Source organism: Dendrobates tinctorius, unplaced genomic scaffold (genome assembly GCF_039654945.1).
Source record: "Dendrobates tinctorius isolate UK_male_01 unplaced genomic scaffold, ASM3965494v1 ptg000062l, whole genome shotgun sequence".
Lineage (NCBI taxonomy): Eukaryota > Metazoa > Chordata > Amphibia > Anura > Dendrobatidae > Dendrobates > Dendrobates tinctorius.
The window spans coordinates 26,267,515-26,339,603 of NW_027361730.1; positions in this window are offsets into that span (position 1 = coordinate 26,267,515).

Genomic DNA, 72,089 nt, shown 5'->3' on the forward strand with positions numbered 1-72,089 from the left:
GGTTAACTATATTGCATTTAAATCTTGAGGTGTAACTAAATTAACCCCTTGTGAATAAAGGATGGGAGTTTATAATTAAGGGTTTATAAGGGGAAGCTGGTTGGGGCTCAACTCCTTTTGGAAGTGCATTGAGCAGCAGGGTGGTGTGCTGGTAAAAGGGGGGAAAAAAAAAAATCTTTTAAATCTGCCTGAGCGAGTGTGAACGAGCTGAGTGTGACCTGAGCGTAAGACTGGCCTATCGCCTCAACACATTAACCTAATCTATCCCTGGGTGGCACAGCCAAAAGTTTTACCATAACCAGGTTCCCCGCATCATGTTCCCACATGCTTTATGCATCCATTAGCCCTCTGTGTCTGTACTGTTACACACTTAACATTAACATGCTGATGACACAAAGCTAGGAGGGATAGCTAATACTAGAGAAGAGAGAGAGAGGATTCAAAAAGATTTAAATAAACTGGAGAAGTGGGCAGCAACTAACAGAATGGTTTTTAACAGGGAGAAATGCAAAGTACTACATCTGGGCAATAAAAATGGAAAAAGCATATATAGAATGGGAGGAATAGGGGTAAGTGACAGCACATGTGAAAAAGACTTGGGTATACTAATAGATCACAGACTGAATATGAGTCAACAGTGTGATGCAGCAGCAAAAAAGGCAAATGCAATTCTAGGATGTATTAACAGAAGCATACAGTCTAGATCACGTGAAGTCATTATTTCCCTCTACTCCTCTTTGGTCAGACCTCATCTGGAATATTGTGTCCAATTTTGGGCACCACATTTTAAAAAAGACATCAACAAACTGGAGCAAGTTCAGAAAAGAGCGACCAGAATGGTGACCGGTCTGCAAACCCTGTCTTATGAGGAAAGGTTGCAGGATTTGGGAATGTTTAGTTTGCAAAAGAGAAGACTGAGAGGAGACTTAATAGCTGTCTACAAATATCTAAAGGGCTGTCACATTGTAGAAGGATCAACTTTATTCTCATTTGCACAAGGAAAGACTAGAAGCAATGGGATGAAACTGAATGGGAGGAGACACAGATTAGATATTAGAAAAAACTTTTTGACAGTTAGAGTGATCAATGAGTGGAACAGGCTGCCACGAGAAGTGGTGAGTTCTCCTTCAATGGAAGTCTTCAAACAGAGGCTGGACAGACATCTGACTGGGATGATTTAGCGAATCCTGCTTTGAGCAGGGGGTTGGACCAGATGGCCCAGGAGGTCCCTTCCAACTCTACAATTCTATGATTCTATGATTCTATGATTCTATGGCTGGTCCATACAATCAGGGCAACTGTTACCACCCACCTTTCGTGTCTACCTCTTGCCTCATAGACTGTAAGCTTGCGAGCAGGGCCCTCTTTCCTCTTGGTATTTGTTTTAATCTATGTGATTATTGTTATGCTGTATGTGATTATTGTTATGGTGTAATGTCTATTGTCTGTACAAATCCCCTCTCAAATGTAAAGTGCTGCGGAATATGTCAGCGCTATAGAAATAAAATGTATTATTATTATCAAGTGCGAACTGTGGTAAGTGTGTGACTTGAGATTCAGTGACTTTGGATTCAGGGAGTTTCCAAGGCAGGTATTACTGAATTGCTGTTATATTTTATTAATACTTTTTATTTATTTTTGCTTATCTTATTGTCTGGTGCAATCCCCATTAAGATGTGCTCCACTATTGCCAATGCCATCCAGTGCACGTCTTGCCGCATGTATGAAATCCTTGAACAGCCGGTCGAGGGTGCATACTGCTGTGCGAGATGTGAGCACATTGTGCATTTGGAAGCCCAGATACTGGATCTAAATGTGCAGCTGGCAATACTGAAATCCATAGACAAAATGGAAAGGAGTCTTCTGCTCACTGAGCAGACGCTCAATGGGATAGATGAGGGGGGGATGCTAGGTTGGAGCTGCAGGACAATGAAGCAGCTAGCTGGGTGACAGAAGGCGGGGTAGAGGTAGAGGGAAGAGCACCAGGGAGGCTAGTCCTGATCTGGCACACCCCAATCAGTTTGCTATGTTGGCAGATGAGGGGAGTGTCGGTGCAGGGGTAGCACTGCTTCAGAAAGGCATGTCCTCTGAAAGCCGGAGGAGTGTCTGCTCCAGATAGGGGGGAAATAGGAGAGCAGGGCAGACCAGACAGGTTCTGGTAGTGGGAGACTCAATTATTAGGGGAACAGATAGGGCAATCTATCACAAAGACAGGGATTGTCGAACGGTGTGCTGCCTACCTGGCGCTCGAGTCCGACACATCGCTGATCGGGTTGACAGATTACTGGGAGGGGCTGGTGAGGATCCAGCGGTCATGGTGCACATTGGCACAAATGACAAAGTTAGAGGTAGGTGGAAGGTCCTTAAAGATGATTTCAGGGACTTAGGCTGTAAGCTTAAAGCAAGGACCTCCAAGGTGGTATTTTCGGAAATACTTCCTGTACCACGTGCCACGCCAGAGAGGCAAGGGGAGATTAGGGAGGTTAATAAGTGGCTCAGTAACTGGTGTAGGAAGGGGGGGTTTGGGTTCCTGCAGAACTGGGCCGACTTCTCAGTTGGCTACAGGTTCTACCCTAGGGACGGGCTGCACCTCAATGGGGAGGGTGCAGCTGTGCTGGGGGAGAAAATGGCTAGAAGGGGGGGAGGATATTCCTTTTATAGGAGGGGAAGACAGTGCAGATAGAGACCTTGGCACAAATAATGAATTGGGGGGTGGGGTTAGAACAGTTAATAATTTAAGAAAGAATAGAGGTACAGAGAGATACATAGAGTGCATGTATACTAATGCCAGAAGCCTCGCCAACAAGATGGAGGAATGGATTTAAGGTCGTTGGAACATAATTATGACATGGTGGGGATATGAGACATGGCTGGACGAGAGCGATGACTGGGCGGTTAATTTACAGGGCTATAGTCTGTTCAGAAATGACCGTACAAATAAGCGAGGGGGGTGTGTTTATATGTAAAATCATCCTTAAAACCCCTCCTTCATGATAATATATATGAGTCTAATGAAAATGTAGAGTCCCTGTGGGTAGCGATAAGGGGAGGGGGGAAAAATAATAAATTACTGATAGGGGTTTGTTATAAGTCTCCAAAAATAATGGAAGCAACAGAGAATATCCTCATAAAGCAAATGGATGAAGCGGCGACTCAAGGAGAAATCATTATTATGGGGGACTTCAACTACCCTGAAATACATTGGGGAACCGAAACCTGCAGTTCCAGCAAAGGTAGTAGGTTTTTGACAACTATGAGAGACAATTACCTTTCACAACTGGTTCAGGACCCAACAAGAGGGGGGCACTACTAGACCACATATCAAATGTAAGGGTTGGGGGTCACTTGGGTAATAGTGATCACAAATTAATAAGTTTTCATGTATCCTTTAATAAGATGTGCAGTAGAGGGGTTACAAGGACACTAAAGCAAATTTCCAACGGATCAGAGATGATCTTGGTGCAATTAACTGGGACGATATCCTGAGACCTAAAAATACACAAAGAAAATGGGAGACGTTTATTAGCTTCCTGAATAGGACCTGTGCACAATATATACCATATGGGAATAAACATGCGAGAAATAGGAGGAAACCACTATGGCTAAATAGAGCTGTAAGAGGTGCAATAAGAGATAAAAATAAAGCATTTAGAAAATTAAAGCAAGTAGATAGTGATGAGGCATTAAATAAATGCAGAAAATTAAATAAATTCTGTAAAAAGAAAATCAAAACAGCAAAGATTGAGACAGAGAGACTCATTGCCAGAGAAAGTAAAAATAATCCCAAAATATTCTTTAACTACATAAATAGTAAGAAACTACAAAATGATAGTGTTGGCCCCCTTAAAAATAGTCTGGGTGAAATGGTGGATGAGGAAAAAGCCAATATGCTAAATGACTTTTTTTCAACAGTATTTACACAAGAAAATCCCTTGACGGATAACATGATCAGGGATAAAAATTCTCCATTAAATGTCACCTGCTTAACCCAGCAGGAAGTACGGCGGCGTCTAAAAATCACTAAAATTGACAAATCCTCGGGCCCGGATGGGATACACCCCCGAGTACTGCAGGAATTAAGCACAGTCATAGACCATTATTTTTAATCTTTAAAGATTCCACAATAACAGGGTCTGTACCATAGGACTGGCGTATAGCAAATGTGGTTCCAATATTCAAAAAGGGGACAAAAACTGAACTTGGAAATTATAGGCCAGTAAGTTTAACTTCAACTGTGGGTAAAATCCTGGAGGGTTTTCTAAGAGATACTATACTGTAGTATCTGGAGAAGAATAACCTTATGACCCAATATCAACATGGGTTTACAAGGGACCGTTCCTGTCAGACTAATCTGATATGCTTTTATGAAGAGGTAAGTCCCGGACTCGACCAAGGGAATGCAGTGGACGTGGTGTACATGGACTTTTCAAAAGCTTTTGATACGGTGCCACACAAAAGGTTGATACATAAAATGAGAACAATGAGGATAGGGGAAAATATGTGTAGGTGGGTTAAGAGCTGGCTCAGGGATAGGAAACAAAGGGTGGTTATTAATGGAGCACACTCGGACTGGGTCACAGTTAGCAGTGGGGTACCACAGGGGTCAGTATTGGGCCCGCTTCTTTTTAACATTTATTAATGACCTTGTAGGGGGCATAGAGAGAAGAATTTCAATATTTGCAGATGACACTAAACTCTGCAGGGTAATTAATACAGAGGAGGACAATTTTATATTACAGGAGGATTTATGCAAGCTAGAAGCTTGGGCTGATAAATGGCAAATGAGCTTTAATGGGGATAAATGTAAGGTCATACACTTGGGTAGAAGGAACAAGATGTATAATTATGTGCTTAATTGTAAAACACTGGGCAAAACTGTCACTGAAAAAGACCTGGGTGTATGGGTGGACGACAAACTCACATTTAGTGGCCAGTGTCAGGCAGCTGCTGCAAAGGCAAATAAAATAATGGGATGCATTAAAAGAGGCATAGATGCTCATGAGGAGAACATAATTTTACCTCTATATAAGTCACTAGTGCGACCACACTTAGAATACTGTGTACAGTTCTGGTCTCCGGTGTATAACAAAGACATAGCTGAACTGGAGCGGGTGCAGAGAAGAGCGACCAAGGTTATTAGGGAACTAGGGGTCTGCAATACCAAGACAGGTTATTACACTTTGGGTTATTTAGTTTGGAGAATCGAAGGCTTAGGGGTGATCTTATTTCAATGTATAAATATATGAGGGGACAATACCAAGACCTTTCTAATGATCTTTTTACTCTTAGAACTGTGGCGGAGACAAGGTGGCATCCTCTACGTCTGGAGGAAAGAAGGTTTAAGCATACTCACAGACGCGGATTCTTTACTGTAAGAGCAGTGAGACTATGGAAAACTCTGCCATATGATGTTGTAATGAGTGATTCCCTAATAAAATTTAAGAAGGGACTGGATGCCTTTCTTGAAAAGTATAATATTACAGGGTATATACACTAGTCTCCTTAATATTGCGTTGATCCAGGGAGCTAGTCTGAGTGCCGTATGTGGAGTCGGGAAGGAATTTTTTTCCCCAATGTGAAGCTTACTGTTTGCCATATGGTTTTTTTTTGCCTTCCTCTGGATCAACATGTTAGGGCAAGTTAGGATAGGATATGGGTTGAACTAGATGGACCTAAAAAGTCTCCCTTCAACCTTAATAGCTATGTTACTAGGAGGTTACCTATTTTTTGTTCCCAATCCCTAGTTCGTTTCAGGGATAACCTTCTTCCTAACTTTAGGTCTTCGTTTGAGTTTGGTATAGTTCAAAGCAATGATGGAGGAGAGAGTGTCAGCTGACTCTCCTATCATTCCCCGCTCTGCTGCTGACTCAGCGGGTACGCGATGACGTCATGGCGCACTCACTGTGTGCCAGGCAGTGCAGGCTGAGCCAGGAGCAGTGCGGGAACGAGTTGAGGTGAGTGTTTTATTTTTGTTTTTTTTTAATAACAGTGAGTACTGGACTGTGGGCCATTCTTGGGGGGGGGGTGTTATATGCTATGCTACATACCATGTGGGGCTGTGCAATATACCATGTAGTGCTGTTCTATGTAACTTGTGGGGCTGTGCTATATACCATGTGAGGCTATGCTATATACCATGGGGGGTACATTGTATTCCATGGGGGAGGCTGTTATATAATATGGGGGGGCTACATTATATTCTATGGGGAGGTGGGCTGTATTATATTCTATTCGGGGCTACATTATATTCTATGGGGGGCTGTATTATATTCTAATGGGGGGTGATTGCATCATACTCTATGAGGGGGCTACATTATACTATATAAGGAGGCTACCTTGTGTTCTATGGGGAGCTAGATTACATTGTATGGGGGCTTCATTATACTTGATGAGGGGGGTACATTATATTCTATTGGGGCTGCATTATACTATATGAAGAGGGCTACATTGTATTCTATGGAGGGGCTACATTATACTATATAAGGGGCTACATTATATTCTATGGGGGCTGCATTATTCTCTATGAGGGGACTGACATATATTCTATGGAGGGGCTGCATTTTACTATATGAAGGGAGCTGCATTATATTCTGTGGGGGAGTTACATTATATTCTGTGGGGTGGCTGCAATATACTATAAGAGGGGAGCTGCATTATATTGGGCAGCATGGTGGCTCAGTGGTTAGCACTACAGCCTTGCAGTGCTGGAGTCCTGGGTTCAAATCCCACCAAGAACAACATCTGCACGGAGTTTGTATGTTCTCCCCGTGTTTGCATGTTTCCTCCCACATTTCACAGACATACTGATAGGGGGCAGTGATATAATGTGTGCAAACTGTAAAGCGCTGCGGAATATGTTGGCGCTATTTAAATAGAGATTATTATTCTATGGGGAGTTACATTATATTGTGGGGTGGCTGCATTATACTGTATCAAGGACTATGGGGAATACATTATACTATATGAAGAACTATAGGGTGCATTATGCTATGGGAAGTGAATTTTACTACATGGATGACTGGCGGTGTATTATACTATAGGGAGCGCTATGAGGAGTGTATTATACTATATGGAGGACTATGAGGAGTGTATTATATGGAGGACTGAGTGTATTTTAACCCCTTCGCACCCGAGCCTGTTTTTGCCTTCATGACTGGGCCAATTTTTTCAATTGTGACCAGTGTCACTTTATGAGGTCATAACTCTAGAACGCTTCAATGGATCCTGCTGATTCTGACATTTTCTTGTGACATATTGTACTTCATGATGTTGGTAAAATTTCTTAGATATGAACTGCGCTTATTTGTTCAAAATCGAAATTTGGTGAAAATTTAGAAAATTTTGCAATTTTCAAACTTTTAATTTTTATGCCCTTAAATCAGAGAGTGATATTGCACAAAATAGTTAATAAATAACATTTCCCACATGTCTACTTTACATCTGCACAATTTTGGAAACATAATTTTTTTTTTAGGAAGTTATAAGGGTTAAAAGTTGACCAGCGATTTCTCATTTTTAGAACAAAATTTACAACATCATTTTTTTTTAGGGACCACCTCACATTTGAAGTGAGTTTGGGGGGTCACTATGACAGAAAATACCAAAAAGTGACACCATTCTAAAAACTGCACACCTCAATGTACTCAAAACCACATTCAAGAAGTTTATTAACCCTTCAGGTGCTTCACATGAATGAATGGAATGTGGAAGGAAAAAATAAACATTTAACTTTTTTTCACAAACATTTTACTTCAGAACCATTTTTTTTTTCACAAGTTTAAAAAGAGAAAATGAACCACAACATTTTTTGTGCAATTTCTCCCGAATACATCGATACCCCGTATGTGGGGCTAAACCACTGTTTAAGCACACGGCAGAGCTCAGAACGGAAGGAGTGCCGTTTGACTTTTTCAATGCAGAATTGGCTAGAATTGAGATCGGATGCCATGTCGCATTTGGAGAGCCCCTGATGTACCTAAATAGTGGAAACCCCCCACAAGTGACCCCATTTTGGAAACTAGACCCCTTAAAGAACTTATCTAGATGTGTCGTGAACACTTTGAACCCCCAAGTGCTTCACAGAAGTTTATAACATAGAGCCATGAAAATAAAAAATCATTTTTTTTTCACAAAATGATCTTTTAGCCCCCAATTTTTTATTTTCACAAGGGTAACAGGAGAAATTGGACCCCAAAAGTTGTTGTCCAATTTGTCCTGAGTACACTAGTACCCCATATGTGGAAGAAAACTACTGTTTGGGCACACGGTGGGGCTCGGAAGGGAAGTAGTGACGTTCTGGAATGCAGACTTTGATGGAATGGTCTGCGGGTGTCATGTCGCGTTTACAGAGCCCCTGATGTGCCTAAACAGTGGAAACCCCCAATTCTAATTCCACCCTAACCACAAACATAACACCAACACACCCATAACCCTAATCCCAGCTCTAACCCTAGCTATAACCTAGCCCTAACCTGCGTACTTGCTTTTTTTTCTTCTTTTTGTGACAAGATCGCTGCCCTGCGATCTGACTCATAGTAATGCCACTTCTCTGATCTCACACTGACAGATGATCAGAGGAGAAGCAGCGTTACTATGTGACAAGATCGCTGCCTGGCACATAGTAACGCGACTTCTCCTCTGATCTCACACTGACAGATGATCAGAGGTGAAGCAGCGTTACTGTGTGACAAGATCGCTGCCTGGCACAGCTGTGCCAGGCAGCGATCAGCTGTGCCAGGCAGCGATCTAGTCACACAGTAACGCTGCTTCACCTCTGATCGTCTGTCAGTGTGAGATGAGAGGAAAAGTCGCGTTACAATGAGTGAGATCGCCGGGAAACAAGCAGCTTTCCCAGCGAGCGCTCTCATTGGCTGCTGTGACGCTGACGTCATCAGGACCTGAACCAATCAGGTCTCGATGACGTCGGGGGTCCCATCATGCATTGTGCACCGGGATCCCTGCGTTATAAGGTATGTGGGGCTCCCGGGGGGCACAAAACCGCCGACAGTAGATAAACGTCAGCGCTGCACAAAGCCCAGCAAGCGCCAACGTTTACTGTGGGCGGTCGGGAAGCAGTTAATATATGGAGGGCTCCTTATAGTCCTCTATATAGTACACTCCTTATAGTCCTCTATATAGTATATTATACTATGTGGAGGACTATGGGGAGTGTATTATACTATATGGAGGACTGAGTAGTATATTATATGGAGGACCATGGGGCACATTATATTATATGGAAGACTATGGGGCACATTATATTATATGGAGGACTATGGGGTGTAAACTGTAGATGTGCTGCTGATAACATGATACTGTATGGTGATCTGTTAGTGATTGTTCTGTCCCCATCATTCTTTCTTAGACAGTGGAAAGAGGCCGAGAAACAAGTGTTGAACGACTTCAATATTGTCGATCACACTCATTTTGCAGCCTGAACTCAGTGCATGTAAATACAATCGAAATGCTTCTGTGTGATGTGCAATATGTTAGCATTTGCGGCCCCATTTTAAACTTTGCCTAAAACCGGCCCTGTTGGGTAGAGTCAGACGGCTGTATAACTCGTGTGAGAATTGCATCGTAAAACTCATACTGGCTGTCAGCTCTCCTAACTTGAGCTTGACAGCTGCATAGTAATCCATCAAGCTGTCTTGCTCAGTTTCAGTTTTTGAATTTCCACAAAAATTTAAAATAACCAATAAATTTCGTTCAACTTTACAATTATGTCCCACTTGTTGATTCTTCACCAAAAATTTACATTTGGTATCTTTATGTTTGAAACATGATATGTGGGAAAAGGTTGACAAGTTCCAGGGGGCCGAATACTTTCGCAAGGCACTGTAGTTAGATAGATATATCCATATATCTATCTATAACAATCCCATATCTATCTAGCTATAGATATATCTATATCTATCTATCCCATATCTATCTGTCTATAGATATATCCATAGATATATCTATAGATATTAGATGTAGATATTTCCATAGGTATATCTATAGATATTTCCATATCTATAGATATTTCCATAGCTATATCTATACATATATAGCTCTATATATATATCCGTATTTTTCGCTTTATAAGACGCACCTGATTATAAGACGCACCTAGGTTTTAGAGGAGGAAAATAAGAAAAAAAATATTTTGAGTCAAATAATGTGCAAAAACCTTTAATTAAATAACAAAATATTATTTTAACATAGTAGACTCAACAGCAGCATTGTGGGTAACATGTAAGAACAGTCCCATGTATCGTAAGTAACAGCAAAAGCCATGTTCTGGCTAACAATTGGGGAGAAACGTTAATCGTCAGACACCACAATCTTCTAGTCAGAGAATCCCAGGAATTCCTCATCACTGCTGTCAGAGTCTAGGAAGCTCAGGTCCTCACAATCATTGGTGTCACTTTCTTCACTGTCCTCATATAGCGCACCATCTTCGGTGCCATCTAAGCCATTGCTAATCCCACATTTTTTGAATGAATGTATAACCGTTTCATCCTTCACTGATTGCCATGATGTTTTCACCCACTCACAAACTTGAGTGATAGTGGGCCTCTTCATGCGTCCAGTTGGTGTCAGGTCATGATTACCAGCAGCCATCCATTTATTCCACTCTTCTCGCATGTAGACTTTAAACAGCTTGTTTATAGAAACATTGAGAGGTTGCAGCTGGCTGGTAAGCCCCACTGGAATTACCGCGAGATGGGTCTTCACTTCTTTAAACACTTTTTTTTGTGTTTTCACTAATATGTGCTCTGAACTGGTCTAGCACTAACAGAGATGTTTTTTTTAGAAGCCCCCCAGGACATTTGGACCACACTTTGTCAACCCACAATCTCATTCCATTCTCATCCATCCATCCTTTCTCGTGAATGTGCACAACAACTCCTCGTGGGATAGCTTCTTTGGGCATGTTCTTTCTTTTTTAAATTAAAATTGGTGGCAGTTTCGTGCCATCGGCACAGCAGGACAACACAACTGTGTAGTGGTTTTTTTCATGTCCTGCAGTTTTTACCGTGACGGTTTTGGCACCCTATGCATTAACAGTCCTGTTGGATGGCACGTCAAAGGTTAGGGGAACTTCATCCATATTCCCAATCTGGCCTAGTTCATATCCATTTTTCTTTCTGCTGTCAATTACAAACTTGTGAAAAGACAGAATCTTTGCTTCATATTCTTGTGGCATTTTTTGGGCAATTCTAGTTTTGATGCGCATAGCAAGGCCACATCCTCTTCATGAATCTGAAGCACCATGCTGGTGATCCAGTGAAGTCATTGATGCCTTTCTCAGCAGCAATCCGCTTGGCTTCGAATAGGATCATTTTGGTTGAGACCGAAAGGCCATTATTTCTGTGGCGTATGATCCACTCTTTTACATCCACGTCTAACTCTGGCCACTTTGCACCACGCCTACGAAGACCAGATCTGCTTTTTCCTGCTTTTTGCAGCTCATCCTCCTGTTTCCTCCACTCTCTTATTATTTTTTCAGTTGGAGGCGGCCCAAAATGTCTCTCCGCTGCTCTGTTCCCATGCTCTTTAGCGTATTTTACAACCTCCAGTTTAAAGGGAATTTTGTATGCAAGCCTTCCTTTTCTGCTTTGACATGCTTGAAACATGCACAATATGCAGCAGCCAACTGTACGGTATTTTTCTGCAACAAAATACAGTATTGAAACAACTGTCAGCTCTGTCTTTCATAGTTATGGGGGCAACTGAGAGCATGAATGAATACGGTACTCTTGCTGTAGAAAAGACATGGGCCGCACATCCAAAAATGCGTTAACAAGTTGATCTAGTGGTGTTAAGCAAAAATGTACTGTTTTCAACTGAACAAGAAGTTTTTAGTTTAACATTATGATCAGACTTATGAAGCCTATTGCCAGTGACAGCGAATGTGTCCATAACTTTAAATACTGTAGCCATAAAGGTGTGGAGTAATGTGCCGACCACCACAACGACAACGAGCAGGTGGGTACCTGGTGCCCCACAGTACCCATGCTGCAAGGCTGGAGACTGTAAGAGGGGTTCCGCCTATTTTCGCTCACTAAGAGGTTTGCCGTCATGTGCTAGCGGCTTCATACAGTCTAATCAGAATGTTAAACTAAGAACTTCATGCTTAGTTTCATTTTGCCTAGTGGCATTAGATCAACTTATGATTTTAGATGTGTGGCCCATGTCTTTTTCTACACCTATGATGAATGAAATACGGTACATTGTTATGGGGGATCTGTGGTGACGCACTGTTATGCGAGATGTGTTGTGACGCACTGTTTTGAGAGATCTGTGGTGATGCACTGTTATGGGGATCTGTGGTGATGCACTGTTTATGAGAGATCTGTGATGATGCACTCCCATGGGTGATCTGTGGTGACACACTGCTATGGGGATCTGTGAATAACGCCCTGTTATGGGGATCTGTGGAGGACGTGCTGTTATGGGGATCTGTGGATGACGCACTGTTATGGGGATCTGTGGATGACGCACTGTTATGGGGATCTGTGGATGACGCACTGTTATGGGAGATCTGTGGTGATGCACTGTTATGGGGATCTGTGGATGACGCACTGTTATCGGGATCTGTGGTGACGTACTGTTATGGAAGATCTGTGGTGACGCACTGTTATGGGGATCTTTGGTGATGCACTACTAAGGGGGATCTGTGGTGACGCACTGTTAAGGGTGATCTGTGGTGACGCACTGTTATGGGGATCTGTGGATGATGCACTGTTATGGGGATCTGCGGATGACGCACTATATGGGGATCTGTGGTGACACACTGTTATGGGGATCTGTGGCGATGCATTCCTATGAGGGATCTGTGATGCACTGTTATGGGAGATCTGTGGAGACGCACTGTTAAGGGGATCTGTGGATGACGCACTGTTATGGGGATCTGTGGATAACGCACTGTTATGGGGATCTATGGATGACGCACTGTTATGGGGATCTGTGGATAACGCACTGTTATGGGGATCTGTGGATAACGCACTGTTATGGGGATCTGTGGATGATGCACTGTTATGGGGATCTGTGGATGACGCACTGTTATGGGGATCTGCGGATGACGCATTGTTATGGGGATCTGTGGTGACACACTGTTATGGGGATCTGTGGTGATGCACTCCTATGACTGGGAGTTCTGTGGAAACTGTTTGGGTAAGAATACAAGGACAGAACAATGGAAAGGACACCATTGTAGGCATTTACTACAGGCCGCCTGTGCAAGCTGAAGATATGGATGAACTCTTTATGCATCAAATGGCCAAGTTCTCCAAAAAATATGACATAGTTGTCATGGGAGATTTCAACTATCCAGACATTTGTTGGGAATCTCTCTCAGGCAAAACTAACAGGTCAAGGAAATTCTTATCCTCTCTTGCTGACAACTTTATCTTCCAAAAGGTAAAGGAGAAAACAAGGGGAACTGCTACCTTGGATCTAATCCTTATAAACAGGGAGGAAATGGTTGAGGAGGTAAAAGTGGCTGGGACCCTAGGAGGTAGCGACCATGCTATTTTAGAATTTTGGATAACTAGAGGCGGAAGACCTGTGAAGACTCAGACGTCAAGGTTAGATTTCAGAAAGGCAGATTTTAAGGGATTCAGAAAGAGAATTGGAGGGATCCAATGGCTGGATATCCTTAAAGACAAAAATGTCCAGGAAGGATGGGAAATCTTGAAAAATGAAATTCTCAAAGCACAGTTGTTAACAATTCCGAAAAGAGGGAAGAATAGGAAGCATTTAAGGAAACCAGGATGGATGAACACAGAACTTAAGCACATGCTAAAAAGGAAGCAAAAAATGTTTATAAAATGGAAAGAAGGAGGCATATGTAAAGAAGAATATAATGCTGTCTGCAGAACCTGCAAGGCACAAATCAGATTAGCTAAAGCTGAAAATGAATTGAGGCTTGCAAGAGATGTCAAAAGCAATAATAAAGGATTTTGGGGATATGTCAAAAGTAAAAGAAAAGTCAAAGATGCTATAGGATTTTTACAGGATGAAAATGATGAAATGGTAAGACAGGATGTTGAGAAGGCTGAACTTTTAAATTCCTATTTTGCATCTGTTTTCTCTCAGAAAGGAAATGTAACATCAACTGTTATTCACTGTCCTATTAAGGGAATAGAAGAATCCAGGATATCTATAAACAGAAAGATAGTGAGGAAACACTTAGCTAACCTAAATGTATTCAAGTCTCCAGGTCCAGATGAATTACACCCCAGAGTACTGAAGGAGATAGCAGAAGAAATTTTTGAACCCCTCTCCATAATCTTTGAAAATTCTTGGAGAACAGGAGAAGTGCCAGAAGACTGGAGAAGAGCAAATGTTGTTCCTATCTTCAAAAAGGGGAAGAAGGTGGACCCAGGCAACTATAGGCCGGTGAGTCTGACTTCTATACCAGGAAAGATCTTTGAACAAATTATTAAACAACATGTATGTCAATACCTGGATAAGAATGAAGTGATTAAACAGAGTCAGCATGGGTTTGTAACTAATAAGTCATGTCAGACTAATTTAATTTCCTTCTATGATGGTATTACTGATTGGGTGGATCAAGGAAATGCTGTAGATATAGTATATCTTGACTTCAGCAAAGCATTTGACAAAGTCTCTCATACAATCCTTATTGAAAAAATGACTAAGTATGGAATGGACAAGGCAACTGTTAGGTGGATTCATAACTGGCTTAGTGATCGGACCCAAAGAGTGGTCGTAAATGGCTGCACATCCAGTTGGAAGAATGTCTCAAGTGGGGTACCACAGGGCTCTGTCCTGGGCCCTGTATTGTTCAACATCTTTATCAACGATTTAGATGAAGGAATTGAGGGTAAACTGATTAAATTTGCTGATGACACAAAGCTAGGAGGGATAGCTAATACTAGAGAAGAGAGAGAGAGGATTCAAAAAGATTTAAATAAACTGGAGAAGTGGGCAGCAACTAACAGAATGGTTTTTAACAGGGAGAAATGCAAAGTACTACATCTGGGCAATAAAAATGAAAAAAGCATATATAGAATGGGAGGAATAGGGCTAAGTGACAGCACATGTGAAAAAGACTTGGGTATACTAATAGATCACAGACTGAATATGAGTCAACAGTGTGATGCAGCAGCAAAAAAGGCAAATGCAATTCTAGGATGTATTAACAGAAGCATACAGTCTAGATCACGTGAAGTAATTATTTCCCTCTACTCCTCTTTGGTCAGACCTCATCTGGAATATTGTGTCCAATTTTGGGCACCACATTTTAAAAAAGACATCAACAAACTGGAGCAAGTTCAGAAAAGAGCGACCAGAATGGTGACCGGTCTTCAAACCCTGTCTTATGAGGAAAGGTTGCAGGATTTGGGAATGTTTAGTTTGCAAAAGAGAAGACTGAGAGGAGACTTAATAGCTGTCTACAAATATCTAAAGGGCTGTCACATTGTAGAAGGATCAACTTTATTCTCATTTGCACAAGGAAAGACTAGAAGCAATGGGATGAAGCTGAATGGGAGGAGACACAGATTAGATATTAGAAAAAACTTTTTGACAGTTAGAGTGATCAATGAGTGGAACAGGCTGCCACGAGAAGTGGTGAGTTCTCCTTCAATGGAAGTCTTCAAACAGAGGCTGGACAGACATCTAACTGGGATGATTTAGCGAATCCTGCTTTGAGCAGGGGGTTGGACCAGATGGCCCAGGAGGTCCCTTCCAACTCTACGATTCTATGATTCTATGATTCTATGAGGGATCTGTGATGCACTGTTATGGGAGATCTGTGGAGATATACTGTTAAGGGGATCTGTGGATGATGCACTGTTATGGGGATCTGTGGATGATGCACTATTATAGGGATCTGTGAATCACAGTACAGTGTGTGGTGTGTGTAGTACCATATATTGTGACTACCACCCCCCTCATCAATAGGAATACACCTATGTACTGTATACATGGGTGTATTCTGAAAGATGAGGGAGGAGGTAATCACAGTTGCAATAAACACTTTGGGCACTATCCCTATTTACACCAAAATATGGCTACAACCCCATCATCCATCAGAATAAGTTTCTCTCCCCCCAGTTTTTTGCACTATACGATTGTAAGACGCACCCCCATTTCCCCCACAATTTGGGGGAAACAAAAGTGCGTCTTACAATCCGAAAAATACGGTGTGTATATATATGACATCACGCCAGCCTTTCTAGAAAACACCAACGATTGTCTAAACGCTGTGTCTAACATCATGTCCTCACTATATCTGAAACTGAACCTGTCAAAGACTGAACTCCTGGTGTTTCCTCCCTCTACTAATGTACCTATACCCGACATTGCCATTTCTGTGTGTGGTTCCACTATTACTCCCCAGCAACAGGCCCGCTGTCTTGGGGTCATACTTGATTCCGAGCTTTCCTTTGCCCCCCACTTTCGATCAGTGGCTCGCTCTTGTCATCTGCACCTCAAAAACATTTCTAGAATTCGACCTTTTCTTACTTTTGACTCTGCAAAAACTCTTACTGTTTCTCTTATTCATTCTCGTCTGGACTATTGTAACTCTCTTCTAATCAGCCTCCCTCTTACCAAACTCTCCCCTCTCCAATCTGTCTTGAATGCTGCAGCCAGGATAATATTCCTCACCAATCGTTACACCGATGCCTCTACCTTGTGCCAGTCATTACACTGGCTACCCATCCACTCCAGAATTAAGTATAAACTTATTACCCTCACCCACAAAGCCCTCCATGGCTCAGCACCACCCTACATCTCCTCCCTTGTTTCAGTATACCACCCTACCCGCGCCCTCCGTTCTGCTGATGACCTGAGGTTAGCATCCTCAATAGTCAGAACCTCCCACTCCCGTCTCCAAGACTTTACACGCGCCGCGCCAATTCTTTGGAATGTACTTCCCAGGTCAATACGATTAGTCCCCAATCCCCAAAATTTTAAGCGTGCCCTGAAAACGCATTTATTCAGACTGGCCTATCGCCTCAACACATTAACCTAATCTATCCCTGTGTGGCACAGCCAAAAGTTTTACCATAACCAGATTTCCCGCATCATGTTCCCACATGCTTTATGCATCCATTAGCCCTCTGTGTCTGTACTGTTGCACACTTAACATTATGGCTGGTCCATACAATCAGGGCAATTGTTACCACCCACCTTTCGTGTCTACCTCTTTCCTCATAGACTGTAAGCTTGCGAGCAGGGCCCTCTTTCCTCTTGGTATTTGTTATAATCTACTGTATGTGATTATTGTTATGCTGTAATGTCTATTGTCTGTACAAATCCCCTCTGAAATGTAAAGTGCTGCGGAATATGTCGGCGCTATAAAAATGAAATGTATTATTATTATTATTATATATATATATATATATATATATATATATAAATGGCGTGGGCTCCCGCTCAATTTTCTGTGCCAGAGGGGGAAAGCCGACAATCGGGGGCCAATATTTGTAGCCTGGGAAGGGGGTAATACCCATGGCCCCTTCCCAGGCTATCAGCCCGCAGCTGTCTGCATAGCTTTTACTGGCTATTAAAATAGGGGGACCCCCCCAAAAAATTATGTGGAGTCCTTCTATATTTTATAGCCAGAAAGTCTACGCAGACAGCTGCGGGCTGATATTCATAGCCTAGAAAGGGGCCATGGATATTGGCCTCCCTGGCTACAAATACCAGCCTGCAGCCGCCCCAGAAATGGCGCATCTGTAAGGCTAGTTTCACACTAGCGTTCGTGGGCACAGGGCCGCCGCTAAGCCCCGCCCCCAGCTGTGCCCCCTCCGGTCAGTTCCTCCTCTGATCGCATGAGGCTGCATGCTATCAGCGTATCCTATATTTAGCGTTGGATACGCCAGGGTTCCCCAACTCCAGTCCTCAAGGCCCACCAACAGATCATGTTTTCAGGATTTCCTTAGTATTGCTCAGGTGATAATTGCTTCACCTGTGCAATACAAAGGAAATCCTGAAAACATGATCTGTTGGTTGGCCTTGAGGACTGGAGTTGGGGAACCCTGGGATACGCCGATCGTGCACTGACCGTGCGCTGGTCTGATTTTGCTGGCGCTGCGCCCAGAGCACAAAAATGCAACACAGCGCGTTTTTGTGCCCTGGGCGCAGCACCAGCAAAACCAGACCAACGCACGATCAGCGTATCCAACACTAAATAGGGGACGCGGCCGGGGGCGGGGCTTAGTGATGCGCCCACGAACGCTAGTGTGAAACTTGCCTAAGATGCATCAATTCTGGCACTTAGCCCCTCTCTTCCCACTACTGTGTAGCGGTGGGATATGGGGTAATATAAGGCGTTAATGTCACCTTGCTATTGAAAGGTGACATTAAGCCCGGTTAATGATGGAGAGGCGTCAATAAGACACCGATCCATTATTAATCTTATATTAATAAAGGGTTAAAAAACCCACACACATAAGAATAAAGTCTTTTAATGAAATAAAACACAACATGGTTTTCATATTTTTATTGTACTCCCAGATCCAAGCGATACCCTCGTCTCCTAGAAAAAAACGAAAAATAATAAACCAACCGTATACTCCCTGTCCGACGCAGTCCAATTAATAACGAGGGCCCCACGACAATCTCCCATATAGGGGCCTCCCAGTGATAAACTGACAGGAGACAATGGCTTGTGCAGTCCATCACTGAGGTTACCTGAGTTCAGAGTCTCACTTTACAGCACTGCTGTGTGAGGGTTAGGGTTACGGGACCTCTTTCCCAGTGAAGAGATACACAGCAGAGGATTACCTCCTGTCATTTCAGTGCTGGAGCCCCTGGAGAGTGGTCGCATCAGCTGATGTGGCAGCTCTCCATGGGAGATCGTCATGGGACCCTCGATATTAAATGGACTACGGCAGAGAGGTGAGTATAGGTTGGTTTATTTTATCTTTACTACAGGTGATCGATGGCTTCGGGAATTAGGTATGTGCAGTGAGTACGTACTCTGTTATGTGTTTTATGTATGTTGTATGTTCTGGATGCTATATGTATGTTCTGGATGTTATATGTTGTATGTTCTGTACGTTAAGTGTTGTATGATCTGTATGCTATATGTTGTATGTTTTTTTGGTTTGTTTTTTTTACATTCAACACATTAGCCGGATGATGGGACTACTACTGTCCCATCATTGGCTAATGTGTCAATCACTCAGGGTAGCAGGCATAGCCCGATGGGACTTGTAGTCCCAACGGACGATGCCTACATATATACACACACATGCATGCATGCATGCATGCATACATACATACAGTACCGCAGACCCCCCCCCGCAAGACCCCGCACAGACCCCCGGACAGCCTGATGAGCCCCGCACAGCCCCGGTAACCCCCCCCGGCAGCCCGATGAACCCCGCAGACCCCCGCACACACACGCACACATTCAACGCCCACACACAGTCACTGCTCACACTCCGCCCACACTCTCCCCCCCCTCCCGATCTGCAGCGTTTCAGCCACAGCGAAGCCGCAGATCTTTTTGAGACCTGCGGTTTTGCTGCGGATCCATGCAAGTCAATGGGTGCAGAAGCGCTGCAGATCCGCCCAAAGAATTGACATGTTGTGGCAAAAAACCCGCAGTTAATCTGCGCTGATTTTTCCGCAGCATGTGCACAGCAGTTTTTAATTTCTGTTGCCTAACATTGTACTGTACATGACTTGCGGATCTGCTGCGGACCCGCAGCAGTAAATCCGCTGCGGATCCGTGGGAGAATCCGCACTGTGTGAACACAGCTTTAGGGTATGTTCTCACAGTCAGTAAACGCTGCAAGTTCGACACTGCATACATCTGCAGCGTCCAACCTGCAGCGGCCAGATGTTACAGCATAGTGGATGAGATTTCAAGACATCTATGCCCACTATGTGTGCTCTGACACTCACGGATTACCAGTGGAGACGGACATGCGGCGCGTCTTTCCAGACCGCAGCATGTCTATTTATCTTGTGGAGATGCAAGATAAATCTCACCCGTACAATGTATAGGACGCGGTGATTCCGCACGGTTCAATGAACACATGCAGAATCACCTGCGTTAAAAAGCCGGCAGCACTTTGGACGCAGCGGACATGTGCTGCGTCCAAAGCGCTGCCGATTAGTGACCGTGTGGACGTAGCCATAGGCCTGTTTCACACTTCAGTTTTTTTGGTTCATTTGCTGTCCGCCAAAGATGGGAAAAACGGATCCATTTTCGTTGTGACACCAACGGATGTCACCGGACCGTTTTTTGATGGATCCACTAAAGTTGGAAAGGTAGGAAATTTAAAGGAACCGTGGCCTGAGAGAGAGAGAATTTTTTTTCGCCGCTTCCAGACGGCGTTTAGGGTTAAAATGCATCGCCGAGAAATTCTCCCGGCCAGGCGCAGTCAGAAAAAGCGGTCCGCCAGTGTAAAAAAAAGTTTCATTGTCCGTCTGCTCCGCCCGGGAACCGCCAAAATTTTAGCGGATCCGTCTAAAAACGGATGACCATCAGTCAAAATCCGCCACTAATGTACGTCTATGGGGAAAAAAACGGATCCGCCAAAAAAAGGGGCTGATCTATTTGTTTCTAAAAGTGGCGGATTTTGACTGACGTCAAAAAACTGAAGTGTGAAACAGGCCTTATAGTTTTGTGGGCCAACCACTGCTCATTACACAGTGAGTGCACTGTAATCACTCTCTTGCACATGGATTGACTTCCTGCTCTTGAGTGTATATGTGCTGAGCCAGCTGACAATCAATTTGGCAGGGAATAATTACAGTACACTCACTGTGTAGTGATCGGTGGCTGTAACAGCTAGCTCCATGCACTGCCTAGATGACTGCAGGGAGAATATGACTTCATTTTCTCCCTGTAGCCATTACTCCACGAAATTTTCCCTATACCTTGCAAGTAAATAGCTTTCCTGCAGGTGACCGTTTCTTTTAAGATGTAGAGGGTAACTGAACATGGACATGACGGTTGTCCACTACTGGACAACCACAGCTTAATCAATTTAGGACCCCATAGAAAATAAGAACAGTGGATATTCTACTCCTGTAACAGGGTTGGTCCAGTGATGCTGCTGCTGTTCCTGGCAGTGGTGTGACATTGTAGTATTACATGCCGGCCGCTGCCAATGATGTGATAGCGTCCAACTTATCAATTGTCAGAGCCGACATCTGATAAACTAATAACTGCTCCAGGAGGTGCATGATACAACAAGTCATGTCAGTCTCCTGGGAACAGTGACGCCATCATTGCTGGACAGTTGCCTCTGTAGGAGGTGCTCATCCACTATTCTTATTTTATATGGAGTCCTGAACTGATTAAACTGGGGATGTCCATCCAGTAGTGAACAACCCCTTTAATAGTGGCTTTCCTCTTTTTATAGAGTAGGGGCCGATGTACATAGGAGATCATTATGCAAGAATTGACAAAAACTAGTAAAGTAAAGCAGCAGTTTCAGATTTGTTTGTTTTTTTTGCCTCCGTACAGCCACAGTCTTTCTTTTCCTGAAATGGGGCCACAGTACAGATCTATGTAAAGCATCTGGTCAGGAGTCCTGGAGGAAATGCCAAAGGGGCTACGTTCCCTCATTCTAGGGATGGAACAGGATCTAAGTGGTTGGAACCCCACCAGACCTAGCTGTTTGCCATATTTTACCCTTTTAAATAAAATAATGTTACTGCCTGCAGTCATCACTGGGGAAGCTTACTGAAGATGGATTTATAGAGTTTCTATTGAATTCAGTGAGGGATGGTACCATCTGGATGCCATGAGTGCTCACTAGTTGCAGCTGCAGACAGCGAGAGTTCATTCATTTCAATTAGTTTTCCCATCTGATAAGCTGATCACTAGGATGTGCCATCACTTTATGCTCTGTAAGAGTCAAGCATCTGGGACTCCCACTAGTCCTAAGAAGAACAAGATGTAACGTTAGTGTATTGTTGCGTTCCTCTCTTAATTTTTTACTTGAATGGGACCCATACTGCAATTCCTTGCATCCATGTGACCAGAGGCTACTAAACAGGGAAAAGACAGTGAACAGATGCAGCACAAAGGGTCTTTTGGGATATCAGACACTGGACCACCAATCACAATGTTATGGCATTTCCTAAGAAAATGCAATTAGTTTATGAGAAGGAAACCGCCTTTTAAACAATAAAAAAATATGAACAATTGATTGAGATCCTTTAGATGTGGTAAATATATTGGATGTCTGTCCCTGGTTATTAGCAATGAAAAGGTGATAAAATAGTGTGTAAATGGTAGGATTATAATTAGCCTTTAATCCAGCTGTACAGCGTTATTTAAAAGTGCTCAGAAATATTAAATAATGACAGTGGATACCGATTCAAACCCTTATCTGTGATTTATAGCTAAACTTTCAATGCACAGTATCAAAATGTATAAAATATAGAGATATGCATTCCTCCAAATAGAAGAAATAGTGTGATCAGACACATAACAGATGGTCCATGTCTGATAGCCCATTATTCAAATAACAAAAGACTGACTGTCCCTCCCAAACAGAAAACCGGTGTGTACAGGTACAAACTGAGAGTAGCCATCTCCATACATAACTAAGAAAGCACTGTGTAGCACTATAGTATGTAAACATGAAATATATGAAACTTATTTCAATATAAATCCTACCTACCCAGAAATGCAGGATTCAGCCTAGGAGAGGATTCACTTTAGAAAGGTGCCCTGGAACCAGAGATCGGCTTGTCGTTGATTCTGGGCATGCATGAATTGGCCAAATTATGTGCTGTCTCCATATTTATTCTTATTATCTAGAGCAGTAATGCAATTCAGATTTCATATATTTAATGTTTACATGCTATAGCACTACAGAGTGCAACTTTATTTGTTTGGTAGCCCATTATTGACATTAAATTGTCACCCAGCAAACAATGGAGCGATCCAGCAAATTATAAACTGCAAAAGACCAAAGAAAGCGGCGCCGATAACAGAAGACGACGGCGACAGGTGAGTATTATACTAGGAGCAGGGAACTTAGATTAGTGACATCACTCTAGCGTTAAAATTTAAGAAACGTTGGAGTCATGCTTTAACCCTTTAAGGACTGAGCCACTTTTCACGTTAATGACCAGGCCTCATTTTTTAAATCTGACCAGTGCGACTTCATGAGGTAATGTCTGTGGAACACTTAAACGGATCCCAAGATCATGTTTTTCCATGACTTACTTATTTCATGATATTGGTAAAATTTGTTTGATATGACTTGTGTTTATTTGGTGAAAGTTTCACAAACTTTTAATTCTTGTGCCTTTAAACCAGAGAGCTACGTCACACAAATTATTTGATAAATAACATTTCCCACTTGTGCTTTACATCCGCACAGTTTTTGAAACATATATTTTTTTTCTTTTGTTAGGAAGTTATAAGGGTTAAAAGTTGACCAGCGATTTTTCATTTTTCCATCAAAATTTACAAACTTTTTTTAAGCACATATCACATTTGAAGTGACTTTGACATAAAATACCCAAAAGTGACACAATTCTAAAAACTGCACCCCTCAAAGTCCTCAAAACCACATTCAATGAGTTTACTAACCCTTCATGTGCTTTACAGAAATTATAATGTCATGTGGAAGGAAAAAATGAACATTTTACGTTTTTCACAATAATTTTACTTTAGCCTCTTTTTTTTATTTTTACAAGGCAACAGGAGAAAATTAACCTCAAAATTTATTGTGCAATTTCTACTGAGTACGTTGATACCCGAAATGTGTTGCAAAACTACTGTTTGGTTGCATATCAGGGCTCGTAATGCAAGGATCACCATTTGACTTCTTGAATGCAAAAATGACTGGAATCTAAAGCGGTTGCCATATCGTGTTTGGAGAGCCCCTGATATAAACAGGGAAGCCCCCTCACAAGTGACCCCATTTTGGAAACTAGACCCCTCAAGGAATATATGTAGATGTGTGATGATCACATTGAACCCACAGGTGCTTCACAGAAGTTTAAAGTAGAGCCGTAAAATTACTGTATTTTTAAAAATCACATTTTTTCCACAAAAATGTTCTTTTAGCCCCGATTTTTTTTTTTATTTTCACAAGGGTAACAGGAGAAAATGGGCCCCATAATTTGTTGTGCAACTTCTGAGTATGCCAATATACCATAGGTGGTCAAAAACTATTTTGAAGCACAATGCAAAGCTAGAAAGGGAAGAAGCACCACAATGGAGTTCATATTTTTCTGTAATGGTTTAAGGGTGCCATGTCACATTGGTAGAGCCCCTGTGGTGCCAGAACAGCAGAAATCCCCCATAAGTGATGACATTTTACACACCTTCCAAAGAATTCATGTAGGGGAGTAATGAGCATGTTGACACCACATGTGCTTCACAGAATTTCATAATATTTGGCAATGAAGAAATAATAATGACATTTTTACTGCTACAATGTTGTTTTAGCCCTAAATTTTTAATTTTTATAAGGGCTAATAGGAAAAATTGGACCTCACAGTTTCTTGTGCAATTTCTCCTGATTGTGCCAATAAGCTACATGTAATAGGAAATGCCTTTTGAGGCACAGTGTAAAGATGAGTAGGGATGGAACGCCATATTATAATGCTGATCTTATGTTATGGTTTGCGGTTGCTATGACCCACTGGAAAAGCCCCTGAGGTGCCAGAACAGCAGAAGCCCCCCATAAGTGACCCCATTTTACAAACTACACCTCAATAAATTCATCTAAGGGTACAGTGAGGCTGCACTTTATCTCCAAATGGCTACCTGGTTGCCTACCATCCCTTGTGTTTTATACCGGCTGGCTTTTCGCTTGGTAACAGCTCTTTCACTTATAACAGGGCATTTCTTCCTAGTTGTCTACTCTCTTTGATCCGCTATTTTTTGCTTTTGGCCGGGGTCAGACTTGCTAGAAACTCGCACGAGTCTCGCATGTCAATACCCGGCACTGCTGCCAGCACTCGGACAGGAGCTTGCGACTGTATGTCTTTCTATGCAGCCGCACACTCCGGTCCCGAGTGTCGGCGGCAGTGCCGGGTATTTACATGCAAGACTCGTGCAAGTTTCTCGCAAGTCCGACCCCGGCCTTATAGAGGTAGCTATTCCAATAGGGCTGGCAGCACAACATCTATTCTTTGGAGCTCTGTTATGTGGTTCTCAATATAAATTTATGTACCCAATTTCGGTACTAATCTATTCATGAATGTAATCACATTGTCAAAAATTATTGGCTATTGTGCTTTGTTGTGCTTTGTGGCTTATGTCCTGGGGAGGAACTTATTTGGTCAGGTCTTTTGTTAGCCATTTTGGCATTTTAAATGTTTTTATACTGTGGTGTATATCTGTTTTTTTTACTTTGTTTTATCTATTCAAATAAAATTATTTCTTAAGGAGATCCATGCGTGTATGCATACTTTTTGTTCCTTACCGTTTTCCATGTATACTTTTGTATGCATGAAGTTGATCCCTGACCATTATCTATTCTTATTTTTGTGGTGCCCGTTAACCCTTTATATTATTGAATTCCCTGAATTTCTTTTGGGGCGTTAGCAGGGTCGGACTGGGGTGTCTGGGACCCACAGGGGGAATTGACCCTACAGCTATATGCAAATAACTTAGCTGTTATCCCCGACATAGTGGAGCTTCAACTGTAAAACACAGGCGGCTGCTGCACATCTACGGTGCGTCACCATAACTGGGATGTACAATTATGGTAGTTTGCATTAAAGGGTGCTTTGATGAAAACAAGTTATCTCCGATCCACAGGTTAGGTAGGTGATAACTTATCCAAAAACATACTGATAAGGAATTTAGATTGTGAGCCCCATCGGGGACAGCGATGATAATTTGTGCAAACTGTAAAGCGCTGCAGAATATGTTGGCGCTATATAAATAAAAGATTATTAATGATCGGTGGAATCCAATCATTGGAAAGCGCACAATAATGGGGAACCTTTATCCTTAACAGGACACTTTTATCCCCATTCTAAAATGGAGCAGCAGATGGGCTGTCTGACCGCAGCACCATTCATCCTCTTTGGGGGCTTCCAGAAAAAGCCACGTGCAGCCCCTTAGGGAATGAATAGATCAGTGGTCAAGTCATACATGCAGCTCCATACTAATGGAGATAAGATTTCACGTTCTGAAGATCGGTGCAGGTCCCAGCAGTCGGACCCTCACCAATCTATAACTTGTCACTTATCCTTTGGCCACGTTCACATATTCAGTATTTGGTCAGTATTTTACATCAGTATTTCTAAAGGGCCCGTTACACACAGCGATCTCGCTGATTTTGTGACACATCAGCGATCTCTCCAGCGAGATCGCTGTGTGTGACATCCAGCAGCGATCGCCCCCCCCCCCCGCGGGGTATCGCTGATCGTGCTGGATCGTCCTGGCCCGTTTTTTCATCGCTGGTCTCCCGCTGGCCAGCGCGCATCGCTGCGTGTGGCAGCGATAAGCGACGTTGCGTGCTGGTTACCAACGTAAAAATCAGGTTTCTAAGGGCCGCAGGGCCCTTAGAAACCCAATGTTTACCCTAGATACCAGCGTGCACTGCAGGCAGGGCGGGAGGTGGATGCAGAGCGGTGCACAGACCGGAGTAGCTCTATCTGCTACTCCAGTCTGTCAGACCGGAGTAGCAGATAGCAGAGCTACGCCGGTCTGTCTGCGCCGCTCTGCCTCCACCTTCCGCCCTGCCTGCAGTGCACGCTGGAATCTAGGGTAAACGTCGGGTTTCTAAGGGCCCCGCGGCCCTTAGAAACCCGATGTTTACGTTGGTAACCAGCGTGCTCGCTGGTCCTGATCGCTGGAGGGGATGTCTATGTGACAGCTCACCAGCGATCAGCTAACGATGTCCCAGCGATCCCATCCACGTCGGATCGTTGGTGGGATCGCTGGGACATTATGTGTAACGGTACCCTAAGTCAAAACCAGGAGTGGAACAATCAGAGGAAAAATGTTATAGAGACACATCACCACTTATGTATTTATCACCCACTCCTGGTTTTAGATTACAGATGCGTCGACAAAATTCTGACCAAATACTGAATGTGTGAACATGGCCTTTCACCGTAAAAACACTAAGTGCATATTTGCTACTGTATAATAGTCACAGGACAGGGAGGTGTTAACCGACCAAGTATTTAATCTCTATTGGAAATCGAGAATCTTCTCCTTATTGATATCAGAGAGAACATAATAATACCACATACAAGGAACAAATACCACCAGACCACATAGTGACTGAATAATATCACATACAGGGGACAAATACCGCCACACTATGACCAGACCACATAGTGGCCAAATAATACCACATACAGGAGACAAATACTGCCACACCACAACCAGACCACATATTACCACCTCATAGTAACTGAATAATACCACATACAGGTGGTCAATACAATCACATTATGACAGAACCACAATGACCGAATAATACCGCATACGGGGGATTAATGCAGTCACATCATGAACAGACCAAATACTACCACATACAAGAGAAATACCACCAAATCATGACCAGATCACATATTACCACCTCATAGTGATAGTACTACAATATTGATAATGAAAACCACAATACTAATAAAACTAATATCACCAGTGACATTATACATTGGAGCTCTGTATACAATGTCAATATACAAGTAATACAGTGATCACCAGTGACATTATACACAGGATCTCTGTATACAGTGTCAGTGTACAGGTATACAGTGATCACTGGTGACATTATACACAAAAGCTCAGTATACAGTGTCAGTGTACAAGTAATACAATGATCACCTGTGATATTATACACAGGAGCACTGTATACAGTGTCAGTATACAAGTAATACAATGATCACCGGTGATATTATACACAGAAGCTCCGTATACAGTGTCAGTGTATAAGTAATACAATGATCACCGTTGATATACACAGGAGCTCTGTACATAGTTTCAGTGTACAGATAATACAGTGATCACCAGTGACATTATACACGGGAGCTCTGTATATAGTCAATAGTGTACAAGTAATACAGTGATCACCAGTGACATTATACACATGAGCTCTGTATATAGTCAGTAGTGTACAGGTAATACAGTGATCACCAGTGACATACACAGGAGCTCTGTATATAGTCAATAGTGTACAGGTAATACAGTGATCACCAGTGACATACACAGGAGCTCTGTATATAGTCAATAGTGTACAGGTAATAGTGATCACCAGTGACATTATACACAGGAGCTCTGTATATAGTGTATAGTGTACAGGTAATACAGTGATCACCAGTGACATTATACACAGCTCTGTATATACTGTAGTTAATAGTGTATGGGTAATACAGTGATCACCAGTGACATTATACACAGGAGCTCTGTATATAGTGTATAGTGTACGGGTAATATAATGATCACCAGTGACATTATACACAGTAGCTCTGTATATAGTGTACAGGTAATACAGGGATCACCAGTGACATTATACATGAGCTCTGTACACGGTATACAGTACAGGTGCATCTCACAAAATTAGAATATCATTAAAAAGTTAATTTATTTCAGTTCTTCAATTCAAAAAGTAAAACTCATATATTAATCATTACAAACAGAGTGATGTATTTCAAGTGTTTATTTATGTTAATGTTGATGATTGTGGCTTGCAGCCAATGAAAATCCAAAAGTCATTATCTCAGTAAATTAGAATACTTTATAACACCAGCTTAAAAAATTATTTTAAAATTCGAAATGTTGGCCTACTATTTCCATCTCTGAAAAGCTTGAGGGAAGCATGAAGTGCTCTAAAATTTCCTGGTAGATGGCTGCGCTGACTTTGGTCTTGACAAAACACAGTGTGCCAATACCAGAAGATGACAGCGCCCCAAATTATCACTGATTGTGGAAACTTCACATTAGACCTCAAGCAACTTGGATTGTGTGCCTCTCCACTCTTCCTCCAGACTGTGGGAGCTTGATTTCCAAGTTCTAGTGTGAAGTATCCGCAATCAGTGATGGTTTGGGGAGCCATGTCATCTGCTGGTGTAGGTCCACTCTGTTTTATCAAGACCAAAGTTAGCACAGCTGTCTACCAGGAAATTTTAGAGCACTTCATGCTTCCCTCTGCCGACAAGCTTTTTGGAGTTGGACATTTCATTCTTCAGCAAGACTTGGCACCTGTCCACACTGCCAAAAGTACCAATACCTGGTTTAAAAACAACAGTGCTTGATTGGCCAACAAACTCAACTGACCTTAATCCCATAGAGAATCTATGGGGTATTGTCAAGAGGAAGATGAGAGACACCAGACCCACCAATGCAAACAAGCTGAAGGCTGCTATCAAAGCAACGTGGGCTTCCATAAAACCTCAGCAGTGCCACAGACTGATCACCTCCATGCCACGACGCATTGATGCAGTAATTGATGCAAAAGGACCCTCAACCAATTATTGAGTGCATTTACTGAACATACATTTCAGTAAGCCAACATTTCGGATTTTAAAATAATTTTTTCAAGCTGGTGTTATAAAGTATTCTAATTTACTGAGATAATGATTTTTGGGTTTTCATTGGCTGTAGGCCATAATCATCAACATTAACAGAAATAAACACTTGAAATACATCACTCTGTTTGTAATGACTCTAATATATGAGTTTCACTTTTTGTATTGATGAAGTGAAATAAATTAACTTTTTGATGATATTCTAATTTTCTGAGATACACCTGTATATAGTGTAAGTGTACAAGTAACATACTGACTCACCGGTGACGTCTGTAGTTGAAGTCTTTCATCTTCATCCAGTGCAGACCGCCATCACTTCTTCCAGCCAGTACTCGTCGCTGCAGAAAATAAGTTATCTATAGCTTATTGCTTCCAGAGCACATTCCCCACTATTTTTCCCGACTTCTCCACTATGTCAGATGAAGAAAAAAAAACATAATGCCGCCCTGCACAGTAGCAGGACCCCCTTTTGTTCTACCCCATGGAAGACAGTAACCTCCAAAAGTAAATTAAATTACAGCAGTAATAATGTCCCTGATTGGTCCTAAAGTAATTATGCCCCCACTTGCCACCATCGCCATATTTTGAAAGCTATCATTTTTCTATATTTCTGCCAACAGAGTTATGTGAGGGCTGTTTTTTTGCAGGACGAGTTGACGCTTTTATTGTTACCATTTTCGGGCACATAACTATTTTTGATCACTTTCTCTACCGAGTTTTGAAAGGCAGAATGTACAAAAACCAGTGTGACAACACAGCATTTATTTTTAATTATGCCAGACGTATAATTTCAGTAGGCCCAGAGACATAGGTCATTGTAAATATGAGCCTGTAAGTTGACTCTTGAATTGATATTTGTTGCAACTTATTGTACTTCTATCCTTGAAGGCAGAGAGGCAGGGTCATTAAATAACTGATGCTTTCTAATATATTGATTACCTATTGTACCAGTCCATGCAGCTTGTTGACCTGCCAACATTGAAGGATAAACTATGCAAATTGATTGAATACTCGAACAATGAGAGAACCTCATTTCACCTTCCCCCTGACCTGTGGATGATGGCCTGAAGGGCAGTTGTGAACTATAAAAGGGAAATCTGCATCTGTTTTCAGAGAGATTCTACAGGATGATACCTTAAGGGAACATGGCCCTAGCTGGAGGAATAGAGATCTGGTCCATTGACTTTCACTGAACCTACAAAGATATTTGGAGAATCCAGGATTATGATAATAAGGTCACTTGGCCCCATGGAGACATTCGGAGAAGTCGTTATCTGGCCCCATGGTGACATTTGGAGAAGCCAGGTAGGGACACTCATCACCTGGTCACGTACCTCAATGGACTGTTAGCTTCTTAAGATTGTCGTTACCTCCATTCTGTGGGTGCCCGCCAAAAGCAGGGTGCCACTGGTGGGGGTAGCCTTGGAAGCCCCAAAGTCTCAGCTGCTCTAATCCCGGTGAGCCAACGGAAGGATGAGACTCTGTAATTTGCACCATCTTGTGTGTTTGCTGGGACTGTTCTATATGTTATAGTCTGTTGGTGGTTTAATAAAGTATTGCCACACTGTATTACCCTCACCCTGTGTAGTCTGGGTAATATGCCCACTGGGAAGGAGTGCAGGTGTTCAGTGGGAGGAGTCCTGGTCCATGCGATCTTCCTAAAGAAGAGAGAGCACTTACTAACTGACCCTTGTGTCCCCACACTTGGTGGCAGCAGTGGTATACTACTAAGCCCAGCAGTTCCAAGAGAGCTGCAGGGGACTGGTGTTCTTAGCCACCGTCCAAGGGCTTCACAATCAGGGAGGCAGATAGACAGTACCAGCGGACCATATGTGATACATACACAGCAGGTTTTGGATGCAACCATGTCCAACCCCTTTTGCTCAGACTTGTGATGAGGACCGGAGGAGATACAGCCACAACAAGAAATCAAGACTAGAGGATCTGTGCCAGCTTCGACAGATCGAGTACCGGGCCACCATTGAGATGCCCAGAATATCATGGCGGATGATGAAATCTCCACTGAAGTGGACCCACAAGAATTCAACTGCTTGCCAAATCCTGAGACTCATATATGTTATTGTCTGTGGTTCAATAAATTATTGCCACACTGTTTTACCATCACTCTGTGTTGTCTGAGTAGTATTATGCCCATGGGAAAGGAGTGCGGGCGATCGGTGGGATGAGTCCCAGTCCATGCAGTATTTCTAAGGACAACTGGGCCAGCGGACGAGAGCACCCACTGACCCTCGAGTCCCTATAACCAGCAATTCAGGAATTGTTTTTTTGGGTTTATATTTATGCCGTTCACAGTGTCATCAAATTTATAAGACAACTTTATTCCTCGGGTAAGTACGATTACAGTGACACCATATTTATGTAAATTTTTTATGTTTTAGTGTTTTTACACAATTAAAACATTTATAGAAAAAAGAATCATTTTGCATCACTTTATTCTGAGAGCTATAACTTTTTAATTTTTCTGCTCTTGGAGCTGAGCTGTATGGTGGCTTTTTTTTGTAGGACAAGATGACGTTTTCAGCTATACCAATTTTATTTAAATTCGTCTTTTTGATCGCGTTTTAGGCTGTGTGCACACGATGCGGATATCCAGCGGATCCGCAGCGGATTTTTCCACGCAGAACCGCTGCATATCCGCATTGTGATGTACAGTAGCATAGAAATCAATGAAAAAAAAAACGCTGTGCAGACGCTGCGGATTTTTCCGCGGTACAAAATCCGCAACATGTTACTTCTTTTGTGCGGTTTTCCACCTCCCCTGTCTCCAAATCCGCAGGGGGGAATCCACAGTGGAAAACTGCACAAAAACCGCAAGAAAACCGCAGGAAAAATGGAAGAAATCCGCAGGAAAAATGCGGGTCTTTTGACCTGCGGATTTCTTCAATTCTGCGCGGAAAAATCCGCAAGGCAAAAAAGTCCATCTGCACTCAGCCTTATTGCGCTTTTTATCAGCGGTATGAAAAACCAAAGCTTGCCATTTTTTGGGGGGTGTTTTTTATGGCGTTTAGTGAAGGGGTTATCTAGTGTGACAATTTTACAGATGGGTCATTCCGGACACGGCAATACTAAAGGTGTACTTTTGTGTTTTGTTTTTTTATTTATTTTTTTTACATAAATGTGTATTTATTGGTGTAATTTTTTTTTTTTTTTTTAAATATTTACAGTTATTTTAAACTTTTATTTAGTCCCTCTGTGGGAGTTTCACCGCAGGTATAATGCATTTCATACCTACACAGAAGCATTTTAGTCCATGCTCTGAGCATGGTCTCAGAAGATTTCCATAGCTTAGTAACCCTGGAGTCATCGTGACGACCCTGGGTAGCAAAGGAAACAATGAAGCCCCCACGATGACGTCGCAGGGGAGCCGATCTGAATGGACAGGGAGCCCCCCCCCCCCGCTCTCGATTACAGGATTTAGGGGATTAGACAGCCAGATGTGGTGCCTTCACTGTCCTTGGCTATCACAGCAGGAGCTCGGCCACTAGAAGTGCTGAGCTCCTGCTGTGATTGGGTGGCGGGTGCTGATATTTAAACACCTCCGACTTGATCAAGCAGTGATCAGTCAATCAGATTTAAATACTTAATTTCTGGAACAATTTCAAGGGTGCCAACACGAATCATGAAATGTGAAGATTACCAATAGAGTTGATTGCGATGCTCAAGAACCGAAGGGAACAGTTAAACAACACAATGTATTTCCAAGTCAATCACTTTTTTGTGAAATCAACATGTCCAGTTATAAAACAACACTGATTGTGAATCAATTTCTCCTACTGTTGTGCAAACAGAACAGACAACGGGTAGAAATGATAGGCAATTAGCAAGATAACCCCTATAAAAGGAGTGGTTCTGCAGATGGTGACCACAGACCATTTAGCTGTTCTCATTCTTTTTGGCTGTTTTGGTCACTTTTGCATTTTGTCATTGCTCTCATTCGTAAAGGTAGCATGCGGTGGTGTCTACAGCCCACAGAAGTTGCTCAGGTATTGCAGCTTATCCAGGGTGGTACATCAATGCGAGCTGTGATAAACAGGATAGCTGTGTCTTTCAGCAGTGTCCAGAGGATGGAGCAGAAACCAGGAGACAGGCCAGTACACCAGGAGATGTGGAGGGCTGTAGGAGGGCAACAATCCAGCATTGGGACCACTACTTCATCCTTTGTGCAAGGAGGAACAGAAGGAGCAGTGCCAGAGCCTTGCAAAATGAACTCCAGCAGGTCACTAACATCCATGTGTCTGCTCAAACTGTCGGAAACATACTCCATGAAAGTGGTATGAGGGCCCAAAGAGCTTACAGCTCAACACCATTTAGGGAGATTGACATTTACCAGTAAACACCAAGATTGGCAGATTCAACATTGACGACCTGTGCTCTTCAAGGATGAGAGCAGGTTCACATTGAGCACATGTGACAGAGTCTGGAGATGCTGTGGAGAATGTTCTGTTGGCTATAAGATCCTTCAGCAGTGGGTCAGTAATGATGTGGGGAGGCATTTATTTGGAGGGCCGCCCAGTCCTTCATGTGCTAGCCAAAGGTACCCTGTCTGCCATTAAGTAATGGGATGAGATCCTCAGGCCCACTGTGAGACCATATGAAGGTGCAGTGGGCCCTCAGTTCCTTCTGATGGATGATAATACTAGGCCTCATGTGGCTGAAGTGTGTCAGCAGTTCCTGTATGATGAAAGCATTGATGCTATGAACTGGCCTACCTATTCCCCAGGCCTAAATCCAATAGAGCACATCTGGGACAGCATGTCTCGTTCCATCCACCAACACCACGTTGCACCACAAACTGTCCAGGAGTTGACTGATGCTTTAATCCCAGTCTGGGAGGAGATCCCTCAGGAGAACATCCGCCGCCTCATCAGGAGCATGTCTAGACATTTTAGGAAGGTCACACAGGCATATGCAGGCCACACACACACTACTGAGCCTCGTTTCCTTGTCTTGAGGCATTTCTACTGAAGTTGGATCAGCCTGTAGTTTTATTTTCCATTTTGATTATAATTCCAAATCCAGACCAACAAGTGATATTAATTTTGTTATACATTGATCATTTTTAGGTTTTATTGTTCTCAACACATTGAACTATGTAATTAATAAACATTTGCAACTGGAATATTTCATTCAGTGATATCTAGCATGTGGTATTTTATTTTTTTGACCAGTGTAGTTACCAGTGTCAGAAAGCTGGGGTTGCATTCTAGGTTATGGGTCATCCAGCAGGACAATGTCCTCAAATATACTTCAAGAAGCACACAGAGATGGATGCAAACAAAGTGCTGTAGTGGCCAGCAACAATTCTGGATCTAAATCCCATTGGACACCTGTGGAGAGATCTAAAAATTGTTGTTGGGAGAAGGCACCCTTCAAATATAAGGGACCTAGAGCTGTTTACAAAAGAAGAGTGATCCAAAATTTCAGTTGGGAGGTGTAAGAAGCTTGTTGATGATTAGTGCCAACAATTTTTTTCTCGCCCATTTTGGTGGTTTTGTGTGCGATCTTGTTAAATTTGCCCTTTTTTTTTACTTTTTTTTTTTTTTTTTGTTCCAATACACACAAATGAAATAATCGTGTATAATAAAACACGCAATTGCAAAAATGTTATGGGAGAATTACTTCATTTTCTGGAACAATACTTTTGGCCATGACTGTATCTATAGCAAGAAAAGAGACAGCACATACTTCAATAAAACAAAAACTCTTTATTGTGGCATTTCGGTCCTGTAATAGGGCTATCCATTGTTAATACATTTGTATATATCAAACATAATTATAGCTATAGAGTACAATACCAAATTTACAAAACAGAAACATCAATTCATAAAGTTAAGTGAAAGAGTGCATAGTACATGGCTACGAAGCGTATGTTTTATGACAGGACTCACATAAATGATGTTACACTGTGTGAACCATAATAGACTTCATAGTGGCTCACCTCATTACATATAATTTGAATAGCCTCCCACCCCCCCAAAAAAAAAAAAAACATGGACGATGCTGAACTTGACATTCATATTTTGCAAATGCTCATGTCCAAACACAGTTAAATGCTCTAGGGGTTCAGAGAAACTACATGAACCGAGTGCATCATTCGAATCACGCATGCGCACTACATAATAGAGGAAAAGCGCATGCAATTATACTCAAGGAAAATCACTTATTTCATAACATGCCTATAGGTCCTGAGAGAGCTCTGGGGTTTCACCTATAATATGCCACTAGCACCGTGGTAGTACCATGCAGATTGTAAAAATGACATGTCTTTGACCCCAATAGGAGCAGATAATCTATTAGCAGGTGCTACAAATTGATTGATACTATTGTATATTGAACAATAACCTTTACTAGTATATCAACATTAATGGAGAAATGACCCTCATAAAGGAATAAATTGGAGATAATCATTCTCATACCAGATATCATGATATATGCTATGTGCCTAAATATCATAGCTGCTTTTCAGATATACATGCTCTGGAGAACATTAGATATCAAACATGAAGTAGAAATTGTAAAGAAAAAAACAAACAGACACAGGAAGATGTGCTCAATTAAAGTACCAAGTGTTAATAGAGGCTGAGGATTGCTTGTAGGTGAGACATTATATTACAATAATAGATGGGATACAAATTCACGTATGCTGGGAAGACAACGGCCCAATGTAAACCAATGTTTTTAGACTACATTGCATAATTTACCACTTTGTTCAGTATACATTGAAATATACTGAATTTTTACCTTTAATTTAATCTCATTGATTACTTGGATGATGTGGTAAGGCAGAACGATCCATTTCAAACATCCTCTTTGGATATCCCCTTTCCTCAAATTTACCAATCATTTTTGTCAAACACTACTGTACAGGCTCGGAATGGCCCATAGTGGAACAGGGGAATCCCCCGGTGGGCCCCTGTGCAGATCTAGGCCCCCAAGCCCACTGTATGGGCAGTACTTGGTATAATTCACTTGATTCCCTCTGTACAGAAAAAATGCAGCATCTCGTCATTCATTAACCAAACTACCCAGTTTATTATTATATAGAGAAATAGATAAATTTGTAAATGAGGGTAGTTTAATATTGGTATGCAGGTGAAAAGTGGGCCCCCAAAGTCAACGTTACAGGTGGGCCTTTGGCACCCCAGTCCGACACTGCTACTGTACATCATCTATTCCCATTACAATCATTTTAACCCTCACAAATTGGTATGCAAAGGAGTCAAGTATATATTTTAGATGATTACTCTCAAAAGATAATGTTTCTATCTGCTGGTTTGGTGTATCGTGTGGTATACAGTTTTGTAGTCCTGCGAGTTACAAGTACTTCCAGAAACTGCGTACTTGTTGTTGAGTGCACCAAGGTAAATTTTATTTCAAGATCAATAGAATTTAAAAAAAATCATGAAATTTAGTCAATACAGTGGTAGTACCAGCCCCTATGTGAAAGATATCATCTACGTATCGCCACCACACCAGAACATGTCTGAAATGGTTGTGACACATAGCTAAGGCCTTCCTCATTATAGGCCTCATCTTTTCTTCTACAGACATTTATACTTTCAGTGTTGCTAACAGCCTGAAAGGGGCTTAATCAGAGAAAATAACTTTACCCCAGACCTCGGCAGCTTAATCCCTGTACTTTCTACAAAGTTATTGTCTTTATTTTTATGGACATGTGGAAAATTGATTGCCTGGAGAAGAAAAGTGAGCAATACCATGAGTCCTGTGTAATGACAACAGTAAAACATCTTGAAGCCATTTATTTGTGGGGTTATTTTTCATGCAGGAGAGTGGGCTCACTCACAATTTTGCCTAAGAACACTGCCATGGATAAACAACTTTTCCCATTGATTCAGGAGCAATTTGGCGTTGGGGCTGCGTGCTCCGGGAACCCTTAGTGAGGAATTATGGGTAAGAGTTGGCATTTGCTATAATATGTGTTTTTGATATATGAGAAATTGCTAGGAATCTCACAGGAGACCTTGCACACTGCACGGCTATTGAATCTACTCTTTTTATGGTTTACATTCTGGCACATGCACTTTAAAGCCGTGCATTATGGTACAAATATATAACTTATATAACTTTGAACCTTCTTCCCACCTCTTTATATTTATCTAAGGCCCGGTCTCTATACATTTACTTGTCTGTTCCTTCCCCGTATGTGAACCCTTTCATGTTTTTATGTACATCTATATGAACTTTTGTATATTGAATACTTAATAAAATTTGTATTTTATTGGATTTACACTCAGTTGTTTTTGTTTATTTAGTTATAATATTTGCCTTTTGACATGATGATCGATTATGTAAAAAACATTGTTCATCACTAAATTGCTCATGGATCATTGGGAGAAGTTGCTCTTGCAGAATGTTTAGATAACATTCTTTATTCATGGCAAAATTCTTAGGCAAAATTGTGAGAGAGCCCACTTGCTTAGATGAAAAGTAACCTCACACACGAATGGTCTCGGAATGCTTAACTGCATCACAGGGCTAATGGTAACAGTCACCTTCTCTTCTCTAGACAATCATTCTTCCAGGTGTCCCAAACAGTCTGAAGGGGGCTTTATCAGAGAAAATGACGTTTCCTCATTTCTCTGAAATCCAGTTCCTTTTATACCTGCAGAATGTCTATCTGACCTTAATTTTCTTTTTTGGATACAAGTGACTTTTTTGATAATTTTATTGTCACCAACCCCATACTAGTGTTGAGACGATTCTGTAGGTGAATCCTTAGCAAATGGTCCTGGCACGTGCTGGACTTTCTTGGGCACCCTGAAGTCTTCTTCACAGCAATTGAACATCTCTATTTGAAGTTCTTGATCCAATAAATGGTTTATTGATTTATCTTAAACGAAGCATTGACCTTGCATGTAAAACCCGTTTGATCCAAAGCAACAATGACTGCTAGTGTTTACTTGGAGAGTAACCATGGTTAACATAAGAAGACAATGATTTGAAGGACAATCTGCTCTTAGAATTCAATCAACATGACAGTGTGATATCAGCTGCTTTGTCCTCATTTACTTATTCTCCTGAGCTAATGAGAACATCACTAAAATTATATGAGCATGTAATAATGTGTAGGTACTGGTGATGTTTATTTACAGGGGATAGATTCTCCAAGCAGGGAGGAGCAGTGGGGGTTAGAAGTGAAAGGGTAACCAGTAAAACAGTACACCACAAGGCTAAGTGAAGCTATGAAACAGTTAAGCAGAATAGAAATGGTTAATGATAAGTTACAAGAATTATCAGTCCAGTGAAGTCTTGATTGAAGGGTCCTTTACTCCAACGTGGGCACCGTCAACAGCGGCACTTGAAGACTCTATAGTCTCTCCTCCGTCTCCTGGAAACAGGGAATGCCAGGGTTAAATCTCTGCAGTCTCTTCTCAGGGTGAAGCTGGGAGCAGGAAGATGCTGCTGAATGGAGTCTCTCCTGCTCTAAGTCTCTGCAAGTTAAATTGACAGTCATTCTGCAGTAACAATGCTTCACACACTGGGCAGTCTACTTGCCACACTCAGCGGTCTCGGCTTGCCACTGAGGTCACCAGGGCTGCGCGCTCAGGTCACTGTCTCTGCACTGTCAGGGGGAAAGTCTCCTCTGGTCATGAAGGCTCCAGAGTCCACATACTCAACTACCGCTCTCACTATGACTCATATCTCAGCCTTAGTGCTCTGACAGGGAGTCCTCTCTCTCTGGGAGCATGGTGCTGCACCCTGCTTTCTCTCTGGCGCGCTCTCCCCTGGCCCTGACCTGCTCTGCTTTCGCGCCCTCTTCCTACACACCTCCTGGTCCACCGCCCCTTCCTCTTCCTCTCTGCCCCCAACAGTCACATTGTCCAGTACGTCCTGGACAAAGTCCTCCCCCCAGCAACCCTGCTGTCTGGCTAAGTGGTTCCGGATAAGGAGCAGAGAATGTAACCTCCTTTGGGCTCTTCCTTCTCTTCACCCCCTTACAAGAAAATCATTTAGTAGTAGGACTGAAATTCGTCAAAGGGAATCTGTCAGCAGTTTTTTGCTATGTAATCTGAGGACCACATGAGGTACGGTTTAAAACACAGATTTCAACTACTTGCCACTTATCAAGCTGTGTGCTGTTGTTTACTTACAATGAAAGTTTTATCACTAGGACACTATCATTGCTGTGACTAGCTGGCCTTGTGAGCACTGGTCCACCTCCGCCCCCTCCTGTGATAAGCAGTTCACTTTCAATAGACAATGTAAATACAGAGCCTAGTGTGGGCGCGGTTAGCGTTCAGAGCTCTGCTTCATGCTAAGTCTAAGGCTATGTGCACACTCTGCAGATTCTGCTGCGGATCCGCAGCGTTTCTGGCCCTGCGGGTCCGCAGCAGTTTCTGCTGCGTTGTACAGTACCATTGTTTTCAATGGTGAAACCAAAAACACTGTGCACATGCTGCGGATTTTTCCGCGCGTTACAATCTGCAGCATATCAATTCTTTGTGCGGAATCCACTGCGGTTTCACACCTTATCCATTATGAGGTGTGAAACCGCAGGGCTAAACCGCAGGCTAAACCGCAGGACTTTTGATCTGCGAATTTACCTGCGGTTTTTTACAAATCCGCGGGGACAAATCCACAGCTCTCAAAAGTACATGTGCACATAGCCTTAGAACTCTGTGTCAAAGCTGCTGTACCCAGTAAACTAAGTGATATATCGTTGGCCTCAGGGTCTCTTTGCCTACATCATGCTGCTGTCAGATGAGATCGCAAAAGTCTGCTGGCAGATTCCTTTTAAATATAGTATTTTGAAATTAAGTTAATTTTCATGGCAAATAATGATTTTTTTTCCAATTAATCTGATCACTCTTAAAGGGGTTATCCAGGACTTGGTTATTTTTTGTTATAGGGCTAAGAATTTACAGGCAGGAAGTTGCAAACTACCTGCCTGTTATAGCCAGCAATGATCTCTGCCAGCTCAAAGCGGTCAATGACTGTTCCTGCCAGCGATTCACCTGCTTCTGGTAGAGAAAGCAGCGTCTTTCTGGGTTTTTTTTTTTGCTCTGTTATGTCAACAGGGCATAAGAGTCAATTTCATCCTGATTAACACTCAGTTGCATAGCTGTGGTTCAGCCAGTTGTCAATTAGCATGACGTTGGCAGTGACACCAATGCTGACAGGGAAGACTGGAAGAGAAAGTGCTGCTTTGTTGACATGAGGTGAAATCAGGGCCGGCGTTAGGGGCAAGCAGACCAGGCAGCTGGCTTGGTCCCCGCTCCTCCAGGGGTTCCCAGCCAGTGGCATGCTACATGGCTGCTATGGGACCCATAAGAGGGGCCCGGTGCCGCCCCCGCATTCAACTTATCGGCAATGACACCAATACATTTGAAAGCAGTGATGGAGGCAAGAGCTTCAGATGATGCTCCCATCACTTCTTCTCTGCTTCAGACTCAGCAGGTGCCCGATGACGTCGCTTGTTGTGCGCCACGCTGTGCCAGCAGTGGATGGAGCCGATGAGACCAGAACAGAGCCTGGAGCACCGATGAGACCGGAGCAGAGCCTGGAGCAGTGCAGAGAACAAGAAGAGGTAAGGGGTGTGTGTGTGTGTTGCATTATACAGTGAGTGGGGTCTGCTGCATTATACAGTGAGTAGGGGCTGCTGCATTATACTGTGAGTGGGAGCTGCTGCATTATACTGTGAGTGGGGGCTGCTGCATTATACAGTGAGTGGAGGAGGCTGCATTATACTGTGAGCTGGGGAAGTTGCATTATACTGTGTGTGGGGGCTGCTGCATTATACTTAGTGGGTGGGAGGCTGTATTATACAGTGAGTGGGGGAGGCTGCATTATACTGTGAGCTGGGGAAGTTGCATTATACTGTGTGTGGGGAAGGCTGCATTATACTTAGTGGGTGGGAGGCTGTATTATACTGTGAGTGGGGGAGGCTGCATTATACTGTGTGTGGCTGCATTGTACTCTGAAGGGGCTGCATTATACGCTATCAAGGACCATGGGGAGTACATTGTACTATATAGGACCTGCATTATACAGTATCAAGGACTATCTATCCCCATCATTCTTCCTCAGCCGGTGATAAGAAACTCAGGAACAAGCGTGGAACGACTAAATATTGTCGATCACGCTTGTTTAACGGCCTGAACTCAGCGCATGTAAATACAACCAAAATGTTTCGGTGTGATGGTGCAATATGTGACAATATGGGGCAGCACTTTAAACTTGTGCCCAGGGTCCCACTTTGTCTAAAACTGGCCCTGGGTGAAATAAATCATGAGCGTCACCGCTTGAGTCAGCAGAGCTCATTGCCAGGTAGATCAGACATCTAGTTAGCAAAGTCCCAGATAACCATTTTAATAATAATGCAAAGTTAATGCAAATTGCCACTATACAAACTTTTGCAAAAAACTTTGTGAAAACCAAAATATGCATCAGTCTCAAAACTTTTCACCACAACTCTAGAAAGAATAAAAAAAACTGTATATGTATTATACAAATCCTAAATATGGTGTCAATGTGATATGCCAAAGGTTGCAACAATAGGATGGCACATGTATTTAGAGTTTTTAGTGGTTCAGGATAAAAAAGTAAAACCTCTCATGTGGAAAACTGCTATTAACCTGCAGATATGTGTCTCTATACACAGAGCGGTGACTGAACCTGTGTCAGCACGGCCCACCTGACTGAGACCCTGAATAAGGCCGGGATCACACATGCGAGAAACTTGGACAAGTCTCGCATGTTAATACCCGGCACTGCCGCCAGCACTCAGGAGTGGAGCGTGAAGCCGCATAGCAATACATGCAGCCGCATGCTCCAATCTGAGTGCCGGCGGCCAGGGCCGCTATCAGGGCATTACTGCCTTGACTGGCATATGGGGCCCGATTAGCAGAGGGGGCCCGCATCGGGCCCCGTCACTTCTGCCCATCGGGCCCCACTGCCCCAGCGGAAGGATTCTACCGATCAAGTAACTGAACCTGCGTCCGAGACGCAGGTTTAGTTACTGTATTGCCGTGTGGCCCCAGGCCCACAAGGCAATAGTTAACACCGCCAGCCAATTGGAGGCTGGCAGCTGACATCAGCGCGTATGTCGCCAGCGTCTGACGTAATTTTCATTCTCCGGCAAGTGCACACTTCCAGCCTTGAGGACAACCTTGGGGAAAGATCCCTCGCTGCAGGAGCGCGCATGGTAAGGAGAAAGATTTTTTTTTTTAATTTTTATTGAAAGCAGCAAGCCGGCAGGATGGACACATGTCTCCATCCTGTTGGGGGCAGAATGGAGACGAGGGGCAGGATGAAAGATATGGGGGCAGGATTAGAGACACAGGGGCAGGATGGAGACATGGGGGCAGGACTGGAGACAGGAGCAGGATGGAGACATGGGGGCAGGATTGGAGATACAGGGCAGGATTAGAGACACAGGAGCAGGATTGAGACATGGGGGCATGATTGGAGACGGGTCAGGATTGGAGACACGAGGGGCAGGATTGGAGACACGGGCAGGATGGAGACATGGGGCAGGATTGGAGACACGGGGCAGAATTGGAGACACAGAGGGCAGGATCTTGAGGCAGGATGGAGACAGATGATGCAGGATCATGGGGCAGTATTAGAGACAAGGGGGCAGAATTGGAGACACGGGGGCAGGATTGGAGATATGGGGCAGGATTGGAGACATAGGGGGCAGGATTAGAGTCACAGGTGGCAGGATTGGAGACAGGGGGCAGGATTGGAGACACAGGGGGCAGGATCATGGGGCAGGATGGAAACATGGTGCAGGATCATGGGGCAGGATGGAGACAGATGGGGCAGGATGGAGACTGTTGTGAATTCGCTTTCTGGCCTACCTCTGGTTACTAGTGAAGGTAGTAGAGTTGGTTGTATTGACAGAGGGGTCGCGAGTTCTCTTTCCGGGCTCCCTCTGGTGGTTACTGGAGATAATGGAGCTGATCTAATTAATAGAGGCCTGCCACCTGATAATGAGGATGACTGGAGATATGGAGTTTCTGACTGGATTTAAGACAGCCGACTCCCTTTATCCCTGCTGGTGATTTTTTCCTGCCTCCTGAGGTCTTAGTTTCCAGCTCAGTCCCTGCATGCTCAGCTAAATGTTCTTTTGCTATTGTTCACATTTGATCTGGTTTTGTCTATTTCAGTTTTGTGTGTTCAGCCAGCTCTGGCTGGGGCTGTGCTGAATTTCCATCCTTATGTTACTGCTTGTTCCAGTTTGTTTTTGTCCCTTATTAGATTGGCCTCTTTTTGCTCTGCTTTCAGAATATACCAGAGTACTGATATAGTGGGCGAAGTCTAGTGACTTCAGTATTTTCCTATCAGACTTGTTGGGCATTTTTTGAACCAGATTTTTTTGCGTGATTGCAGACAGAGTCTTTCCTTTCCTGTCCTGTCTAGTTAGTGTGGGCACCATCGTTTGCTCAGTCTATTTTCCTACCTGCGTTTGTGTTTTCATCTTGTCTCACCGACAATATATGTTTGGGGGCTATCTATTCCTTTGGGGTCTGCTCTGGGGCAGTTTTGATTTCCCCTTTCTTGCTTTAGGCTTATTTAGTTCTCTGGCTGTGTCGAGGCATCTAGGATCATCGTAGGTACGCTCCACGACTACTGCTAGTTTTGTGGATAGGATCAGGGGTCTGCAATCTGCTTAGTTACCAACCTCTCTGGATTTCTGTGGCTTAGCTTGGTCTTGCTTTCCTCCTCGGTGACCCAATCATAACAGGAGACAGTGCAAGATCATGGGGCAGGATGGATACAATGGAGACAGATGGGGCAGGATCATGGGGCATGATGGGGAGATCATATGGGGCAGAATGGATACTTATTAGGGCAGGATGGGAGAACATATGGCTGGAGCCAGGAATCAGACACACGGGGGGCCAGGATGCGAGATATTGTTACCATATGGGCTAATTAAGGGATATTATTACTGTAGTGATATATTTATTTTATTTTTTGAGGATACTGTTTTAAATAGGGGCGGTCCTGTTACTGTGCAGAGTGACACTATGTCGCCTTTTTTTCTTCATATGGTGTAGTGTAGAAATTGGGAAAAAATAAGTAATGTGTTCTGCAAGTGGTGCTCTAGAAAACTGTGTTATTTCCTGCAAGAGATGAGCCCTGGCTGGAAGAAGTGACGGCGGTCTGTGCTGGATGAAGATGAAAGACCACCTAGAGACGTCACTGGTGAGTCGGTGTGTTACCTATACAGTGACACTATACACTATATACAGTGGTCCTGTGTATGTTCCTTGTATGTGGTATTATTAGTCACCATGTGGTGGTAATATGTCAATATTAATATTAATATCAGGGGCAGCACGGTGGCTCAGTGGTTAGCCACTGGAAACCCACCAAGGACAACATCTGTAAGGAGTTTGTATGTTCTCCCCGTGTTTGCGTGGGTTTCCTCCGGGCACTCCAGTTTCCTCCCACACTCCAAAGACCCATCGGGGACAGTGATGAAAATGTGTGCAAAATGTAAAGCGCTTCGGAATATGTTAGCGCTATATAAAAATAAAGATTATTATTAATATGTGGTCTGAACATGGTGTGGTGGTATTTGTTCCTTGCATGTGGTATTTGTCCCTTGTATATGATATTATTCGGACACTGGTGGTAATATGTGGTCTGGTCATGGTGTGGCATTATTTGTTCTTTGTATGTAGTATAGGTCACTATGTGGTGGTAATATGGTGTCTGATCATGGTACAGTGGTATTTGTCCCTTGTATGTGGTATTATAGTTCACTATGTGGTGGTAATATGGTGTTTGGTCATGGTGTGGTGGTATGTGACCCTTGTATGAGGTACTATTGGTCAGTTTAAAAATTGAAAAATTAAATAAAAATATACCTGAATTGTATTGGATATTTTAACAAATGTTTAATAGGTTAAAGTAGAGTAAGGCCCGGCCAAAAGAGTCTACCATGTTGTGAAGGCGGCTTAAAAAATCTTTTGGCCAAAACAAAAGCTGCTGGTTATATGTGTGATCTGGTGAGAGGAACTGTTAATGTGTGATTTGGGACTGTGGACAGTTTGAGGGGTGGAGGTGAGGCTGGGGTGGAGCCTGGGCAAAGTCTCAAGGTGGCCCTGAAAATTTTACCATTATGGGGCCATGAAATTCCTAGTGGTAGCCCTGCCGGTCGCAGTGCCGGGTATTAACATGCGAGTCTCGTACAAATTTCTCGCATCTGTAATCCCGGCCTAAAGTTAATTTCCTCTCGGCAGAAGGGCTCTACGTGCCGGTCCTGGGCATGTTCAAAGCACTATTAACCTGCAGATTAACCCCATATCTGCAGGTTAACAGCGATTTTTTTTTTCACGTGACAGGTTATGCATCACAGATTAAAGGAAACCTATCACGAAGTATTTCAGACACTTTATACTTGACAATATAGTTTAATGGTAAGGCTGAAGAAATGTACAGGCATCCTCATTATTAATTAGAGTAAGCAAAACAACTATGAGAAAAAGTCAATCGAAAAGATGCCCCAAATACATTTGGAAAATGCTTAAAAAAGGCAGCTGTCACAAACATCCCAAAGCACTTAGGAAATTACCAAACACTACTAAAACATGCTTCAGCATTGAAAAACGCCAAAGAAAAGCAACCTTTCCTGAGACGCCTTCCCTAGAAAAATCTCAGCGGGTTCGACTGCCTGAAAAAGATGTTATGTGCATATGCAGCAGAGGCGCGTGGAGCCCCAGATTGAGGAAGATTATCAGTGGTCTTGTAGGTTTTCCATTTTCTTAATATTGCTCCCACAGTTGATTTAATCACACCAAGCTGCTTGCCTATTTGCATCAGTTCGCATGCGTCAGCGTACACATGCGTTGTTTTTCAGTGTGCGTCGGGGTCCGGCGAACTCAACATGTTGGATTTTTTGAAGCGTCAAAACACCGCATTACTGTCTATGGGAAGGAATGCGTACCCAAGGACGTGCGTACGCACATGCGTTCAATAAGCATGCGTAATTTTAATGAGTTGGTCCAGGAAGTGATTCAACCACCTGCTAATTGATAGCTCTATAGAAGGAAGTGTCCAGCACCCCTGCAGCCAGCAGTATCCACAATGCGGTCCAGTCCAGCACTATGCCAGATGATTGCTACAGAGGCCACCACTCCCACTCAGCCAAGAAAAGCGAGGTCCAAAAAAAAAATATTTCCACCAGGACAAAAACCAGGAGCCAAAAAACTATTCCCACATTGAACCCACCCTCACTTACCAATTTGTCAATATCTTCCCTTGTGTCTCTGTCTGTTCCTTCCAGTTTGTCTATCGATTCTCATGATTCCGCTTTGTCTTCTATTCCCCATGTCTCCTCTGCCATCCCTGATCCAATCCTTCAATTTGTTGCCCCTTCCCCTGTAGACCCTTCCCCTGTAACCCCTTCCTCATCAACTACCACCCAATCCTCACAGCTCCACACCCCCAAGGTCCATCCCATCTCACCCTCATGTAAACCCTGACGCAAAAACCCAGTCACCCCAACCTTTACCCTTCTTTTTTGTTAAAGTTTTGAAAATAAAAGTTGTATTTTTTTTCACTATATCTTGTTATTTTTATCTTTATGTGTTGCCGCCGACACAAACACACTTTATTTTTGAGGGAAGGTAGTTTATTATTTAACTCAGCAAACATTAGGGGTAAGGTTTAACATTGCATGTACATTTTAACATCACAGGTACATTTAAACATAACAGGTATTTAATATTTGATATTACAGGTAAATTTAAACATAACAGGTTCATTTTACTTAGTGGCTTAAATCATTTCGTCTTGCCATGCTACACGTCCATTATCTGAAGCAAAGTAAGCGGCAAAATTATCCCTCATCTGGGCAACTTCCACTGTGATTCTCAGAGGGCGAAATTGGTAATCATGCAATGTAACAGGTTCCTCAGGTTGTAAGCTTGGTCACTCTTTTACCAGGATGTAGTTGTGCAGAACAATACATGCTTTCACAACCTCATCAATAGTGTCAATTTGTAGATTAATGGATGGGCACAAAATGTGCCATTTCGATACCAGCAATCCAAATGTATACTCCACGATTCTTCGTGCCCTTGTCAGTCTGTAGTTTAAATTTTTTTTTGTGTGATTTAAATTCCAACTTGAGTATGGTTTAATGAGGTTGGAACACCTCATCCCCCAACAACAACAAAATGCATTGGTAGTCCATCAGTGTTGGGAAGAGGTCGTAGTGGCGGAAAATTAAAATCATTCCCATACAGACGTTGGCCCATGTCAGAGGTTTTGAACGTCAGCGAGTCATTTCCTCGTCCAAATGAGCCAATGTCCACGGCAACAAATCTACACTCTGCATCCGCAATTGCCATTAGAACAATGGAAAAGTATTTTTTATAATTGAAGTACTCTGTTCCACTTGCAGATGGTTTCATAATCCTAATGTGATTGCCGTCCACAGCCCCACACAGTTAGGAAAAAAACAAATTTCATGGAATTTGGACGCATTTTCATGCCAGAGTTAAGTTGTGGGTTGGGGGAGGAATTTTTGCCGCAGAATGTCAACTAAAGCACGACAAGTGTCTACAATAATCCCAGAAAGGGTGAATACTCCAATCCTGAATTGGAAATGTAACGATGATAATGTCTCTCCAGTGGCCAGGAATCTGCGGAAAAGAAAATGAGAAACAAAAATCAGTACACTGCTTAGCGTTAGGGATAGGGTAGGGTTAGGGTTATTTGTGACAGGAGTTTCTTTTTCAACACTATGTACCTCAGGGTGACCAAGAGACGTTCCTCAGCAGGAATTGCTCGACGGAGCTGTGTGTCCTGCCTGGCAATGGATCCTTGGACACATAGCAGCAAGTCATGGAAGCTCTTTTGAGACATCCTCGTGTAGTCACAAACCTCCGGATTTTGCTGCAGCTCTGTGTACAAAGAGTGGTAGGCTCCACGGCTCTCTCGGAGTTCAAGGATTGGGTGTTGCCAATAGTGACGATGACATCTTCTTCGTCTTTCTCTTCTTTGTTTTTGACAAGTAAAAGTAAAGGCAGCAGCCAACTTCAGTTGTAAATCCAGATCTTCTAGGAAGCTGTCCAGGTCAAGATTCATCTTTCAGCTAGATACAGCAGCCAAAGATGAGGATTTCCTCTGTGCAGTGTTTATATATATATATATATATATATATATATATATATATCCCATGAGACATGCCTACTGGGTGTCTGATGTCAAGGAAAAGCTACTGCAAAACATTGGAAATTTCTAACGCATGCGCATATGTGTTGCCCCTGAGGGTTCAGTCACCACAGAAGTACTGCACCTCCTCCTGAGGTGTGGTGCCCCACCATCCAGGTAAGGTGGAGACACCTGACCACACTCCAACACCTGCATCCCACACAAAATAGTAGTGTAGCAAAGCACCTTTGGTGGCTCCCTGCTTGGAACACGAAGAGTGCTGGGAGGTGGGTGGAGCTTAGACTGCACAAGAGAGTGGGAGACTATTAGGACTAGGTCAGTCTGTGAGAGAAGATCCCCTGAGTGGGATGGATGGAAAGAGGTGCTGCAGCAGTCTCCTGTGACCTGGAGCTGCTGGCACGGGAAAGAGATATAGAAAGCCTGATTTCTATAAAGGAAATATAAGATAGTTTGGTGCGGAACGTAAAAGGAAAATGAAAAGGAAGATAGTTTGGTGCGGAACGTAAGGAGAAGAAGAGAACTAAGGACTAGGGTCGGAGTGGAACCCTTCAAGTTCTAAGCGCATGGCCGGGGTCCGGTCCCCGAGGTTGTATGGATACTAATTATCCTGCAGCAGACACCAGAGGAATAGAAGTTGTCACCACTTTATTCCCACACAAGACTTGGGGGCACAACAGCAACGTGAGTGAGCTGGGACTTGGTAGCGAGGAGTCCCCGAAGCAGGCTACAGCTGTCTGCTGTACAAGTAGAGTTCAAAGGAACGTCTTAAAGGAGGAACTTGGGTTTAACACACAACCACAAGTACTTCATTACAAGCGCTAGAAAGGAGACGTTCAGGAAAGGCATATGTTGGCGGAGTGTTGGAACGGAGTACTTCATCTTGCCTGGAGGTTGGTTGAGCCCCTGACCTGGAGGACACGGCACCGATGCAGGCACCTGTATGCACAACAGACTGTGAGTAAAGCTTGGGAACTACATGCCCTGGTGTCCTTCCCTTATTCCTGCGCCAACCCACTCAGCACTGCTACATCTCTGTGCTTGACACTGCACCATTACGTTCTCACTATCTCTCCATTTACACTGCCCTGGGACTACAGCCCTACCTGTGGAGGGCTACACCATCATTTCTGAACCACACCATCTGTCCCAGAGAAGCAACCCTGCAGCGCTGGTCAAGCGGACCAGAAACCACAGGTGGCGTCACGAATCATCTCAATGACTTTATCCCCATAACTCTACCCCTTTTACATGGACGCCCAGGGCCACTGACCGGGTCACTGCCACTGTGACATCTCCCATTGAAATCATCGGGCCCGGCTCCGAGTACCCCACGGCCATGGCGGGCAACCCACATAAACAATGCAAACGCATGCAAAAACGCATGCAAACGCAGCTTTTTTTGGCGTCATGCGTAAAATGATACAGATAAAAAACGCTGCGTAAACATGCGTTTGCATGCGTTTGGGAATGCGGATGATACACTGCGGACTCAAACGCTAATGTGAACCTAGCCTAATACAATAATAAAGGTATATCAATGTAAATTATAGGAGTCTGGAAGAGGACAGGTTGAATGTTTATAGAGTATAAATATCTCATAGCTGATAAAAGCTTTTTTATGGATTATTAAACCTCTTATTGCTGGAATTGTGTCTTTTATCCTCTGGAGATATTTTTGGTGCTTGGAAATTCTAGTCGCTATTATTGTGTTTGAACAATTAGTGAATCATAGGTATGAAAAACATACAGCACTGTAGTTTAATAGGTGGTATTAAGATTTACTGAATCAGCATGTGCCGTATGCAATGCTCTAGTAAACCTCACCGATTCACTAATAGCAGTTTGCATCTATTATTCAACTACTCAAGAAAGAGACTGGTTTATGTGTCCGGCTCAGTGATGTTTGACTCATCATTTCTCCTGTACTATTTTGTTCTACAGAGATTGACTCACAATATAACTTAGGCTAGATTCACAATTCCGAGAAAGTGTTACTTTGCGAGAGAAACAGACCGACACATCCGTGAAACATAGATGGAAATCGGATCAGAATAGGTTATGCTCAGAGACTCATGGATCTCACCTCCTGATCTGTGATTTTAACTGATGGGTGAATATATACACCCATATTTTACTGTATGCATCTGAGTGCAGTCTGAGAAAAAAATCAGAGAGCACTGAAACATGTTACGTGGATGTGTGAATCTAGCTTTAGTCTAGAAACTTCTAATAAGCCCTTCATGATATGTACTAGTATGGCATATGTTGTGTCTCCCCCCTAGATGTGGGCTCCGGCGGGGAGCCCACATCTTTTCCGACACATGTCAACTGTTTTGAACAGGTGACATGTGCCCGGAAGAGCCAGGGGTGGAATCGCAATCCACCCGTGGCTATTAACACATTAAATGCCGCTGTCAAACTCAGACAGTGGCTTTTAACGTCCACTTACGGCAATCGTGCAGGAAATCAGCCCATCAGTAACCCCGTCACATGATCACAGTTCACCGATAGGTTGGCATGACAACCAGAGGTCTCCTGCAGACCTCTGTGGTTGTGAATGTCGGATTGCTATGAGCGCCTTCCTGTGGTTGGCGCTCATAGCAAGTCAGCAATTCTGCTACATACATGCGATCTGATCATTGTCTATATGTAGCAGAGCCGATCGGGTTATGGCAGTTTCTAGTCTCCCATGGAGACTATTGAAGCATGACAAAAGTAAAAAAAAAAGTTTTTAAAAATATTAAAATAAAAGTTTAAATCACCCCCCTTTCGCCCTATTCAAAATGAAACAATAAAAAAAAAATCAAACATACACATATTTGGTATCAACAAGTTCAGAATCGTCCGATCTATCAATATAAAAAAATAATTAACCCGATCGCTAAACGACGTAACTAGAAAAAAAGTAAAAACGCCCGAATTACATTTTATTGGTCGTCACAACATTGCATTAAAATGCAATAATGGGTGATCAAAAGATCGTATCTACACTAAGATGGTGTGTGAATAGGGATAGTGAACAAGAGGGTAAAAAATAATCATAATAGGGCAAGGTGGTGCACAGTGAAATAATGAACCAGCACATTAAAGAAGAAAAGGACAAGGGAGTGAAAAAATGCTTATATTTAACCCCTTCACCCCCAAGGGTGGTTTGCACGTTCATGACCGGGCCAATTTTTACAATTCTGACCACTGTACCTTTATGAGGTCATAACTCTGGAACGCTTCCATGGATCCCGGTGATTCTGACATTGTTTTCTCGTGACATATTGTACTTCATGTTAGTGGTAAAATTTCATTCAAATAACTTGCGTTTATTTGTGAAAAAAATGGAAATTTGGCAAAAATTTTGAAAATTTTGCAATTTTCCAACTTTGAAGTTTTATGCCCTTAAATCACAGAGATACGGCACACAAAAAACTTGATAAGTAACATTTCCCACATGTTTACTTTACATCAGCACAATTTTGGAACCAAAATTTTTTTTTGTTAGGAAGTTATAAGGGTTAAAAGTTGACCAGCGATTTCTCATTTTTACAACACCATTTTATTTTTAGGACCACATCACATTTGAAGCCACTTTGAGGGGTCTATATGATAGAAAATACCCAAAAGTGACACCATTCTAAAAACTGCACCCCTTAAGGTGCTCAAAACCACATTCAAGAAGTTTATTAACCCTTTAGGTGCGTCACAGGAATTTTTTTGAATATTTAAAAAAAATGAACATCTAACTTTTTTTCATAAGAAAAATAATTCAGGTTCAATTTTTTTTATTTTACCAAGGGTAACAGGAGAAATTGGACTGCAAAAGTTATTGTGCAATTTGTCCTGAGTACGCAGATACCTGATATGTGGGGGGGAACGACTGTTTCGGCGCATGGCAGAGCTCAGAATGGAAGGAGCGCCGTTTGACTTTTTCAATGCAAAATTGGCTGGAATTCAGATTGAACGCCATGTCACGTTTGGAGAGTCCCTGATGTACCTAAACAGTGGAAACCCCCTACAAGTGACCCCATTTTGGAAACTAGACCCCCTAAGGAACTTATCTAGATGTGTGGTGAGAACTTTGAACCCCCATGGGCTTCACAGAAGTTTATAACATAAAGCCATACAATTAAAAAATCATATTTTTTCCACAAAAATGATCTTTTCACCCTCAATTCTTATTATTCCAAGGGTAACAGGACCCTAAAAGTTATTGTGCAATTTGTCCTGAGTACGCTGATACCCCACATGTGGGGGTAAACCACTATTTGGGCGCATGGCAGAGCTCGGAAGGGAAGCAGCGCCATTTGACGTTTTGGGCTGGAATTGAGATCGGACTCCATGTCGCGTTTGGAAAACCCCTGATGTACCAAAACAGTGGAAACCCCCCACAAATGACACCATTTTGGAAACTAGACCCCCTAAGGAACTTATCTAGATGTGTGGTGAGAACTTTGAACCCCCATGGGCTTCACAGAAGTTTATAACATAAAGCCATACAATTAAAAAATCATATTTTTTCCACAAAAATGATCTTTTCACCCTCAATTCTTATTTTTCCAAGGGTAACAGGACCCTAAAAGTTATTGTGCAATTTGTCCTGAGTACGCTGATACCCCACATGTGGGGGTAAACCACTATTTGGGCGCATGGCAGAGCTCGGAAGGGAAGCAGCGCCATTTGACGTTTTGGGCTGGAATTGAGATCGGACACCATGTCGCGTTTGGAAAACCCCTGATGTACCAAAACAGTGGAAACCCCCCACAAATGACACCATTTTGGAAACTAGACCCCCTAAGGAACTTATCTAGATGTGTGGTGAGAACTTTGAACCCCCATGGGCTTCACAGAAGTTTATAACATAAAGCCATACAATTAAAAAATCATATTTTTTCCACAAAAATGATCTTTTCACCCTCAATTCTTATTTTTCCAAGGGTAACAGGACCCTAAAAGTTATTGTGCAATTTGTCCTGAGTACGCTGATACCCCACATGTGGGGGTAAACCACTATTTGGGTGAATGGCAGAGCTCGGAAGGGAAGCAGCGCCATTTGACGTTTTTGGCTGGAATTGAGATCGGACACCATGTCGCGTTTGGAAAACCCCTAATGTACCAAAACAGTGGAAACCCCCCACAAATGACACCATTTTGGAAACTAGACCCCCCAAGGAACTTATCTAGATGTGTGGTGAGCACTTTGAACCCCCCAGTGCTTCACAGAAGTTTATAACGCCCGGGCGTGAAAATAAAAAATTTGTATTTTTTCCACAAACATGATCTTTTAGTCACCATTTTTTTATTTTCCCAAGGGTACCAGGAGAAATTGGACCTTAAAAGTTGTTGTCCAATTTGTCCTGAGTATGCTGATACCCCATATGTGGGAGAAAACTACTGTATGGGCACACGTCGGGGCACGGAAGGGAAGTAGTGACGTTTTGGAATGCAGACTTTGATGGAATGGTCTGCGGGTGTCATGTTGCCTTTGGAGAGCCCCTAATTTACCTAAACAGTGGAAACCCCCCACAAATGACACCATTTTGTAAACTAGACCCCCCAAGGAACTTATCTAGATGTGTGGTGAGCACTTTGAACCCCCCAGTGCTTCACAGAAGTTTATAATGCCCGGGCGTGAAAATAAAAAATTCGTATTTTTTCCACAAACATGATCTTTTAGTCACCATTTTTTTATTTTCCCAAGGGTACCAGGAGAAATTGGACCCCAAAGGTTGTTGTCCAATTTGTCCTGAGTATGCTGATACCCCATATGTGGGAGAAAACTACTGTATGGGTAGTGACGTTTTGGAATGCAGACTTTGATGGAATGGTCTGCGGGTGTCATGTTGCCTTTGGAGAGCCCCTAATGTACCTAAACAGTGGAAACCCCCCACAAATGACCCCATTTTGAAAACTAGACCCACTAAGGAACTTATCTAGATGTGAGGTGAGCACTTTGAACCCCCAAGGGCTTCACTGAAGTTTATAATGCCAGGGCATGAAAATAAAAAAATCGTATTTTTTCCAGAAACATGATCAATTAGTCCCCAATTTTTTCATTTTCCCAAGGGTAACAGGAGAAATTGGACCCCAAAAGTTGTTTTCCAATTTGGCCTGAGTACGCTGACACCCCATATGTGGGAGAAAACTACTGTATGGACACACGTCGGGGCTCGGAAGGGAAGCAGTGACGTTTTGGAATGCAGACTTTGATGGAATGGTCTGCGGGTGTCATGTGCGTTTGGAGAGCCCCTGATGTACCTAAACTATTGAAACTCCCCACAAGTGACCCCATTTTGGACACTAGACCCCCCACGGAACTTATCTAGATGTGTGGTGAGCACTTTGAACCCCCAAGTGTTTCACAGAAGTTTATAACACTCGGACGTGAAAATAAAAAAATCATTTTTTTCCACAAAAATGATATTTTTGCCCCCAATTTTTTATTTTCCTAAGGGTAACAGGAGAAATTGGACCCCAAAAATTGTTTTGCAATTTGTCCTGAGTAGGCTGATACCCTACATGTGGGGGTAAAACACTGTTTGGGCGCATGGCAGAGCTTGGAAGGGAAGGAGCACCATTTGACTTTTTCAACTCAGAATTGGCTGGAATTGAGATCAGACGCCATGTTGCATTTGGAGAGCCCCTGATGTGCCCAAACAGTGGAAACCCCCAATTATAACTCCAACCCTAACCCCAACACACCCCTAACCCTAATCTGAGCCCTAACCCTAGCCCTAACCCTAGCCCTAACCCTAGCCCTAACCCTAGCCCTAACCCTAGCCCTAACCCTAAGGCTGTGTGCACACGCTGCGGATTTTGCTGCGGTTCCGCAGCAGTTTTGGCCGCTGCGGACCAGCAGCAGTTTTTGCTGCAGTGTACAGTACCATGATTCCCTATGGGAATCAAAAACCGCAGTGCAGACGGTGCGGAATTTTCCGCGCGGATTATCTGCGGTTTTCAATCCGCAGAAAGAATTGACATGTCAATTCTTTCTGCGGATTCTCCTGCGGTTTGCCATCTCCTCTATTGAGGAGATGAAAAACCGCAGGACAAAACCGCAGAGCAATCCGCAGGTAAAACCGCAGGTCTTTTGACCTGCGGTTTCACCTGCGGATTTTACAAAATCCGCACCTAATCCGCAGCGTGTGCACACAGCCTTACCCTAACGGGAAAATGGAGATAAATACTTTTTTTTTAGTTTTATTATTTTTCCCTAACTAAGGGGGTGATAACGGGGGGGTTTGATTTACTATTTATGGCGGTTTTTATGTTTGGAAGCTGTCAGACGCTAAAAGACGCTTTTTATTGTAAAATAGTTTTTGCATCACCACATATTGAGAGCTATAATTTTTCCGTATTTTGACCCACTGAGTCATGTGAGGTCTTATTTTTTGCGGGACGAGTTGACGTTTTTTATTGGTACCATTTTCGGGCACGTGACATTTTTTGATCGCTTTTTATTCCTATTTTTGGGACGCAGAATGAACAAAAACCAGCGTTTCATGAATTTCTTTTGGGGGGGTGCGTTTACACCGTTCCGCGTGCGGTAAAATTGATAAAGCGGTTTTATTCTTCGGGTCAGTACGGTTACAGCGATACCTCATTTAGGTCGTTTTTTTATGTTTTTGACGGTTTTATGCAATGAAAACTATTTATATAAAAAATAATTATTTTTGCATCGCTTTATTCTGTGAGCTATAACTTTTTTATTTTTTCGCTGATGATGCTGTATCATGGCTCGTTTTTTGCAGGACAAGATGACGTTTTCAGCGGTACCATGGATATTTATATGCGTCTTTTTGATCGCGCGTTATTACACTTTTTGTTTGGCGGTATGATAATAAATCATTATTTTTTGCTTCGTTTTTTATTTTTATTTTTTAAGGGGTTCGCTAAAAGGGTTAACTAATGGGACAGTTTTATAGGGCTGGTCATTACGGACGCGGCGATACCTAATATGTGTACTTTTATTGTTTTTTTTTTTTATTATTCCCAAAAAATGGATTTATTGGGGGAATATTTTTTTTATTTTTTTTCTAATTTATTTGGCGATTTTTTTTAATTTATTTTTACATTTTTTTTAAATTTTTTTTTTACTTTATTACATAGTCCCAGGTGGGACATCACTGTCCTGTGACAGATCGCTGATCTGTCACATCACAGATCACTGTGACAGATCAGCAATCTGTCACAGGCATTGAAGAAGACTTCCTCTTGCCTGCGCTTTGCAGGCACTGAGGAAGCCAGCTTCCTCAGGTCCCCGAAGGCCCCCGTCGCCATCTTGGATTCGGGGGCCTGGAGGATAGGAGCCCCCCGCAGCAGCGCTGCACATTGCGCTGCCGTGGGGGGCTCAGGGAAGCACGGAGGGAGCCCCCTCCCTCCCGATGCTTCCCTTTAACTCCCGGTACACCGCGATCATGTTTGATCGCGGTGTGCAAGGGGTTAACGTGTCGGGGGCGGTCCGTGACCGCCCCTGACACATAGTGCCGGGTGTCAGCTGTGATAATCAGCTGACACCCGGCCGCGATCAGCGGCGCTCACCACGTGGGCGCCGCTGATCGCGGTAGACGTACTATCCCGTCCACGGTCATACGGGCCCGGGTACCGTGGACGGGATAGTACGTCGGATGTCAGGAAGGGGTTAAAAAGGAGTGTGACAAAAGTGAATGCTAGAGCAAAGGGGAAGAAAAATATATTGTGCAAATAAAATCGACAAAATGACCGTATGATAAATATACTGTATATAGGTAAGGTATAACCTATAAACGTTGATTGAAGAAAATGAGTAAATGTAGAACAATGATATAACTCGCAAGGCTAAAATTATACAAACTAAATATGGGGAATAGTGATGAGCGAGTATACTCGTTGCTCAGGTTTTTCTGTGCATGCTCAGGTGACCTCCGAGTATTTGGATGTGCTCGGAGATTTAGTTTCTGTCGACACAGCTGCATGATTTGCGGCTGCTGGACAGGCCGAATACATGTGAGGAATGTCTGTTTGTTAAGGAATCTCCACATGTATTCAGGCTGGCCAGCAGCCGCAAATCATGCAGATGAGACGACGAAAACTAAATCTCCGAGCACACCAAGATACTCGGAGGACACCCGAACATGCTCGGGAAAACCTGAGCAAAGAGTATACTCGCTCATCACTAATGGAGAAGTCTCTAGTGATATTCTTAAAGGTAATCACAGTTTAATTCTAAGGTGGACATGACAATTCATATCACGTGGGAGTAATCTTCCCTTGGTAAATAATTTCTTAATACAGGATCAGAAGAGGTAGAAAATAAGGATGATGGATGGAAGAGCACATGGATACACCTCAATATTGAATGGAGACTGTAGAATACAAAGGAAACTGTTAAGATCAAAAAATGCAAAAGCAAAACCCAACCACACAGACAGGTATTAAAAAACAATAATAAAAGGTATTCAATTAAAAAAAGATAAAAAAGAGAAACAAGGCTCAAATTGGATTAAAAGTTTATAATATACAATGAAATTGCAAAAAATAGGTGCAACTTACTCACCCCAGACTTAACCCCGGTGACACTGTCCCCATGTCACTACAATAATCAGTAATAAACCGAACCTGTTTTGTAGTTGTGGGTCATCTGGGAGTATATAGAGCATCTTGTCTCAATGTAAATTTAGCTATATTGTACACTTTCTAAATGGATTGGTGACTGTAGCCCCAATCAAGAAACCTATCTTTAAGGTCTCTGACATGGTACTCAAAGTCATTAACATAGTAGCAGATCCATTTAAGACATTGGAATTGACCTGTTGGTATTGACCTGATCATTGTCGGGGGATGACAAGAGGATGCATGAAAGAGTGCATTAACAGCAGTGGGCTTATGATATAGATCTGTTTGCAGGTAATCAACCGGGTCCCAGCATTCACCACATGTGACCTACCCTGGCCACCATATATGGTCCGTATCCACGCCCACCGGGTCACATGACTATTCTCATTTGCACAAGGAAAGACTAGAAGCAATGGGATGAAACTGAATGGGAGGAGACACAGATTAGATATTAGAAAAAACTTTTTGACAGTTAGAGTGATCAATGAGTGGAACAGGCTGCCACGAGAAGTGGTGAGTTCTCCTTCAATGGAAGTCTTCAAACAGAGGCTGGACAGACATCTGACTGGGATGATTTAACGAATCCTGCTTTGAGCAGGGGGTTGGACCAGATGGCCCAGGAGGTCCCTTCCAACTCTACAATTCTATGATTCTATAATCAAACATCCCTTTTTACCATCACATCTGAAAAATCAATAGATGACCTGTCTCATTTGAATGTTAAAGGGAACCTGTCACCAGTTTTGGAATATAGCAGCTAAATATATCCTCTTATTAATCGTCTGCTATGCATTCCCTAAATCCTTATATAACCCCGTGACTCCCCTTGTATATTCCCATAAAACCTTTTTAATTTCTCTCGCACTGTATAGTAATCTTCTCAGTCCAGTCTGATGGGCGTAGTTTTGGACCTCTACATCACTCCCATCAGCTGTTGGTCGCCATCCTACTTCATGGATGACGCCTCTTGCGCTGTGCGACATCTCCGCCAGCTCACAAATATTGCGTTTGGCACCTGCGCAGTATGCTTTGCCCAACTGGGGGCAAAGCCGAAAAACAGAAGTGTCATGCGCTGACACACGTACTTCTGGCCCATGTTATGTTTGCCAATGCATGTGCACTTCTGTTTTTTTTACTTTGCCCGCAGTTGGGCAAAGTATACTGCGCAGGTGCGAAACGCAATATTCCTGAGCAGGCGCAATATCTCGCATGGCAATGTGGATCGTTATCCATGTCAGGAGGACGGTGAGCAGAAGCCAGGAGGAGAGATGCAGAAGCCCGAAACCACACCATCAGACCGGAATGAGAAGATTACCAAAAATCATGGGAGAAATTGAAAAATGTTTTCGGGAGTATACAAGGGGAGTCAGGAGGTTCTATAAGGATTTAGGGATTGCATAGCAGATGCTGAATAAGGTGATATTTTTAGGTGCTATGTCACAAAACTGGTGACAGGTTCTCTTTAAGTGAAAATTGTAGTAGTCATTTTGGTTGAGTAACATCATGACCTGATGCAATGCCTCAACAGAGATATGCCAGATTAGAAATACGTCATCAATGTACTGCGTCCAAAAGGGGATACGGTCCATTGATGTGTAACAATCCGACAGGAATAAATCCCCAGGTGTCAGTGTCTCTAAGTTGCTGCAACAATCCGGTCACGTAATGCGCCAGCTGCCTCGTTGCGTGCCTGGTGATGCCTCTCCTGCATGAGACAGCTGTCGGATGGATTCCTGGGTTCCCGATGTCTGCATGCGCCGCACATGTCTGCCATACGTCCATTGGTTACAGTGGGTTTTTAAACACTTACAGTATTCCCCCCGACGAAGGTCTATTTGGTCCGAAATGCATGTTGGGGTTCTGGTGCTACACATCATACTCATAATACTGCCTTCTTGATACGTACTACTTTGAAATGATTATCATTTAAACCTATTCTACCTTTTTTCTCAGTTAAACAGGCGATGTTCTTACATCCAGGGTAAACAGGCTTTACATACATATGTCAGGAAATATGACTTATTGTTATCTGCTCTGGTCACACATACCGAGCTCTGCTACATCTCCTTGGTTTTGTGAATGACATGCCCAACCATGATGCTCCCTTGCAGATTCCCCTCCTTCACAACTGCATGTGTGTAATTCCAGCCCCCCTCCCTTTCCCCTGCTATACAGCTGTAACGTGAAACCAGTGTGCCAGCAGCCCCACTGAGGAGTTTTATGACCCTAAGACTGGTTGAAAGCATTCTGAAGCACATGGCAAACCAAGTCTTCTTTGTCCTTGCCAACTTAAATATCATAGCACCGATTAATGATAGAGGTGGGAGGCTTACAGTTTTGGCATCTGCATCGGTAGAGCTGCCCACTGGTAGGTTTTGAAATTTTGGCATCCAGCAGGAGCCGAGAAACGGATTTTGACCCAACCGAGCTACACAGCCACTCTATGCGTGGATTTAAAAGAAAGCTAATTTCAGAACAAGAATAATGACAGTTCCATATTTGGGCTGGAAACCTTGTAGAGTGACGGCGGGACTAATAAGTTTTTTGTAACTTCTGAAAAGGGGAGTACATTCCAGAGCTCCGCCCACTCAGTGAACTCATGGGACAGAGGGTATAAGATTATGACGCCCAATTAGGAAGGCGTCTTTCTGTCAGGGGAGCCAGCTAGTGGAGGCTGAGCATTTTGACCTGATGATTTGGGAAGTTTTTCCTCCTCCAAGCCACATGGAGAACCATTGACTGAGATATGCAAGTTCTTTCATCCTTAATCCATTGTTATTTTGTAATTGCCTATATATAATGTATCTGTCTTGTTTGTAAGATCTTTTATATTTTTGTAAACAATGCCTATCCTTTTTGGAGTAAAACTATATAATTTTACTAGCTTCGTTTTCCTTGCTCTAAAAGTATTTCCATGTCCTCTGGGGCCAAATTTAGGCTACTGTTGGCTGGGTCCTGACCCGATATTCATATAACAACCAGGAGCTGGTGGCAGCAAAGTGTTATGGGTTTTTGGGGAGACTCTAGCAGTGACGGACGGAGGTTATTTACGTGTATTACCCCACCTTGGCTTGGGGATATTCATTGCCTTCCCTGCAGAGTGCCTAATAGCCAGTACCTGGCAAGGCGGCCCTTCTGGCAACTACTTATCCTAGGTGTAGTTCCCTGACTGATTTTAAAAACGCCACCAGAAAATATTCTATACAATAAAATATTAATTTCTGACAAAAATGATGTGAATAAGAATTTTTATTTAATTTTTGAGCATTAAAAAACATAAAAAACATACATTACATAAATGTGTGCAGGGGTACACAAAGAAACCAAGCAGCTAAGAGAAAGATCCAAATATTTTTTTTTTAATTTCAAAGTGAAAAATATATCACAAAAAAGTGCATAAAAAAATCATCAAAATGTGAAATGCATTCATCAATATAAAAAAAAGTGCTTTATAATACACATAGTGTTGCATATATAATGAATTAAAAAAAAAACTTCCATATTAATATTAGTGCATTTGATATAATACATAAAGTGCTAAGTGCAAAACAGAGATTTTTTTTATGTTTTTTAATGCTCAAAAATTAAATAAAAATTCTTATTCACATCATTTTTGCCAGAAATTAATATTTTATTGTATAGAATATTTTCTGGTGGCATTTTTAAAAATAGTCGATTATTTTTGAATATCTTTTTTTGGGTATATATGTTTTCTTTTGATATTCTTCATTCTGAGGAAATATTTTTGAAGCTATTTTGGTATTTCTTTTTCATATAGGGATCTATCTAGTTCCCTGACTGACCTGAGGGTAAGGGTGGCGCCAGAGAGCTGCAAGTTCCAATCCTGAACTGGAAAGAGGGATATACAAATATATCCCCCTTATAATTCATGACAACATATCTGGCCTGTTAATTAATTACTATTTCATAGGAACCAATACACTTTGCACTATGTGCTAGCATACATATATACAGTCATATGTAAAAGTTTGGGCACCCCTATTAATGTTAACCTTTTTTCTTTATAACAATTTTGGTTTTTGCAACAGCTATTTCAGTTTCATATATCTAATAACTGATGGACTCAGTGATATTTCTGGATTCAAATGAGGTTTATTGTACTAACAGAAAATGTGCAATCTGTATTTAAACAAAATTTAAAAAACACACCATTCCAAGAAACACACTTGCTACCCACAGTAAAATTTGGTGGAGGTTCTATCATGCTTTGGGGCTGTGTGGCCAATGCCGGCACCGGGAATCTTGTTAAAGTTGAGGGTCGCATGGATTCAACTCAGTATCAGCAGATTCTTGACAATAATGTGCAAGAATCAGTGACGAAGTTGAAGTTACGCAAAGGATGGATATTTCACCAAGACAATGATCCAAAACACCGCTCCAAATCTACTCAGGCATTCATGCAGAGGAACAATTACAATGTTCTGGAATGGCCATCCCAGTCCCCAGACCTGAATATCATTGAACATCTGTGGGATGATTTGAAGCGGGCTGTCCATGCTCGGCGACCATCAAACTTAACTGAACTGGAATTGTTTTGTAAACAGGAATGGTCACAAATACCTTCATCCAGGATCCAGGAACTCATTAATAGCTACAGGAAGTGACTAGAGGCTGTTATTTTTGCAAAAGGAGGATCTACGAAATATTAATGTCACTTTTATGTTGAGGTGCCCATACTTTTGCACCGGTCAAATTTTGTTAAAATGCAGATTGCACATTTTCTGTTAGTACAATAAACCTCATTTGAATCCAGAAATATAACTGAGTCCATCAGTTATTAGATATATGAAACTGAAATAGCTGTTGCAAAAACCAAAATTGTTATAAAGAAAAAAGGTTAACATTAATAGGGGTGCCCAAACTTTTACATATGACTGTATATACACTCACTGGCCACTTTATTAGGTACACCTGTCCAACTGTGTGTTAAGACTTAATTTCTAATCAGCCAATCACATGGCGGCAACTCAGTGCATTTAGGCATGTAGATATGGTCAAGACAATCTCCTGCAGTTCAAACCGAGCATCAGTATGGGGAAGAAAGGTGATTTGAGTGCCTTTGAACGTGGCATGATTGTTGGTGCCAGAAGGGCTGGTCTGAGAATTTCAGAAACTGCTGATCTACTGGGATTTTCACGCACAACCATCTCTAGGGTTTACAGAGAATGGTCCGAAAAAGAAAAAAAATCCAGTGAGCGGCAGTTCTGTGGCCGGAAATGCCATGTTGATGCCAGAGGTCAGAGGAGAATGGGCAGACTGGTTCGAGCTGATAGAAAGGCAACAGTGACTCAAATTGCCACCCGTTACAACCAAGGTAGGCAGAAGAGCATCTCTGAACGCACAGTGCGTCGAACTTTGAGGCAGATGGGCTACAGCAGCAGAAGACCACACTGGGTACCACTCCTCTCAGCTAAGAACAGGAAACTGAGGCTACAATTTGCACAAGCTCATCGAAATTGGACAGTAGAAGATTGGAAAAACGTTGCCTGGTCTGATGAGTCTCGATTTCTGCTGCGACATTCGGATGGTAGGGTCAGAATTTGGCGTAAACAACATGAAAGCATGGATCCATCCTGCCTTGTATCAACGGTTCAGGCTGGTGGTGGTGGTGTCATGGTGTGGGGAATTTTTTCTGGGCACTCTTTGGGCCCCTTGGTACCAATTGAGCATCGTTGCAACGCCACAGCCTACCTGAGTATTGTTGCTGACCATGTCCATCCCTTTATGACCACAATGTACCCAACATCTGATGGCTACTTTCAGCAGGATAATGCGCCATGTCATAAAGCTCGAATCATCTCAGATTGGTTTCTTGAACATGACAATGAGTTTACTGTACTCAAATGGCCTCCTCAGTCACCAGATCTCAATCCAATAGAGCATCTTTGGGATGTGGTGGAACGGGAGATTCGCATCAGGGATGTGCAGCCGACAAATCTGCGCCAACTGTGTGATGCCATCATGTCAATATGGTCCAAAATCTCTGAGGAATGCTTCCAGCACCTTGTTGAATCTCTGCCACGAAGAATTGAGGCAGTTCTGAAGGCAAAAGGGGGTCCAACCCCTTACTAGCATGGTGTACCTAATAAAGTGGCCAGTGAGTGTATATATATATATATATATATATATATATATATACTTACATTTTTAAGCACCCTGTATGTGATCCTTTTTATTTTTTTTTACTGTGTTTGATAAATACAAGCCACCTTGGGATCCCTTTATCCCTTTACCTACTGACCTTAACCATCTTTATATGTTTGTGCCTTCCTTACTAGGTCTACATTGGCACCTAGCACTTTATATGTATTAAAACTACCTATATTTTTTCTATCATTGTTAATAACGCTGCTTGCACTTTACAAACCAAAACCTTTATGATTAAGACAAATTTGATATTAATGGAGCCTCATACTGAGGAAGATTGACGGTCATATTGTGTTTCTTCCATTTTCTAATAATTGTGCCAACAGTTATTGCTTTCGCACCAAGCTGCTTACCCATTATCCTATAACGCATCCCAGCCTCCTACAGGTCTACAATTTTGTCCCTGGTGTCCTTAGGGTATGTGCACATGTTGCAGATTCTGCTGCAGATTTTTACGCTCGGATTTTGAACTGCGTTTTACCTGCGGATTTAGTGCAGATTTCCTGCAGTTTTTGTGCGGATTTCACCTGCGTTTTTACACCTGCGGATTCCTATAATGGAGCAGAACAGAGATGTAGTCTGTTCAGAAATGACCGTACAAATAAGGGAGGGGGAGGCGTGTGTTTATATGTAAAATCATCCTTAAAACCCATCCTTCGTGATAATATATATGAATCTAATGAAAATGTGGAGTCCCTGTGGGTGGAGATAAGGGGGGGGGGAAATAATAAATTACTGATAGGGGTTTGTTATAAGTCTCAAAAAATAATGGAAAACACAAGCCGCGGAGACACCATCACATGTTTCTCAACGCAAGCAATGACTAGCCAGGTCTTTCACCGGGAAGGAACAACCACGGGAAGGGCAGTCTCCAATGAAGGAAACCACCTATGCCAAAACAAGGTATGGGGGACTTCAACTACCCTGAAATACATTGGGGAACCGAAACCTGCAGTTCCAGCAAAGGTAATAGGTTTTTGACTACTATGAGAGACAATTACCTTTCACAACTGGTTCAGGACCCAACAAGAGGGGGGGCACTGCTAGACCAAATATTAACCAACAGGCCAGACCGCATATCAAATGTAAGGGTTGGGGGTCACTTGGGTAATAGTGATCACAAATTAATACGTTTTCATGTATCCCTTAATAAGATGTGCAGTAGAGGGGTTACAAGGACACTGAACTTCAGGAAAGCAAACGGATGAGAGATGATCTTGGTGCAATTAACTGGGACGATATCCTGAGACATAAAAATATACAAAGAAAATGGGAGACGTTTATTAGCATCCTGAATAGGACCTGTGCACAATATATACCGTATGGGAATAAACATGCTAGAAATAGGAAGAAACCACTATGGCAAAATAGAGCTGTAAGGGGCGCAATAACAGATAAAAATAAAGCATTTAGAGAATTAAAGCAAGTAGGTAGTGATGAGGCATTAAATAAATACAGAAAATTAAATAAATTCTGTAAAAAGCAAATCAAGACAGCAAAGATTGAGACAGAGAGGGTGATTGCCAGAGAAAGTAAAAATAATCCCAAAATATTCTTTAATTATATAAATAGTAAGAAACTAAAAACTGATAGTGTTGGCCCCCTTAAAAATAGTCTGGGTGAAATCGTGGATGAGGATGAGGAAAAAGCCAATATGCTAAATGACTTTTTTTCAACAGTATTTGCACAAGAAAATCCCATGACGGATAACATGAACAGTGTTAAAAATTCTCCATTAAATGTCACCTGCTTAACCCAGCAGGAAGTATGGCGGCGTCTACAAGTCACTAAAATTGACAAATCCCCGGGCCCGGATGGGATACACCACCGAGTACTGCAAGAATTAAGTACAGTCATAGATAGATCATTATTTTTAATCTTTAAAGATTCCATAATAACAGGGTCTGTACCACAGGACTGGCGTATAGCAAATGTGGTACCAATATTCAAAAAGGGGACAAAAACTGAACTTGGAAATTATAGGCCGGTAAGTTTAACCTCAACTGTGGGTAAAATCCTGTAGGGTTTTCTAAGAGATATTACACTGGAGTACCTGAAGAAGAATAACCTCATGACCCTATGCCAACATGGGTTTACGAGGGACCGTTCCTGTCAGACTAATCTGATAAGCTTTTATGAAGAGGTAAGTACCGGACTGGACCAAGGGAATGCAGTGGACGTGGTGTACATGGACTTTTCAAAAGCTTTTGATACGGTGTCACACAAAAGGTTGATACATAAAGTGAGAACAATGGGGATAGGGGAAAATATGTGTAAGTGGGTTAAGAGCTGGCTCAGGGATAGGAAACAAAGGGTGGTTATTAATGGAGCACACTCGGACTGGGTCACGGTTAGCAGTGGGGTACCACAGGGGTCAGTATTGGGCCTGCTTCTTTTTAGCATATTTATTAATGACCTTGTAATGGGCATAGAGAGTGGAATTTCAATATTGCAGATGACACTAAACTCTGCAGGGTAATCAATACTGAGGAGGACAATTTTATATTACAGGAGGATTTATGTAAACTAGAAGCTTGGGCTGATAAATGGCAAATGAGCTTTAATGGGGATAAATGTAAGGTCATGTACTTGGGTAGAACAATCAAGACGTTTAATTATGTGCTTAATTGTAAAACACTGGGCAAAACTGTCATACACCTGGGTGTATGGGTGGATGACAGACTCACATTTAGTGGCTAGTGTCAGGCAGCTGCTGCAAAGGCAAATAAAATAATGGGATGCATTAAAAGAGGCATAGTTGCTCATGAGGAGAACATAATTTTACCTCTATATAAGTCACTATTGCGACCACACTTAGAATACTGTGTAGAGTTCTGGTCTCCGGTGTATAAGAAAGACATAGCTGAACTGGAGCAGGTGCAGAGTAGAGCGACCAAGGTTATTAGGGAACTGGGGGGTCTGCAATACCAAGATAGGTTATTACACTTGGGGTTATTTAGTTTGGAAAATCGAAGGCTTCGGGGTGATCTTATTACAATGTATAAATATATGCGGGGACAGTACAAAGACCTTTCTAATGATCTTTTTACTCTTAGACCTGTGACGGGGACAAGGGGCATCCTCTACGTCTGGAGGAAAGAAGGTTTAAGGATACTCACAGACGCGGATTCTTTACTGTAAGAGCAGTGAGACTATGGAACTCTCTGCCATATGATGTTGTAATGAATGATTCCCTACTAAAATTTAAGAAGGGACTGGATGCCTTTCTTGAAAAGTATAATATTACAGGGTATGACTTCCTCTGGATCAACATGTTAGGGCAAGTTAGATAGGATATGGGTTGAACTAGATGGACTTAAAGTCTTTCTTCAACCTTAATAACTATGTTACTATGTAGATGTAAAAACACTGCGGAATCCGCACAAAGAATTGACAAGCTGCGGAAAAAAAACGCCGCTTTTCCGCAGGGCCAATCTGCAGCAGAATCTGCAACGTGTGCACAGACCTTTAGACAGCTCTTTGGTGTTGGCTATGGTGGAGAGGTTGACGTGTGATTGTGTTTGTGGACAGGTGTCTTTTATACAGGTAACAAGTTCAAATAGGTGCAATTAATACATGTAATGAGTGAAGAGTAGGAAGGCTTCTTAAAGAAAAAACAACAGATCTGTGAGAGCCAAAATTCTTGCTGGTTGATAGGTGATCAAATACTTACAGTATTTCATGCAATAAAATCCAATTTAATTATTTAAAAATCATACAATGTGATTTTCTGGTATTTTTTTAAGATTCTGTCTCTCCCAGTTGAAGTGTACCTACAATAAAAATTACAGACCTCTTAATTCTTTGTAGGTGGTGAAACTTGCAAAATCGTCAAAGTATAAAATACATATTTTCTCCACTGTACATGGAGAGGACTGTAAAACAAAGCAATGACACCAGAAGGATTAAAAAAAAAAAAGAGAGAACTTAACTATGCGTATATTGCACAATTTTTATTGTAAGGAGGACTATCCCTTAAGGACTTGCAACAGACTAGAATGATATCCCCACAGCTACAAAAGCATGCAAGGGCCCACAATACATGCTCTGTAACTTTTACTTTTTACCCCTTAATCCCCTGGCCATTTTCGAGTTTTCATTTTTTGCTCCCCTTCTTATCAGAACCATAACTTTTTTATTTTTCTGTCAAAATGGCCATGTGAGGGCTTGTTTTTTTGCGGGAAAATTTGCACTTTTGAACTACACCATTGGGTTTAATATATTGTATACTGGAAAACAGGAAAAAAAAATCCAAGTGTGGTGAAATTGCAAAAAAAGTGCAATTGCACAGTTGTTTTTTTGGTGATTTTTTTTTTTTACTAGGTTCACTAAATGCTAAAACTGACCTGCCATCATGATTCTCCAGGTCATTACGAATTCACATACGCCAAACATGTTATTTTTTTATTTAAGTTGTAAAAAAATTTCACATGTATTAAATATTTACATACAATGTTAATGGCATTTAAAATTCTTATGTTCACGACAAAAGACACTCAAACATTATTTGCAGATGAAAATAATGTGAAATATTTGTCCCTATAACAATTTGAGTATAAAGGGCAAAAATGGTATGGTTTACAATAATAGTATCCGAGCAAATCTCCTCACTGATCGGTGTTGTCTATAAATTCAGTGAGACCTTTAGCTGACATTGAAGATAGTTTAACCCCTTCCTGACATCCGACGTACTATCCCGTCCACGGGACCCGGGCCCGTATGACCGTGGACGGGATAGTACGTCTACCGCGATCAGCGGCGCCCACGTGGTGAGCGCCGCTGATCGCGGCCGGGTGTCAGCTGATTATCACAGCTGACACCCGGCACTATGTGTCAGGGGCGGTCACGGACCGCCCCCGACACGTTAACCCCTTGCACACCGCGATCAAACATGATCGCGGTGTACCGGGAGTTAAAGGGAAGCATCGGGAGGGAGGGGGCTCCCTCCGTGCTTCCCTGAGCCCGCCACGGCAGCGCAATGTGCAGCGCTGCTGCCGGGGGCTCCTATCCTCCAGGCCCCCGAATCCAAGATGGCGACGGGGGCCTTCGGGGACCTGAGGAAGCTGGCTTCCTCAGTGCCTGCAAAGCGCAGGCAAGAGGAAGTCTTCTTCAATGCCTGTGACAGATTGCTGATCTGTCACAGTGATCTGTGATGTGACAGATCAGCGATCTGTCACAGGACAGTGATGTCCCACCTGGGACTATGTAATAAAGTAAAAAAAAAATTAAAAAAAAATGTAAAATAAATTAAAAAAAATCGCCAAATAAATTAGAAAAAAAAAAAAAATATTCCCTCAATAAATCCATTTTTTGGAAATAATAAAAAAAAAAACAATAAAAGTACACATATTAGGTATCGCCGCGTCCGTAATGACCCGCCCTATAAAACTGTCCCATTAGTTAACCCTTTTAGTGAACCCCTTAAAAAATAAAAATAAAAAACGAAGCAAAAAATAATGATTTATTATCATACCGCCAAACAAAAAGTGTAATAACGCGCGATCAAAAAGACGCATATAAATATCCATGGTACCGCTTAAAACGTCATCTTGTCCCGCAAAAAACGAGCCACCACACAGCATCATCAGCGAAAAAATAAAAAAGTTATAGCTCGCAGAATAAAGCGATGCAAAAATAATTATTTTTTATATAAAATAGTTTTCACTGCATAAAACCGACAAAAACATAAAAAAACGACCTAAATGAGGTATCGCTGTAACCGTACTGACCCGAAGAATAAAACCGCTTTATCAATTTTACCGCACGCGGAACGGTGTAAACGCACCCCCCCAAAAGAAATTCATGAAACGCTGGTTTTTCTTCATTCTGCGTCCCAAAAATCGGAATAAAAAGCGATCAAAAAATTTCACGTGCCCGAAAATGGTACCAATAAAAACGTCAACTCGTCCCGCAAAAAATAAGACCTCACATGACTCAGTGGGTCAAAAGACGGAAAAATTATAGCTCTCAAAATGTGGTGATGCAAAAACTATTTTACAATAAAAAGCGTCTTTTAGCGTGTGACAGTCGCCAAACATAAAAACCGCCATAAATAGTAAGTCAAACCCCCCGATATCACCCCCTTAGTTAGGGAAAAATAATAAAACTAAAAAAAAGTATTTATCTCCATTTTCCCGTTAGGGTAAGGCTGTGTGCGGATTCATCCGCGCGGATTTTGTAAAATCCGCAGGTGAAACCGCAGGTCAAAAGACCTGCGGTTTTACCTGCGGATTGCTCTGCGGTTTTGTCCTGCGGTTTTTCATCTCCTCAATAGAGGAGATGGCAAACCGCAGGAGAATCCGCAGAAAGAATTGACATGTCAATTCTTTCTGCGGATTGAAAACCGCAGATAATCCGCGCGGAAAATTCCGCACCGTCTGCACTGCGGTTTTTGATTCCCATAGGGAATCATGGTACTGTACACCGCAGCAGGGGTCCGCAGCAGCCAAAACCGCTGCGGAACCGCAGCAAAATCCGCAGCGTGTGCACACAGCCTTAGGGTTAGGGCTAGGGTTAGGGCTAGGGTTAGGGCTAGGGTTAGGGCTAGGGTTAGGGCTCAGATTAGGGTTAGGGGTGTGTTGGGGTTAGGGTTGGAGTTATAATTGGGGGTTTCCACTGTTTGGGCACATCAGGGGCTCTCCAAATGCAACATGGCGTCTGATCTCAATTCCAGCCAATTCTGAGTTGAAAAAGTCAAATGGTGCTCCTTCCCTTCCAAGCTCTGCCATGCGCCCAAACAGTGTTTTACCCCCCACATGTAGGGTATCAGCCTACTCAGGACAAATTGCAAAACAATTTTTGGGGTCCAATTTCTCCTGTTACCCTTAGGAAAATAAAAAATTGGGGGCAAAAATATCATTTTTGTGGAAAAAAATGATTTTTTTATTTTCACGTCCGAGTGTTATAAACTTCTGTGAAGCACTTGGGGGTTCAAAGTGCTCACCACACATCTAGATAAGTTCCGTGGGGGGTCTAGTGTCCAAAATGGGGTCACTTGTGGGGAGTTTCAATAGTTTAGGTACATCAGGGGCTCTCCAAACGCACATGACACCCGCAGACCATTCCATCAAAGTCTGCATTCCAAAACGTCACTGCTTCCCTTCCGAGCCCCGACGTGTGTCCATACAGTAGTTTTCTCCCACATATGGGGTGTCAGCGTACTCAGGACAAATTGGACAACAACTTTTGGGGGTCCAATTTCTCCTGTTACCCTTGGGAAAATGAAAAAACTGGGGACTAATTGATCATGTTTCTGGAAAAAATACGATTTTTTTATTTTCATGCCCTGGCATTATAAACTTCAGTGAAGCCCTTGGGGGTTCAAAGTGCTCACCTCACATCTAGATAAGTTCCTTAGTGGGTCTAGTTTTCAAAATGGGGTCATTTGTGGGGGGTTTCCACTGTTTAGGTACATTAGGGGCTCTCAAAAGGCAACATGACACCCGCAGACCATTCCATCAAAGTCTGCATTCCAAAACGTCACTACTTCCCTTCCGAGCCCCGACGTGTGCCCATACAGTAGTTTTCTCCCACATATGGGGTATTAGCATACTCAGGACAAATTGGACAACAACTTTTGGGGTCCAATTTCTCCTGGTACCCTTGGGAAAATAAAAAAATGGTGACTAAAAGATCATGTTTGTGGAAAAAATACGAATTTTTTATTTTCACGCCCGGGCGTTATAAACTTCTGTGAAGCACTGGGGGGTTAAATG